At 40.2% G+C, this 71062-nt stretch overlaps 7 protein-coding genes across 7 annotated transcripts; 4 read left to right on the forward strand and 3 right to left on the reverse strand.

Annotated features, from left to right (window-relative positions):
* Positions 1–3144: 3144 nt before the first annotated feature.
* On the forward strand, positions 3145–6686 carry LOC137167980 (myosin light polypeptide 6-like). Its single transcript, XM_067570370.1, has 8 exons — positions 3145–3866; positions 4186–4213; positions 4339–4488; positions 5056–5129; positions 6092–6191; positions 6309–6386; positions 6476–6512; positions 6600–6686. The coding sequence occupies exons 1-7, from the start codon at positions 3603–3605 to the stop codon at positions 6502–6504; spliced, it is 723 nt and encodes a 240-aa protein (XP_067426471.1). The 5' UTR covers positions 3145–3602; the 3' UTR covers positions 6505–6512; positions 6600–6686.
* A 3346-nt stretch (positions 6687–10032) lies between these two features.
* LOC137168245 (interferon a3-like) lies at positions 10033–14781 on the forward strand. The gene is made up of 5 exons (XM_067570768.1): positions 10033–10149; positions 13244–13318; positions 13719–13874; positions 14022–14099; positions 14432–14781. Exons 1-5 carry the CDS (start codon positions 10033–10035, stop codon positions 14549–14551), a joined length of 546 nt encoding a protein of 181 aa, XP_067426869.1. The 3' UTR covers positions 14552–14781.
* A 1385-nt stretch (positions 14782–16166) lies between these two features.
* Positions 16167–19392, forward strand: LOC137168182 (DELTA-sagatoxin-Srs1a-like). The gene is made up of 4 exons (XM_067570689.1): positions 16167–16442; positions 17245–17299; positions 17789–17874; positions 18614–19392. The coding sequence occupies exons 3-4, from the start codon at positions 17801–17803 to the stop codon at positions 19029–19031; spliced, it is 492 nt and encodes a 163-aa protein (XP_067426790.1). The 5' UTR covers positions 16167–16442; positions 17245–17299; positions 17789–17800; the 3' UTR covers positions 19032–19392.
* An 11723-nt stretch (positions 19393–31115) lies between these two features.
* Positions 31116–35036, forward strand: LOC137168181 (DELTA-sagatoxin-Srs1a-like). The gene is made up of 3 exons (XM_067570688.1): positions 31116–31145; positions 31954–32039; positions 33456–35036. The coding sequence occupies exons 2-3, from the start codon at positions 31966–31968 to the stop codon at positions 33877–33879; spliced, it is 498 nt and encodes a 165-aa protein (XP_067426789.1). The 5' UTR covers positions 31116–31145; positions 31954–31965; the 3' UTR covers positions 33880–35036.
* Positions 35037–38426: 3390 nt separating this feature from the next.
* LOC137201260 (interferon a3-like) lies at positions 38427–44216 on the reverse strand. The gene is made up of 6 exons (XM_067616212.1): positions 43891–44216; positions 40144–40218; positions 39559–39714; positions 39334–39411; positions 39011–39088; positions 38427–38762 (listed from the first exon to the last, which is right to left on the reverse strand). Exons 1-6 carry the CDS (start codon positions 44005–44007, stop codon positions 38643–38645), a joined length of 624 nt encoding a protein of 207 aa, XP_067472313.1. The 5' UTR covers positions 44008–44216; the 3' UTR covers positions 38427–38642.
* Positions 44217–46655: 2439 nt separating this feature from the next.
* LOC137168295 (myosin light polypeptide 6-like) lies at positions 46656–49822 on the reverse strand. Its single transcript, XM_067570821.1, has 8 exons — positions 49431–49822; positions 49084–49111; positions 48809–48958; positions 48211–48284; positions 47151–47250; positions 46956–47033; positions 46830–46866; positions 46656–46742 (listed from the first exon to the last, which is right to left on the reverse strand). Exons 1-7 carry the CDS (start codon positions 49692–49694, stop codon positions 46838–46840), a joined length of 723 nt encoding a protein of 240 aa, XP_067426922.1. The 5' UTR covers positions 49695–49822; the 3' UTR covers positions 46656–46742; positions 46830–46837.
* Positions 49823–50981: 1159 nt separating this feature from the next.
* On the reverse strand, positions 50982–53830 carry LOC137201137 (DELTA-sagatoxin-Srs1a-like). Its single transcript, XM_067616038.1, has 2 exons — positions 53757–53830; positions 50982–52339 (listed from the first exon to the last, which is right to left on the reverse strand). The coding sequence occupies exons 1-2, from the start codon at positions 53822–53824 to the stop codon at positions 51922–51924; spliced, it is 486 nt and encodes a 161-aa protein (XP_067472139.1). The 5' UTR covers positions 53825–53830; the 3' UTR covers positions 50982–51921.
* Positions 53831–71062: the final 17232 nt, after the last annotated feature.

Raw genomic sequence — 71062 nt, forward strand, 5'->3', positions numbered from 1 at the left:
TGACGACACCAAGATTTCTGGCTTGATTTGTAGTTTTTATCATTATCAATCAATCAATCAATCAATCTTTATTTTATAGCGCCATATCACAACAGAATTCATCTCAAGGCACTTTTCACATAGAGCAGGTCAAGACCGTACTCTTTAATATACAGAGACCCAACAATTCCCCCATGAGCAGCAGCAGGAAAAACTCCCCTTTAACGGGTAGAAACCTCAAGCAGACCCCGACACTTGGTGGGCGGCCATCTGCTTTGACCGGTTGGGTTGAGAGAGAGAAAGAGAAAGAGAAAGGGGGAGGGGGGACAGAAGAAAAACAATCACAACAACAAACAACAACAAGCACAAGCAGCAACAGCCAGGGAAGGATGCCATCAGGACTGTGAAGGACCACGAAGGTTCGGCCCGGGAGTCAGGCTTTTCTGTGAGATGAGAAAGCACAAAAAACTCCGGGGAAGAAGCAAAGTTATTGACATGCATTGATGTTACATGAATGCATACAGATGGAGAGGAAGAGGAGGAGAGAGGAGCTCAGTGCATCATGGGAAGTCCCCCAGCAGTCTAGGCCTATAGCAGCATAACTAAGGGCTGATCCAAGGCGAGCCTGGTCGGCCCTAACTATAAGCTTTATCAAAAAGGAAAGTTTTAAGCCTACTCTTAAACATAGAGAGGGTGTCTGCACCCCGGACTGAATCTGGTAGATGGTGCCATAGAAGAGGAGCCTGATAGCTGAAGGCTCTGCCTCCCATTCTACTTTTAAAGACTGTAGGGACCACCAGTAAAAAGACAATTACATCTGATTGACAAGAGCCGTGACACTGTTTACATAAAAGTTGATAAACTCTTCAAGTAAAGGCGTGGACTGCCCGTCCACCTCAAGGTGTAATTATCGACTGAAGATGAGTGCTGACTTTTAATTGTTCTCCCTCGGCTCCAAAAACAATTACTTCAGTTTTATCTTTGTTTAATTGAAGTTACCTGTTCCTCCAACCTGTTACCTGTTTCTACCTGTCAGTTACCTGTTCCTCCAACCTGTTACCTGTTTCTACCTGTCAGTTACCTGTTCCTCCAACCTGTTACCTGTTCCTACAATCCATTACCTGTTTCTACCTGTCAGTTACCTGTTCCTACAACCTGTTACCTGTTTCTACCTGTCAGTTACCTGTTCCTCCAACCTGTTACCTGTTTCTACCTGTCAGTTACCTGTTCCTCCAACCTGTTACCTGTTCCTACAATCCATTACCTGTTTCTACCTGCCAGTTACCTGTTCCTACAACCTGTTACCTGTTTCTACCTGTCAGTTACCTGTTCCTACAACCTGTTACCTGTTTCTACCTGTCAGTTACCTGTTCCTACAACCTGTTACCTGTTTCTACCTGTCAGTTACCTGTTCCTACAACCTGTTACCTGTTTCTACCTGTCAGTTACCTGTTCCTCCAACCTGTTACCTGTTTCTACCTGTCAGTTACCTGTTCCTACAACCTGTTACCTGTTTGTACTTGTCAGTTACCTGTTCCTCCAACCTGTTACCTGTTTCTACCTGTCAGTTACCTGTTCCTCCAACCTGTTACCTGTTCCTACAATCCATTACCTGTTTCTACCTGCCAGTTACCTGTTCCTACAACCTGTTACCTGTTTCTACCTGTCAGTTACCTGTTCCTACAATCCATTACCTGTTTCTACCTGCCAGTTACCTGTTCCTACAACCTGTTACCTGTTTCTACCTGTCAGTTACCTGTTCCTACAATCCATTACCTGTTTCTACCTGCCAGTTACCTGTTCCTACAACCTGTTACCTGTTTCTACCTGTCAGTTACCTGTTCCTACAACCTGTTACCTGTTTCTACCTGTCAGTTACCTGTTCCTACAACCTGTTACCTGTTTCTACCTGTCAGTTACCTGTTCCTACAACCTGTTACCTGTTTCTACCTGTCAGTTACCTGTTCCTCCAACCTGTTACCTGTTTCTACCTGTCAGTTACCTGTTCCTACAACCTGTTACCTGTTTGTACTTGTCAGTTACCTGTTCCTCCAACCTGTTACCTGTTTCTACCTGTCAGTTACCTGTTCCTCCAACCTGTTACCTGTTCCTACAATCCATTACCTGTTTCTACCTGCCAGTTACCTGTTCCTACAACCTGTTACCTGTTTCTACCTGTCAGTTACCTGTTCCTACAATCCATTACCTGTTTCTACCTGCCAGTTACCTGTTCCTACAACCTGTTACCTGTTTCTACCTGCCAGTTACCTGTTCCTACAACCTGTTACCTGTTTCTACCTGTCAGTTACCTGTTCCTACAATCCATTACCTGTTTCTACCTGCCAGTTACCTGTTCCTACAACCTGTTACCTGTTTCTACCTGTCAGTTACCTGTTCCTCCAACCTGTTACCTGTTTCTACCTGTCAGTTACCTGTTCCTACAACCTGTTACCTGTTTCTACCTGTCAGTTACCTGTTCCTACAACCTGTTACCTGTTTCTACCTGTCAGTTACCTGTTCCTCCAACCTGTTACCTGTTTCTACCTGTCAGTTACCTGTTCCTACAACCTGTTACCTGTTTGTACTTGTCAGTTACCTGTTCCTACAACCTGTTACCTGTTTCTACCTGCCAGTTACCTGTTCCTACAATCCGTTACGTGTTTCTACCTGCCAGTTACCTGATCATCGAGAGTAATTTGGGGTTAATAGATGTGATAAATAGAGGACACTCTCTACCTGTCAGTTACCTGTTCTTACAACCTGTTAACTGTTTGTACTTGTCAGTTACCTGTTCCTACAACCTGTTACCTGTTTCTACCTGTCAGTTACCTGTTCCTACAACCTGTTACCTGTTTGTACTTGTCAGTTACCTGTTCCTACAACCTGTTACCTGTTTCTACCTGTCAGTTAGCTGTTCCTACAACCTGTTACCTGTTTCTACCTGTCAGTTACCTGTTCCTACAATCCGTTACGTGTTTCTACCTGTCAGTTACCTGTTCCTACAACCTGTTACCTGTTTCTACCTGTCAGTTACCTGTTCCTCCAACCTGTTACCTGTTTCTACCTGTCAGTTAGCTGTTCCTCCAACCTGTTACCTGTTTCTACCTGTCAGTTACCTGTTCCTACAATCCGTTACGTGTTTCTACCTGTCAGTTACCTGTTCCTACAACCTGTTACCTGTTTCTACCTGTCAGTTACCTGTTCCTACAACCTGTTACCTGTTTCTACCTGTCAGTTACCTGTTCCTACAATCCGTTACTTGTTTCTACCTGCCAGTTACCTGTTCCTACAACCCGTTACGTGTTTCTACCTGCCAGTTACCTGATCATCGAGAGTAATTTGGGGTTAATAGATGTGATAAATAGAGGACACTCTCTGAACCTGTATGCTGTATGTTGTCTTTTCATCCTAACTGACAGAGAACAGTAAACGTGTTTTGTTGAAGACAGCGACAGTAGAGAACAGTAAATGTGTTCTATTTAAGGTGGTCTCAGTAGATTTCTGTTCTGTGTGGGTTCAATAGAGGATTGTGGAATTTGTTCAGATCTATTTGAAGTTCGTCTCTCTGCAGCAGAGATCCTGAGAGGATTCATTCATGAGTTGGTTCAGCTGTCTGACCGTAAATGGACGGGATAGGGTCTTTGTGTGACGAGTATTTAAACCCTCACAGAGGAATCTGCTCTGCTATCTCTTCTCTTCTTCTCAGCATTCATCCATTCATCCTTTACTCTCTGATTATACTCTGTCTTTATTTTCTTTCTATCAGTTTTTGTGTCAATCTGTCCATCATGGCCCCGAAGAAACCAGAACAAAAGAAGGAAACAATGAAAGTTTCTCCAGAAGCAGAAGCTGCTAAAGAACCAGATTTTGACCCACACAGCATCAAGGTTTGTATGTCTGTCTGTCAGTTCTGCAATGCTAACCACATTAAATATTATTATGTAGTAAATGTAACCATCAGCTGACAGCTGTAAACTTATTTAGAAATGTGCAGTGCAGAGTAGAAAGGGATACATACATGTGTAAGTAAAAGTACCTTGAGGAAGTAAAGAACTGCGTATTCAAGTTCTAACAGAAATGTCAACTTGTGTTGGTACAAAGAAGGTTGAAAATGTTTCTTGAATGTATTTGATGTTACAGATTAATTATTAATGCATTTGAGGTTGTAAGGGGCAAATGATTCCAGTATTCTGTGTTATTTTTCAGATTGATTTTGGCCCTGATCAGATTGAGGGTAAAGCTGCACGCACACACACGTTTGTACTTCTATACTTGTGAGGATCATCACTGACATAATGAATCCCTGAGACAGACACAATGTGTACTGACCCCGATCGTAATGTTGTCATGTGTGTGTAGAGTTTAAAGAAGCATTCCAGCTGTTTGACAGGACGCCACAGAACCAGCTGAAGATCTCCTTCTCTCAGTGTGGAGATGTGATGAGAGCTCTGGGACAGAATCCAAGCAACGCTGAGGTCCTCCGAGTGCTGGGACGACCCAAACCTGAGGGTACACACACACACACACACACACACACACACATACTCACACTCACACACACACTCACACACACACACACTCACACACACACATACTCACACTCACACACTCTGTGTGTTATGGGTGTGTAAATAGGTAGAGGTCTGTCTGCAATGAGGTGATGAGTAAAGTTTTAGTTCAGTAGTCAGCGCAGTCGTCTCTGATCTGGGAGACTCCAGTTCCAGACCCGGTGTGGGGACCTCCTTCATAAGATAGTTTATTCATGAACACTTATTTCAACACTTTAATTTTCTAAAATTAAAAGCGTAATAACAACAAAAACAGAATTTTTACGCCTATTTCGACTTTTATTCGAATACAAATACAAATATAAATTTGTTCCTTTAACAAATATATACAAATACAAATACTGGGCTCTCTGCACATCCCTAGTATATATATACATATATGACAAGAAAAATGACAATAATACATATGTTGCTGTTAAAAGCTTATGAGTACACAAGATTACAATAAGTTGTATTTATATACATCCCAAAGAGTCCGTCTGCTGTGTCTTCTCATCTTCTTCCATAGACATGGACGGTAACCTGGTGGACTTTGAGACCTTCCTGCCCATGCTGCAACATGTGGCTCAGTCCAAAGACAAGGTAAGATAAAAGCTTTAACTTCACACGGCTCAGTGGTTAAGGGTCAAAGGTCACGGAGTAAATGTGTTGGTGGAAATATTCATTCCTCGAACATGTTTAGTCATGACTTATGTTTACTGTCCAGATGAAATTTTAAAGGTTCACTTTTAAAATATCGGAAGTTAGCTGGTAGCAGATTGTTGACACATTGTCATTTTCTACACAAACATGAATATATCTGTTGATCAATATTATCACAACAACAGTGTAAACCCTCTTGGTTTCGCCCATGCTGGCCCTCACTTCCCCAGGCCCCTTTCTACTGAACTTTCCAGTCTCTGCCCTTCTCCACCTGTCCACCAGATGTCCTCAGCCTCTCCCACTAGTCCCAGTTACCTGACTCCCACATACACCTGCTCACCTCTTCTTACTGCCAAGTCATGCTGACATATTTAGCTGCTCGGGTTCATTCACTCCTTGCTGTCTTTGTGTTCCTGTCACCTAAACCTGACATCTGCTGCCAGTTTATGACCTTCCTGCCTGCCTCAGCGCTCTGGATGTGTTAGTTAGTTAGGACTTCCTCCTGCTGCCTGACTGGAATCCAGTTTTACTGAATATTTATGGAGCAAAGTGTCTTTTTTATCAGTTCTGTCCTCTATGCTGTTACTCGCTAATATTTACTAATTGCAATACTTACAATATTATTGCAATGTAGAATTGATAAAAATGTATGTTGAAGCATCTGTAAGTAAAGATGATTGAAAGAACCAATTTCAGTTGAAAACCAGCGTTGTGATGACATGTCTGTGTTGTGAGGACATTTTGGCTGGTCCTCAAACTTCAAAGGCCTATTTGAGGGTTTAAAGTTAAGGTTAGAATTTGGTTCAGGCTCAGTTTAGGGTTAGGGGCTGGGAACGCATCATGTCAATGAGTGTCCTCACAAGGATATAAAGACAAACATGTGTGTGTGTGTGTGTGAACAGGGGACGTATGAGGACTTTGTGGAAGGTCTGCGGGTTTTTGATAAGGAAGGAAATGGGACGGTGATGGGAGCTGAGCTGAGACACGTACTGGTCACTTTGGGTACGATGACTTTTATTTGTGTTTATGTTTGAGAACCTTTTGAAGTTAAATTAGCTGAAAATATGTTTATGAAAGTTTATCCACAGTGAGCATGCTCAGAGGTTTTTCTGTTATCAGGGGAGAGGATGACGGAGGGAGAAGTGGACCAGCTGTTGGCAGGACAGGAAGATGCTAATGGATGTATAAACTATGAAGGTAACATCCATACTGAAACACACCGAAAGCAAAATAAAATAATATGAATGTAAAATAATACTGAATGAAGCTGTGCATTTGTTTTCCAGCTTTTGTGAAGCACATCATGGCTGGCTGAAACAACAGGTAAATGTGTTCATTAGTTTTTATATGAAAAACAGAATCAATAGAATCATGATACTGTCGTATGAACGCAGTCTGTCTGTCTTTCAGGTTGGGTCCTGTGTTCAGAGAGAAGTGCCTGCAGGTTTCTGCTCTGATGTTACAAATCCTCATGTTCAATAAAAATGTACAAATTCCTGCTGAACTTCCAGTGTTTCAACTGTCGCTGTAACGGTTCAGAGTAAGAGTTACTTGGTTCAGGGTTCAGGGTTCAGGTTCAGGTTCAGGGTTCAGGTCCAGGGTTCAGGTCAGGGTTCAGGTTCAGGGTTCAGGGTTCAGGTTCAGGGTTCAGGGTTCAGGGTTCAGGGTTCAGGTCCAGGGTTCAAGTCAGGGTTCAGGTCAGGGTTCAGGGTTCAGGGTTCAGGGTTCAGGTCCAGGGTTCAGGTTCAGGGTTCAGGGTTAGGGTTCAGGGTTCAAGGTTCAGGGTTCAGGTTCAGGTCCAGGGTTCAGGGTTCAGGGTTCAGGGTTCAGGTTCAGGGTTCAGGGTTCAGGTCCAGGGTTCAGGTTCAGGGTTCAGGGTTCAGGGTTCAGAGTTCAGGTTCAGGGTTTAGGTCAGGGTTCAGGTTCAGGGTTCAAGGTTCAGGGTTCAGGTTCAGGTCCAGGGTTCAGGGTTCAGTTTCAGGGTTCAGGGTTCAGGTTCAAGGTTCAGGGTTCAGGGTTCAGGTTCAGGGTTCAGGGTTCAGGTCCAGGGTTCAGGTTCAGGGTTCAGGGTTCAGGGTTCAGGGTTCAAGGTTCAGGGTTCAGGTTCAGGTCCAGGGTTCAGGGTTCAGGGTTCAGGTTCAGGGTTCAGGTTCAGGGTTCAGGGTTCAGGGTTAGGGTTCAGGGTTCAGGGTTCAGGGTTCAAGGTTCAGGGTTCAGGTTCAGGTCCAGGGTTCAGGGTTCAGGTTCAGGGTTCAGGGTTCAGGTTCAAGGTTCAGGGTTCAGGGTTCAGGTTCAGGGTTCAGGGTTCAGGTTCAAGGTTCAGGGTTCAGGGTTCAGGTTCAGGGTTCAGGGTTCAGGTCCAGGGTTCAGGTTCAGGGTTCAGGGTTCAGGGTTCAGAGTTCAGGTTCAGGGTTTAGGTCAGGGTTCAGGTTCAGGGTTCAGGGTTCAGGTTCAGGGTTCAGGGTTCAGGGTTCAGGTTCAGGGTTCAGGTCAGGGTTCAGGTTCAGGTTCAGGTTCAGGTTCAGGGTTCAGGGTTAGGGCATCAAATCCACTGCAAGGTTAATTATGGTTAATTAACTGTTTTGTGAAGGTCATGTAGACTTGGAACCTGGCTGGGGGGGGGGGGTACTTTAGACACTAGACACTAAGACACCTCCCAGACCACATGTGTCCAACTCAAGGCCCGCAGGCTGAATCTGGTCCAGGACCTCATGTTATGTGGCCCACGAGGAGCCACGTGTATGAACGTGTGGGATCAGCTGTGGATTAAAATGTGTGAGAACGTTTCTGTCAGACACACTTTACAGGTCTAACGGACGAATAACATTTTAAACCAGACCGGGAACCAAATCAAACACAACCTGACCAAGACCCGAGTGAGACACGTCACCGTGACGTCACCTCAGCCGCCATCATTCAGCCGCCACAGTTAGCAGGTTATGAGGAACGTCGCAGCTCCTGATAAAATAAAATGTGTTGATCAAAACTAGCAGATACAACAAAGAAAGACGAGGTTAACAGTGAAAAACACATTTAAGGATGACGGGACTGAGAAGGTCGTGTTCATGTTGCCTGCAGGAAGGATGAGACCATTGTGCTTAAACTGCAATCAATCAGTGACCATAACCACGACCACGATGCCAAACATGAACAAAAGTATCCCACAAACATGAAGAATACATACATTATATACGTACATATGTATCGGTTTGTCTGTTATTCTTCCTTTATCTCGAGTCTCAGTTTCAAACTATGTGTTGCTGTTTTTTACATGGTCACTTGATGGCACTGTTGCCTTGTTGGAGAATTACTCCTGAATTGTTCAATAAAGTTTGGAAGAAACATTTTGTTGAGATGACTGTGTATTACACCGTTAGATGCTGAAACAAATCTCAGATTTAACAAACTTCTCTTTTAATAATCCAGAATTTACAAAAGCCTCCAAAAGTCTCAGATAAAATGAACATCTGGTTGGTTTCACACATTTATTGCAGGTGAAACATTTAAACCAAACCCAGAGGAAGTCAAACCCCAAACAGGACTGAAAACTGCAGCCTGTCTTCTTTAGCGAACATACAGGCTGCTGCTGTTTAAGTGTTTGTTCCTTCATCGCCGCCAGCAGTTCAGCTGCTTCTGAAAAGTTTTATTTATATCATTTAAATATAACCACGTGCTCTTGAGCCTTCGTCACAATAAGTTGTTTGTCTTTACTTAATCTATATTTCTTGTTGCTGACTTGTTGCAGACTCACCTTCATCCTACACGACAAACTCCTGACCCCTGACCCCTAACCCCTGACCCCTAACCCCTGCCCACTAACCCCCCCCTCCTCGTGCCTAGACGTGACCAGGTGGGTGTGTGGTGCAGATACTGCACGCTCGCTGCAGCTGCATCGGACTCCAGAAAGTGAAACAGGAAACAGAAAATGAGACTGACGTCAACAGATTGAGCCTTCAGAATAAAAGTTGATGATTGTAACATGAGCTATTTTACACATTTAGACACACACACACACACACACACACACACACACACAAACACACAAACACACACACACACACACACACACACAAACACACAAACACACATTGATCTCTACGATTCTGTTGGCAAAGCGACACGATGCCAGCTTTTATTTTGTCGTCATTTTCTGTGGTGTTTGGAAAATGAAAGCGGAGGGACTTACACACACACACACACACACACACACACACACACACACACACTAGACACCAGTTTGATTAGTGATCAGATCTGTGACTGTGAACATTTACATATTTAATAAATACTGAATAAAATAATCAATAACAACAGCAGATAGAAACCAGAGCAGATATGAGTCTCATCTGTTGTTTGAATGGAAGAATGTGAACATAATGAATTATAGAGAAAGTGTTATTTAAACCTGCCTTCTATCTTTAAACTCATGTTGTTATTACAATCAGTCAAAGCTTAAATGTCAATTAGCTGCTTCTTGAAGAACGTCCTTCCTTTGTTTCACCAACATTTGTTGTATTTTATCCTGCTGTTGCTGTTGTCTTGGTTTTATTAAACTGTCGGTTCTGTTTGTGCTGCGTAACTAAACAAACAAATAAACAAATAAACATATAAATATATAAATATATAAAGAAAGAAAGAAAGAAAGAAGGAAAGAACTTTCTCTGCTGTGTGGAAAGTGAGAGTTGAAACATGGCGGGAATTTCTGTCTTTCTGTTTTCTGTTTCCTGTCTGCAATAAAAGTCGAGAGCTGCAGCATGTCGGACACACTGAGACGCATCCTACTCTTCTTCATCATCTTCAACAGACACTGAGATATACAGCTCTCCGCAGCATCATCTTCATCATGTTGTTCGTGTTCTTCGTCCTCTGCAGCGCCCTGACGCCGGCTCTCTGCTGTGATTGGCTCGATCAACAGTTTAGTCATTTGAACAACGAATGTCTGACTCACCTGAAGCTCATGGTGAGTACTGACACCAGGTCCTGGAGGAGTTTCAAGGGTCCTGGAGAAAGAGTTAGAGGTCCTGGAGGAAGTTTTAGAGGTCCTGGAGGAAGGGTTAGAGGTCCTGGAGGAGGTTTGAAAGGTCCTGGAGGAAGGGTTAGAGGTCCTGGAGGAAGGGTTAGAGGTCCTGAAGGAAGTTTTAAAGGTCCTGGAGGAAGGGTTAGAGGTCCTGGAGGAAGGGTTAGAGGTCCTGGAGGAAGGGTTAGAGGTCCTGGAGGAAGGGTTAGAGGTCCTGGAGGAAGATTTAAAGGTCCTGGAGGAAGAGTTAGAGGTCCTGGAGGAAGATTTAAAGGTCCTGGAGGAAGAGTTAGAGGTCCTGGTCTTGTTGTATGAGCTAACATTGGTTTTGTCTGTTTTGCTAAAGTCAGTCTTACTGTTTAGTTAGTTGTGTTGTTAGTGTGTTGTTAGTGTGTTGTTAGTGTGTTGTTAGTTGTGTTGTTAGTGTGTTGTTAGTGTGTTGTTAGTTGTGTTGTTAGTGTGTTGTTAGTGTGTTGTTAGTGTGTTGTTAGTTGTGTTGTTAGTGTGTTGTTAGTGTGTTGTTAGTTGTGTTGTTAGTGTGTTGTTAGTGTGTTGTTAGTGTGTTGTTAGTTGTGTTGTTAGTGTGTTGTTAGTTGTGTTGTTAGTTGTGTTGTTAGTTGTGTTGTTAGTGTGTTGTTAGTTGTGTTGTTAGTGTGTTGTTAGTGTGTTGTTAGTGTGTTGTTAGTTGCGTTGTTAGTGTGTTGTTAGTGTGTTGTTAGTGTGTTGTTAGTGTGTTGTTAGTTGTGTTGTTAGTGTGTTGTTAGTGTGTTGTTAGTTGTGTTGTTAGTGTGTTGTTAGTGTGTTGTTAGTGTGTTGTTAGTGTGTTGTTAGTGTGTTGTTAGTGTGTTGTTAGTTGTGTTGTTAGTGTGTTGTTAGTGTGTTGTTAGTTGTGTTGTTAGTTGTGTTGTTAGTTGTGTTGTTAGTGTGTTGTTAGTGTGTTGTTAGTTGTGTTGTTAGTGTGTTGTTAGTTGTGTTGTTAGTTGTGTTGTTAGTGTGTTGTTAGTTGTGTTGTTAGTTGTGTTGTTAGTGTGTTGTTAGTGTGTTGTTAGTTGTGTTGTTAGTTGTGTTGTTAGTGTGTTGTTAGTTGTGTTGTTAGTTGTGTTGTTAGTGTGTTGTTAGTTGTGTTGTTAGTTGTGTTGTTAGTGTGTTGTTAGTGGTGTTGTTAGTTGTGTTGTTAGTGTGTTGTTAGTTGTGTTGTTAGTGTGTTGTTAGTGTGTTGTTAGTTGTGTTGTTAGTTGTGTTGTTAGTGTGTTGTTAGTGTGTTGTTAGTTGTGTTGTTAGTGTGTTGTTAGTGTGTTGTTAGTTGTGTTGTTAGTTGTGTTGTTAGTTGTGTTGTTAGTGTGTTGTTAGTGTGTTGTTAGTTGTGTTGTTAGTGTGTTGTTAGTGTGTTGTTAGTGTGTTGTTAGTTGTGTTGTTAGTGTGTTGTTAGTGTGTTGTTAGTTGTGTTGTTAGTGTGTTGTTAGTGTGTTGTTAGTTGTGTTGTTAGTTGTGTTGTTAGTTGTGTTGTTAGTGTGTTGTTAGTGTGTTGTTAGTTGTGTTGTTAGTGTGTTGTTAGTGTGTTGTTAGTTGTGTTGTTAGTTGTGTTGTTAGTGTGTTGTTAGTTGTGTTGTTAGTTGTGTTGTTAGTGTGTTGTTAGTGTGTTGTTAGTTGTGTTGTTAGTGTGTTGTTAGTTGTGTTGTTAGTGTGTTGTTAGTGTGTTGTTAGTTGTGTTGTTAGTGTGTTGTTAGTGTGTTGTTAGTGTGTTGTTAGTGTGTTGTTAGTGTGTTGTTAGTTGTGTTGTTAGTGTGTTGTTAGTGTGTTGTTAGTTGTGTTGTTAGTTGTGTTGTTAGTGTGTTGTTAGTGTGTTGTTAGTGTGTTGTTAGTGTGTTGTTAGTTGTGTTGTTAGTTGTGTTGTTAGTGTGTTGTTAGTTGTGTTGTTAGTGTGTTGTTAGTTGTGTTGTTAGTGTGTTGTTAGTTGTGTTGTTAGTGTGTTGTTAGTGTGTTGTTAGTTGTGTTGTTAGTGTGTTGTTAGTGTGTTGTTAGTTGTGTTGTTAGTGTGTTGTTAGTGTGTTGTTAGTGTGTTGTTAGTGTGTAGTTAGTTGTGTTGTTAGTGTGTTGTTAGTGTGTTGTTAGTGTGTTGTTAGTGTGTAGTTAGTTGTGTTGTTAGTGCGTTGTTAGTGCGTTGTTAGTGTGTTGTTAGTTGTGTTGTTAGTGTGTTGTTAGTTGTGTTGTTAGTGTGTTGTTAGTTGTGTTGTTAGTTGTGTTGTTAGTGTGTTGTTAGTGTGTTGTTAGTTGTGTTGTTAGTTGTGTTGTTAGTGTGTTGTTAGTTGTGTTGTTAGTTGTGTTGTTAGTGTGTTGTTAGTTGTGTTGTTAGTGTGTTGTTAGTGTGTTGTCAGTGTGTTGTCAGTGTGTTGTCAGTGTGTTGTTAGTTGTGTTGTTAGTTGTGTTGTTAGTTGTGTTGTTAGTGTGTTGTTAGTGTGTTGTTAGTTGTGTTGTTAGTGTGTTGTCAGTGTGTTGTTAGTTGTGTTGTTAGTGTGTTGTCAGTGTGTTGTTAGTTGTGTTGTTAGTTGTGTTGTTAGTGTGTTGTTAGTTGTGTTGTTAGTTGTGTTGTTAGTGTGTTGTTAGTTGTGTTGTTAGTGTGTTGTTAGTGTGTTGTTAGTTGTGTTGTTAGTGTGTTGTCAGTGTGTTGTTAGTTGTGTTGTTAGTGTGTTGTTAGTTGTGTTGTTAGTTGTGTTGTTAGTTGCGTTGTTAGTGTGTTGTTTGTGTGTTGTTAGTGTGTTGTTAGTGTGTTGTTAGTTGTGTTGTTAGTTGTGTTGTTAGTATGTTGTTAGTGTGTTGTTAGTGTGTTGTTAGTTGTGTTGTTAGTTGTGTTGTTAGTGTGTTGTTAGTTGTGTTGTTAGTGTGTTGTTAGTTGTGTTGTTAGTTGTGTTTTCATCTTTAGTGCTAGGAAGCTTTTGTTTTAATTAAATCAGTAAAGATTCACTAACACATAAAATCGTTGTATATTTATTGGTGTTTGTGTTTAACACACAGCTGAGTCACTGTGCTGATGTTTCAGGGCGATCCGCTGACTGAGGAGGAGAGTCCAGTTCCCTTTCCATACGATCTCTACCAAAGCATGAGGAACACACAGGTACTGTCACACACACTGACTGCTTCACCTGTATGTTACTATTCACACATTAACATACAAACATCTAAACAATCACAAGTTCTTCTTCCACAACATAATATATAAAATATGAAAATATTCATCTCACAGTTTGATGATTAACCTCCGGTTGTTGCATAAATAGCACAAATACCAGAAACCTTTACATAATCCCTCGATGTCACAGTTATTAAACACCTGATCCACCAGAATAATGTGGTTTTGGAACCAAGATTCAAAAAAAGACGGACTTGTGTTCATAAATATGTCCTTATTGTTTCATGTGAAATTTGTAGTAAACAAACAAACTGTTACGCTGATGACACTCTGCTCTGTCAGCCAATCAGAGAGCCAGGATTCACAGCTGTCTGTCTCTGTCCAGGTGTTGGAGTCCCAGCTGTTGTTCATCAGAGACAGTCTGAAGCTTATTTCTGATCTCTATCACCACGGCAACCGCTCCTCCGCTGCCTGGAATACCAACGAGGAGACCAACTTCCTGATCACCATCGACAGACAGAACGAGGAGCTCAACAAATGCGTGAGTACTCAAATACTTACAAAAATACTTTAAACACTTTAACTCCTGTCAGCAGTTTGACTTCACCTGAAGCTTTAAGTGAGACTGTCAGAGTTTCAGCTTCAGGTTTTACTGCAGAATTAAACTCGGAACTGTTTTTGTTTTCAGGTTTCGATTGAAAAACCAGTTAAAGTCCTGCTGAGAAAATACTACAAGAGACTGGAAAAAAGCGCTCTGCACCATACGGTAAGTACAAGTCCTGATGTAGTACTGTGTGTACTGACTGTAGTACTGAGTGTACTGACTGTAGTACTGAGTGTACTGACTGTCGTACTGTGTGTACTGACTGTAGTACTGTGTGTACTGACTGTCGTACTGTGTGTACTGACTGTAGTACTGTGTGTACTAACTGTAGTATTGTGTGTACTGACTGTAGTACTGTGTGTACTAACTGTAGTATTGTGTGTACTGAGTGTACTAACTGTAGTATTGTGTGTACTGACTGTAGTACTGTGTGTACTAACTGTAGTATTGTGTGTACTGAGTGTACTAACTGTAGTACTGTGTACTGCATACAGGGGGGCGGTACTGCGTACTGGGAGCTGATCAGGATGGAAACTAAACGGCACCTGGACCAGTTGGAGATGCTGGTCTCCATCATCACCAGCAGGAGGCGCTCTGCAGCGTCTCCACACTAACTGTCTGTTTCATGTTCATCATGTTTCTCTGTGAGAACACTGATATTTTATTTATTTATTTGTTTATTTATTTACTTTATTTACTATTTATTTACTATTTATTGTCTTCTGACAGTTTTGTATTTAAAGACATTTTGTATGATTTTACTTGAAAACATAAAACTGGAAACATTTTACAAACTGACACAATAAAGACGTTTTTTGCAGCTCTGTTTAATATGTTTTTAATGTTTAGTGATCAAAGCACGTTGCAGCAGTCGGGTGATGCGTATTCATGTCTCAATACTACAGAGGACTCTTATGTTAACTTTAGTTCCTCTCAAACTGATAATCTTGTTGATAGTGCTGCAGGCTCATTATGAATAACACTAACAGATAATAAAACATAAGAGGTTAGCTCCATGGTATAACTCCCAAACCCGCAAATTAAAGCAAACATCATGAAAATTGGAAAGGATTTGGCGTTCCACCAAAGTAGAAGAATCTCGCTTAGTCTGGCAAGTTAGTCTTAAAACATATAGGAAGGCCCTCTGTAATGCCAGAGCCGCCTATTACTCAGCATTAATAGAAGAGAATAAAAACAGCCCTAGGTTCCTTTTCAGCACTTTGGCTGACAAAGAGTCATAACTCTACTGATCCATGTATTCCTATAGCTCTCAGTAGTAACGACTTTATGAGCTTCTTTAATGATAAAATTCTAACTATTAGAGACAAAATTAACCATCTCCTGCCCTCAACAGGCACCGTTCTCTCCCCAAACACAGGAACCTTGGTAACGGCTGTAAATCCTGACATATATTTGGACTGTTTTTCTCCAGTCGACTTGTCTGAACTAACTTCAATGATTTGTTCAGCTAAACCATCAACCTGTCTCTTAGATCCCATCCCAACTAGGCTGCTTAAGGAAGTCTTACCCTTAGTGAGCACTTCTTTACTAGATATAATCAATCTGTCTTTAGTAACAGGCTATGTACCACAGTCCTTTAAAGTAGCTGTAATTAAACCTCTTCTTAAGAAGCCTACTCTTGATTCAGGTGTTTTAGCCAATTATAGACCTATATCTAACCTTCCATTTCTCTCTAAGATCCTTGAGAAAGCAGTCTCTAATCAGTTATGTGACTTTCTACATAACAATAGTTTATTTGAGGATTTTCAGTCAGGATTTAGAGGCATCATAGCACAGAGACAGCACTGGTGAAAGTCACTAATGACCTCCTAACTGCATCAGACAAAGGATTTGTCTCTATACTTGTCCTGTTAGATCTTAGTGCTGCATTCGACACAATTGACCATCAAATCCTTTTGCAGAGACTGGAACATTTAATTGGCATTAAAGGAACTGCATTAAGCTGGTTTAAGTCACACACACACACCCCCCACACACACACACAGACACACACACACACACACACACACACACACAGACACACACACACCCCACACACTTACACACACAGACACACACACACAGACACACACACACACACCCCACCCCCTCCACCCCCCCCCCCCCCCCCACACACACACACACACACACACACACTTACACACACACACACTCACACACCCCACCCCCTCCACCCCCACACACACACACACACAGACACACACACACACACAGACACACACACACACAGACACACACACACACACACACACACACACACACACACACACACACACAGACACACACACACACACAGACACACACACACACACAGACACACACACAGACACACACACACACACACACACACACACACACACACAGACACACACACACAGACACACACACAGACACACACACACACACACACACACACACACACACACACACACACACACAGACACACACCCTCCTCCTCCTCAGTGGTGTTTTGTATTCCTGGTGGTGAGTTGTGTTGAGAAATCTTGACGCACTTTTTTTTATAGTTTTCTTTGTAAATTGAAGCGTTTCTGTTGTAACTTTTACTGAACATTATTTACTCTTAATACTGTGACGTTACTCAGCTGTTTTTAGTTGTTTTGACCGTTAATATAAGTTTTGTAGATGTTTTCATTTCACTTCTTCACTGAGTACCATTTGCAGTATGATAATTTAGGTTGAATGTTTTTCTCTGGACTAGTAATGTTTCCACTGAGCTGAGTACATACTGTAATGTCATATTAATGTATTTGTATGTATTTTAACAGAACATAATCTCCAGTGTGCTCTGCCCACATCCGTTACACGGAGAAACTCTCTGATTATACAAGCTCTAAGTGTTGATCGATGTTTAACCTGCTGCTGCACCCTGAATATGTGATCTGAGCAGCAGGAGATATGAAATACTTAAGGAGTGTTTATATTTGAGAAAACTTTGCTGTATGTTTTAGTAACAATAACCACTACACATCCGCCGCTATCGGATGATTGTTCAAAATCTAATGCTCATATTTGTTAATGTTAATGTTCAAAAATGTTATTTTCACAACATCTGTAAGCACATGTGTGGTTCATGTTAGAGAGATAAAAACGTTATGATGGGACTTGAAGTCTACAGTTTACAAATAATGAAAATGTGACATGATCATGATAGTTTATAAAAAACATTTATTATTATTATTATTATTATTTATAACAGTGATTTTATGTATTTATGTTTTGTTATTTTTCATATATTGAAATGTTTCACTCTCATTATCATAAACAGCTGTTTCTGAGTTTGGACTGTGAGACTCGTCGTCTGACTTCATCTCATCACTGCTGTGAGTCGACTTTCATCATGTTTTTAATTGATTTTGCTTTTTATATTTTTAATATAAATCCGGTTCAGATTACTGAATATTAAATAATATGTTAATGGCTGCAGAATAGTTGACAAACCCCCAAAAAGTCCTTGATTCAACTCTTCACAGAAAGGACGAGGAAGAAAAGGAGCATCCTGGCAGAGAGCTCCTGCTCAGACAGTTGGAGCCTTTGAGCTCTGGGAGGCGCTATAGAGCGACTCTGACAACTAAACGTGTTTAAGAAGTGCTTCATCCCAAAGACCTGCAGAGTGACTGATGAGCTTTAACTGTTATAATGTCTCTGTGTTTGTTACACTGACTGCTTCGCTGTTTCTCTGTCGTAAGAATCATGTGTAGAGCGTTTCACCCTGGTGGGAAATAAAGATATTTTCTATTGTATTCTATTCTATGATGAACAGGCCCATGGTGTCTGCTGATATGTGAATTTTGTTCTGTGTTGCTGTACAGGTTGAATCCATCATGCCACCAACACATCGCCAGTGCAGCATTGAGATTGAGAATAAGTGCTCTGGGTACACCCTGTGTAACCCACGGTGAGTCTGTCTTTTCTTATGTTATTTATTGGAAATAGATGAGAAGGAGACAGCTGTGATGTATTGACATAGACCCTCTCCTAATAATCCTGGGGATATCAGAATCAATATCAACATTGGATAAATCACACCTTCTTTCTTATTATTTAATTTTCTTTCTGTTGAACTGGAATGAAGAAGTTGTTCCCACATTTAACTCACCCTATAGTCCATAACTATTATGATTTAATCTGCCACCCGTCATCCTTAAGGCTGCGTCCAGCGATGCAGCAGCTTCCTGCAGGGTTGTGTGGAGGTGTGAGCCTGTTTATTTGTGCTTTAGAACGTAACCACTGTGAAACAATCAGAAAATAATGTTTATTTTTCTGATTCATGGCTTTGTTTTCCCTACCGCCACTCCCTCTCTTCATTCACTCTCTAGCTCGCTCGACCACCGATGCTCTCTGAGATGTTGTGTAATGTTTTGGGAAGGAGGCTGTGTGGAGCTAATTGCACCATGTTGGTGATTTTATGTTGACTTTATATTATATAAGAATTCTTGTAATAAAACATATTTGAGAGAAGGCAGCTTTGGGTCTGGTTAAAGGTTTATTTTTTCTCTTTTAATGGAGCTAAACTAGCAGTTTCCCTCCGCCTCTAGTTCCTCACACCCTGGACTGCTGTCTGTACGGGACACTCAAAAATGAATCTATCTGTTGTCTTTTAGTCACTAAGATGTTTCTCTTGTTTCTGTGACCAGTATGCACACCGTCAGTGGATTCTGTGAAACACCTTTGCCACCGACGCTTGGCCCCGCTGAATCTGGCAGCGCTCTGTTCATCAAGACTCCTCAGACAGCCTGTGGATCTGTTGGAGTCTTCACCTACGATCTCCTGAATGGATCCACAAAGCAACACGATGGAAAAATAGCTGTCATGTTCTCTAATCCTTATGATTTCAACCTGTACTCTAACTGGTATGCAGTGGGAGTCTTTGACATGGGCAAAACATGCGATCCTGATCTGTATAAGGAGATGTATAAGAATGCAGAGAAAGGGTTTGTCAGAGGTAAAGCTAAAGGTCCCAGTCTGACTCACACAAGTAATCGTGTTACCATCAGAGCCACCATGTCAGACAGTTACCAACCTGTCATCAAGGTGCAAGTTTGCAAAGTGTGAAGTGAGAAAACTGAAATTTTGAGCAACCAGGGTTGGAAATGAACGGGGGCTCGGGGTAAAACGCCCCTAAAAGAATGTAAAGTTGCCTTTGAATTGGGATAACGGGGCTTTTAAATGTAAAATAACCAGTTAAACAAAGACTTAATGTTTTAGAAAGTGTGTCCTGATTTAGTTCCAAAGCTGTCAGAGTGCACGTTATTTTAAACCACAGAGAACAGAACATGAAGACAATCAGCAACGTTGTTGAGATGATGAACTGTGACGTTACGTAATGTTTGTTTATTTTTTATACTTTTGATAAAATGTGCATTAAATGGGTATTTAAATGTTCTTACATTATAAATTTGGCTGCAACATAGAACTCAGGTGTTTCTCATCATTTGAAAACATTAACACACATATAATCTGTAACTGGGATTATAACTCACTGGAAATCATCCAAAATTCCCCCGAAACATTTCCTACCTGCTGCAAACCTGTCGGGCCTGATTCTTTCTGCTCTCAAGACTTATCTTCTAGTTTATTTTCACCTTTTTCTCCATGCACTCGATCAATCAATCAATCAGTCAATAAATCAATCAGTCAATAGGGTCAATCAGTCAATCCCAGTTGGCCCAGTAAAACAGAAAGTTTAGTTTAAGTTAAAGAGATGAATCTACTCAGATGTTGATCAAACACATTTTATTTTGTACTGAACTGATTTTTCATTTAAAAACTTAAAAACATGCTGCAGTGACTGGTTCAATACTGGTTAACTGACTGGTTCAATACTGGTTAACTGACTAGTTCAATACTGGTTAACTGACTGGTTAAATACTGGTTAACTGACTGGTTAACTGACTGGTTCAATACTGGTTAACTGACTAGTTCAATACTGGTTAACTGACTGGTTAACTGACTGGTTCAATACTGGTTAACTGACTAGTTCAATACTGGTTAACTGACTGGTTAACTGACTGGTTCAATACTGGTTAACTGACTGGTTAACTGACTGGTTCAATACTGGTTAACTGACTAGTTCAATACTGGTTAACTGACTGGTTAACTGACTAGTTCAATACTGGTTAACTGACTGGTTCAATACTGGTTAACTGACTGGTTCAATACTGGTTGACTGACTGGTTCAATACTGGTTAACTGACTGGTTCAATACTGGTTGACTGACTGGTTCAATACTGGTTAACTGACTGGTTCAATACTGGTTAACTGACTGGTTCAATACTGGTTGACTGACTGGTTGACTGACTGGTTCAATACTGGTTAACTGACTGGTTCAATACTGGTTAACTGACTGGTTCAATACTGGTTGACTGACTGGTTGACTGACTGGTTCAATACTGGTTAACTGACTGGTTCAATACTGGTTAACTGACTGGTTCAATACTGGTTGACTGACTGGTTGACTGACTGGTTAAATGTTTCTATCTATATATCTCTACATCTGTTCTCAGTCACTCAGGTCTATAAATAAAATCTGAACATTAATAAAATGGTCTGAAGTGTGTTTGTTAATTTGACAAAATGCAAAATTGAACATTAATGTCAAATGTTAAATTAAATTAAACTAATTTAACTACAGAACAAAACTATGAAAGTGCTCAATGTTAAATAAATAAAAGAAAACATGAAATATGAATAAAATGATTTAAATACATAAACGAACAAACTATTTAGTGAAATAATTGAATAAGATATTAAAACTCACCTCAATATTATGAAATGTTCCATCATTTATTTTCATATAGAACCTTTTCCATTATAGTTGAAATGATGCACAATTAATGCACTCCACTGTCTTCTTCTGACCACCAGTTTCACTAGAACTGGAACCCAGTTCCCTGCAGAGATCGCATTTATTGTGACCAAAAAACAAACAAACAAACAAACAGAGAGATTCTTATCTGCCATTCATCTTTGAATTTAGCAGCTTCTGGTAACTCAGTCAGTTCTCTGTGGGGACGTGTGGACCAAACAGTAAAATACTTTAAACTCAGTTACTGAAATGACTCCTGTGAGTCCTTTAAAACGAGTGTTTGAGGTTTATTGTATACAAGCTGTGTACAGTTAAATTTATTTATATTTCATGAGTCTGTATTAATCTGTCTTCAAGATACAGTCTTACAGTCTACGTTTCCTCCTGAAGTCCTTTATCTCCACCCAGTCCCCTGGTCTGAGGTCATGCAGGTTTCCTGGTCTCTCTACAGACCTGAACCACCTGTGTGAGGATTAAACTAAGAGCAACATTTCATCAGTTATTCGTCTGTTGCAGGGAGCTGTGATCACTGCTCTGCCAGAAGGACTGACATTATTTCTGGGTCTGATGTACTGTTGGGAGTCTTTGTCCGGCTCAACAGCTGGTCACTTTGTTTTTGAGAGTGCTGTTTTCTCTGCTGCCCTCCACTCTGTGGGAGGCAGAGTGTTGTTTTAGGTCAATTCTCAAACATTCAGATAGTAAAGTGTTTGCTTTGCTAACAACAGATGTGCTGTTATCACCACTGATTCTTCTTGGATTTCCAAATCTGGGAACTATTCTCTCATCAACACCTGCTGTTCTGCACAGATTACACACATTTCGTGTCCGTCAGCGTTCCCGTCCTTATCCCTTTCCCTTCCCAACATAGAAGGAAAGAGATAATTCAGATCTATCAAACACCGTCTTGGTTTTCTTCTGGTGTTGTTCTGCTCTGAAAACCTTTAATATCAGCTGTTGGTGTTCCAGGTGTAGTTGCGTCTGTGCTCAGCACCTGTAAACAGGAAGTGGTTATGCTGCACGCTTTGCGGCTTCATCTGCTCTCACATTTCCTGTTGAGACAGAGTTTTTGTTTTTTGTGTGCATCTTGCATTTGTATATTGCCAGCTGTTCAGGTAACAAATCTGCTACCAGTTTATGATGTTTGTCCACAATGTCCCAAAGTCCTGCAGCCCCACAAAGCAACCTGATATCTGTGTAAACAGCAGCTGTTTTTACCTTTGTTCATTTGTTTGTTTGTGTGAGTGTCTCATGTTGTGTTACTACAACATAACCTGCTGTTTTTACACCAGAGTTTGATCTGTGGATGCTGATCCGTCATCGAACAGCTCTGCATTAACCAGTCATGTGTCTCTGAGGCCCCCCCCCCCGTTGAAACTGGTGTTGTTCCCTCTGTAGTCTCTGGTCGCTATGGATATTGATCTTTACATGAGCTACAGTTTCACCTGGTTGCAGGTGTTTAATCAGACAGTTGTAGGATTATCTGTCAGCTCAGGGAATCAGCTGATAATTGAACCCTGGTTGTTGTGTTTCTGTCTTCTGGTTGTAAGTGTAAACCTCTTTTACCAACAGATATCATACTGCATGATGTTCTGTATGATTTCAATCTGCTGTTGTAATGAATTAAAGGCTTGTCTGTTCCTGACCAGAGTGCTGATTCAACACAGACCGAAGTCCTTCCGGTTTCTCATTGATCCTTTTACTAAAGAGACACGTGGAGCGTTTTGAACAAGTGATGTTTGAGGTCTTGTGGTTCTTCCAGTCCAGCACACGTCTTCTTTCCAGTACAACCAGCTCATACTCAGTGTGTCACTTTCTGCAGCTGTTTTAAACCATCTCTGTTGATATGAGCTGTGTGTGGTGCAGGTTAAATCCTCTTGCTTCATGTAGTGCACTTCCTGTTTCTGCGTGTGTGTTTATTCAGGCAGTTCTGAGGTTATCTGAAGGGACCCTGATGGTTGCAGGTCCTATCAGCACATGTGCAGTGGCGTGCCACACCCTAACTGCATAAGCCTGATACTCTGGTGGCTTTAACCCTTGTCTTTCCTCTATCTCCATCTCCTGTGATTATAGACAGCGGTGTTGTGCACGATTCCTTTACTGCGATGCTCGTTGTTCTCACAGTATGAATTTACCCAACACTCAGTTTTGGAGGATTTGTAAATTCAGCAGCTTTATAGCAGGAACAAAAGTCTCAAAGTCAACCACAAATGTAATACTGTACTTTATCTACTGCCTGTGTGTTTCTGTTTCATCTCACTGTTCCAGGATCATATTTCACAAGTTGTTTAACATGGTCTAAACCTGTCAGTTTGCTAACTGTCTCTCTCGTATCTGTGCACTATGACCAAACTACACACCATGTAGGTTTACTGGACAACACGAACACATCCTTGTCTGTACTGGTAAAGGACCAGTGAACCATTCTCTGACAGTATCACCACTAGCTCCCATTGTTACCAGTGTTCTCCTGCTCACTTTTTGGAGCTGGAGCCAAATCACATCTCTTACAATAATTATTCTTCTGTTGTTTCAGAGTTAACAAAAAGTCAACTTTCTGGGCTGAAGTCTGTAGTGTGAGTGTGCACAGCTTTGTGTCTTGGTTTGTCTGTGTTGTTGTTATCATCAGCTCCTCTTTTTTCTGTTTTAAAGGCTTCTTGACCTTATTGTGTTTGTGTGAGTGTCTGTGTTCTCACTATGTTTCTGGTTTTCTGGGTCCTGACCTTTCCCCGACCCCGCACACCGTCAGTCTCCACCTTTTTCTTCGGGTTTTGTCTGCTGGTCGATCCCTCTGCCACGGTCATGGATGTGACTGTGTGCTTGGTATATTGTCATCTCTCCTTGTGACTGACTTTGGAACATGGCCAGCTGGGCTGTCTGGAGCTTTGCTGCTGTGTTTTCTCTTTCCTTGATCTTTTTCTTTCCATTGTCTCTGAATCTTCTTACAGTGTGTACAGCATATCCCTCAACAGCTGCCAATATTCCAGTATCACAACCAATACAATATCCCTTTACTTCAGAATGTATCTCGTGAAGCAGTCCTTGGATGAAGAGAAGGTGGGGAGCAACGACATTGTGGAGAGTCTGTCTGAGAGCAGCAGCAGCAGAGGTAACACGCTGAGACTCTGTCATGCATAGATCCCAATAAATTTCAGAGAAAACCTTTCAGGCACCACTAGTGATTTTCACTATTCACACATGCAGCTACATTCAGGAACAATTCTGTCTTGCACCTTTTCACACATGTCATGGCAATGCTGGAATACATGAGGCAAGGGACAGTCCAGCAGATGGCGGTACTGCAACACTTATGGATGCCAACCACAGAAGAAGGGTGCCGAAGAAGAGGGTGAAACTCACAAAACTCAGATCAAACTTTCAAACTAGGCAGTTCCGATCAAATGTGGATCAAGATTCTGTTACTGCATCGCCTATTTCTCACCTCAAATGTTTTCAGAAACATATTTTAGTGAACTGCGGCCACCATGTTGAAAACAGACGAACCCGAACCAAGCACCGTCCAACTCGCAGTATGTCATCCGTGCATCAAGTCTTGTGATTTTCCCAGAAATGTTACTAGGTCTTGAGGTGGGAAATTGGCAGTGCAGATTTCCTGGAACATCCATCCCTGCTCCCATTCACACATGACCCCATGCAGGAAATATTCCTGAACACTTCAGGGATGGATGGCATGTCTGAAAGAGGCTCAAGACTACAAGTTACAGAAGTGACGTAATCAGACCTCTGTAGCCCCTGTCTCTGCTAGAGGCTAACAGCTCCAGTCTACATTAGCATTAAGAAAGTGATGTTAGCATTAAATAAGGTACGTTAGCCTTAAAAACAGTGATTTTAACATTGAAAAATATGTTAACATTAAAAGAAGTAAAGTTAAAAAAGTAGTGTTAGCATTTTCAAACCTAACAATAGCATTAAAAGAGTAACCCTAGCGTAATGATAGCATTAAAAAATAATGTTAGCGTTAACAAAGTGGAGCACATTCAGCAGGTTAACGTGCTTTGGTTTGTTTCCTTCAGGTCTGATGCAGTTAAAGGTCTTTTTTGGTTATTATTTGAACTGAAAACTAACTGTTACGATGTTACAATTTTTATTTAGCAGATGTTTTTATCCAACGCGACGTACATCTGACAACGCGAGTAAGTGCAATAAAGCTGAGGTCAGGTCTGATGGGACGAAGGTGCCAACAGGCGGTGAACAGAAGAAGAATTATTTTTTCTTTCTGCTTTTCAGTCCATCAGGTGAAAGATCTAAGTCTTTAGCTTTTTCATTTTTTATTTCGAACATGTTAAAAGAAAAAATAAAATAAATTATATAAGCAAGAAAACAAAACAAACAAAATCATCAGCAAACAATTCAAATAAAGCATTCCATGTTCAAAAAGGAGCAGAAACTGTTCTAGTCCTGCCCCCTTTTAACAATAAACTTTATGATTAATATGAAAACTCAATTATTTGACTCCAGTGCCCATGATACCCATCTCTATCAAATCAAACAAAAACAAAACAAGAACAAATCAGTCAGATTGGAAACAAACAAATACCTCACAAGTCTGTCCCATATCCATTCAATATATTATTTTTAAAGAGTCTTTTAAATGTGATTAGTGTTCCACATGTTTTCATTTCTTCACTGCAGTTGTTTCATACATGAACTCCTTTGATTGTGAAACAATGATATTTTGCGTTTGTCCTTACTAAATGCTTTCTGAACATACAACCTCGTCTCAGGTCATGTTTACTTTCTCTCATTTGAAACAACCCTTGATACTTTATGTGAATCAAACCAACTCTAACTTGTTCAGTTCCTTTTCCACTGTAGAGTTGTTATAAGTTGTCCCTACAACAAAGAAAACTTTTACCATCTACAAATAAAATAGTTTACAGTGTACACTTCTCATATATTATTTATGTACAAATAATAATTTATATACAAATTGTGTTCATCCAGTGTGTCAAATCCACTGATAAAGCTGCTCGACAACACAGGAAGGAACTTGGGGAAATACCACCAGCTCCCCCCACTGTTCTCCCAGTGAAGAAGAAGCTCCAGAGGATCAGAGTGAATCTGGACTGGAACGGAAGAAATCTGTCATTCTTTGATCCTGATACTAACACACATATACACACCTTCACACACACTTTCACTGACAGACTGCTTCCATGCATAAACAATGTGGATGTAATCCCACTGATGATTCTCCCACTGAAGGGGAAACAGAGCAGTTAGAGATGATGATGATGATGATGATGATGATGGTTCTTATAATTACTCTCATTTATTTCTTAAAGGCAAAAGTTGCAGAATTTAACCTCTGAAGCTTCTGTCCTGCTGCTGTTTCATTATTCCAAAACATGTTGCTTTAGTTGTTGTTTTTGTCAAATATAGAATGATTTGACTTTTGAAAACGCAACATCAGCTTCATACACTACTAACTAAATATATTCAGTTCAAGCACTGGCTTATCCATCTCTGTTCCAGGTCATAAATACAGCAGGTGTCACATCCTGCCTGGACTTTGTTCTTGTTCTCTTGGTTCTCTGTTTCCCTCGTGTGTTCCTCCTGTGTTTATGTGCTTCTCCTCTCACCTGCCCTGCTTCACCCTTGTTAGCCCAGTCCTGCTCCGAGTGTCTTCCCCAGTTCATCAGCTCCCAGTCTGCCCGTGTGTTGTGTCACCTGTTGTCTGATTATTTGAGTTCCTGTTTTATTTTGAAATGTTTTCTCCTTGTGTCTTTTACCTTTACTTCCTGTGTTTTCCCGCCTTTGTTGATTACCTCGTGTGTTTCACCTGTGTCTTGTTTTACTCACCTGTGTTCAGTTTTCAATCACACCCTGTGTATTTATAGTCCAGTTTTCACTTCAGTTCCTTGTTCCTTGTTCCTTGTTCCTTGTTCCTGTCTCCTGTCTCCTGTCTCCTGTCTCCTGTCTCCTGTCTCCAAGTATCTTCAGTGTTCCTGCGTTTATGGTCTTTGTTCCTGGTTCCTGTTCCCAGTGTCTCCAGTGACTTTATATTGTTCAATAAATATTCTGCATCGTATCCTGCCTGCCGTCTCTTGCATTTGGGTCCAGCTGCTCCACCCACCACCCTGACAGCAGGTCTCATCTTTACAGAGTAAATGCAAAAGAACTTCACTAATATTGTAGCTGTTTATATGCACAGGAAGCTTTTCAAAAGCAGTTGATCAGATCTGTGAACTTGAAGTTATTCAACTTTGTTATATACAGACGGGTGACAAATTAAAGGAAAACCTGGTCCAGGTCTGAATGCTGGACCCCTGCAGTGAGGGGGTCTGGTCCAGGTCTGGATGCTGGACCCCTACAGTGAGGGGTCTGGGGGCTCTGTTATGCTGGCAGGGTTTGGGGAAGGGTCACTGCTAATCAATACAAAGTAGTTGTGAGTGATCAGCTTTATCCTGATGGGAGTGGTCTCTTCCAGGATGGATCACATGTTACGACCTTCACAGTCACCTGATCTCAACCCAGCTGACGTGTTAGACAGCGCTCTTCATCATCATCATCACAACATCACATGAGGAAGATCTTTATGAACAATGATGAAGAGTTCAGAGACTGTAGGATCAATAACAAGGAGCTCTGAAGCTGTTCTGCTGGTCCATCACCTTACTAACACACTTTATGTTGGTTTTTCCTTTCATTTGTCAGCCGTCTGTATGCTGTATATGTAAAACACTGATTTTAAGTCAAGTTGCAATGTATTTCCTTGTAATTGTTTGACATTTGAAGGGGGGTGGAGCCACCGTGGTAGTGTCCCTGACAGTGAAGCGTAGTGTACTGTACCCACAACCCCAGTATGCACTAACGCTTACTACCACTCCATCCATTGCCATGGTCACTGTCAGTTTGCAGTTTGTTTTCTCCATGATCTTTGTATGCCTTAGATTATATCAGGTTTGAAGTCAGGTGTAACATAGGTGTGTAGGTAAGTCTTTAGATCTGCTTCTACTGCTGCTATGCAACCTTCACAGACACATCTGACATATAGTCTTGGCATTTCACTTCAACTCCAGGTACGACTAGGATTCACACATCTCTTACAGGTACATTCAACACACACAGGCCAGACTGGACTCCCTCCTTCCCGTTCAGCACACCAGTCTGCACCATTCCACTGGCAGACTCCAACCTCTTTCATTAGTGAGCTTATTAACCGAACCACCTTGTTGTGTTGTTGGTGATAACCAAAGAGCAGAAAAAGGATTGTGTTGGTTAATACTGAATGTACATAGGTTTGTTAGAACACTGCCCAGACTCTGCCTCTGTCACTAGCCAGACTTTACCTCAGACCTTTCCTCAGTAGCTGCCCAGACAACCCCTATGAACTCTCAACTCTGTGAATAGTATGGACTGTTTCAACCCTGTCTTGTTCTCAGGAATATTCGTTCCAGCCTCTCATCTGTCTCTGGAGCACATGGACTGTGTGACCACCATGTCACTTCCAACCCACAGGGACTTTTTGCCGAAGATTGTGGCCAGCACCCCACTCTTCAGACCAAAGGGGGGATGTTGGGCTTCATGCCATGAGGTCACACAAAGAAAGGCCTGCATGCAAGTCACAAAGCCTGATAAGAGATTGTAGGTAGAAAGCCCTGTTAAGAAGGACTTGTGATGTAATGATTTCCTCTCTATGTTTAATGATGAGAAATAATAATAATGAGAATTATGAGAAACGTCCTCCCCTCTTCCTGGTAATGTTTTGTCCTCCCTCAAACTGCCAAAACCGAACCGATGAAATGCAGCGAAACAACAGTTTAAACAGCTGTTCTGTATTTAAACAGTCAATAGAATTCAGTATTACTTTATATTCATGTAATAAATATACAAATGTCAATTAGATGGTAATCTGCATGAGAAATAAAGAAAAAGAAACACATTTGGTTATAATAATCATCTGCTTATAGTGATCAATTTGACCCTGACAGACGTGATCAATATAAAGAGTTTCCACTGTACAACGTATATTTTTGTGTTAGAGTCGCCAGTATGTCATCAGCGCAACATTCTTATAAAACATAACCCAGTGGGATCTCATCTAAGTGTTGTTTGTCAATCAAAGCATAGTTTGTGCTTTTGCTCGTACACACAAAACCAGTGAACTAAATTAATTTTGAGGTTTTAATTATTGAAGCAAAGAGTTCAGAGCAGAGAACAAACAGGCCACTAAAGCTCACATGTGTTTACAGTAACGGAGCCAAACTCATATCACAGCAGACCAATCAGTTAACCTTGAACATTACCAAACAAAACCAAAAGCATTTAGTCTTGTGCCAAAACACTCGATACGATTCAACAATAATATCTGACTCACTTCCTTCATCACTTTCTATATGACTGTGCAGCTGGATGTGTTCACTCTGTTCATCCAGTTAAACCAGGTCTGAACATCCATGTAAAGCACTGCTGCACAGTGAACAGCTGCAACACAACACGTGTCTCCTGCTTCCTCCTGACAGCAGCTGTTTCTGAGGCCGACTGCAGCGTCACATCATCCCCTCAAAGGAGACAAACACGTTTGACGAGACTCAGAGAAGAGTTTCTCCCGTCTGTAACACTGCTACTGACATGCAGGAAGTTAACAGTTGTAAAATAAAGAGTTCAGTTCTGCTCAGATCTGGGTCCTGATGGTTTCCAGCTCTTCTGCAGCTGCATCCCAAAAAAACACAAACACAGAAGTATTAACTCACAGGAAGAAACTGCAAAAGAATGAAGAACACGTTCATCTGTACTGGACTGATGAAGTTATCAGTTGTGTTCTATTAGAAAAAACACTAAAAGATAAATACGGCATTATTCTATATGTGGTGAATCAGGGTTAATAATATAATAACAGTTTGACAGTTTGAGTGTTACTCAGATTAGACGCTGCAGACGCTGTTGAAAATCAGATATTGATCATTACTCTTCCTTCCTAACATCACTACTGCATACAGAAAAGAAAACCGATTAAAGAATGCATAGTGAATCATATATGCAGCCTGGAACAGGTGAACATCAGCAGATAGTCTGAGATGCTTCCTGCTGACACCGTCTGGTCCTGATGTCACACTCAGAGAGGCTGAGGACTGATGGGGGCTTGTAATCTGTCCTGGTTCTTAGACTTTGCCTCATGCTGGTGGGGTTTCCCTCCTGGAACTGCAGGTCTTGTAGTTCCTTATCGCCTCCTCTGCTGCTCTCCTGTAGTCTGCTGCTTTATAACTGTGAATGTTTCCAGGCTGCAGCTGTGAGTTGCTGCTGTGTGTGTTTATGGCATCGGATGGTTCTCGTTGGTCCTGTTTTTTTACAAAGTAAATCCATCACAGACTCAGTGAATCCGTTGATGTCATTAGTCTAAATAAGATGACAAATTTCAGCCTGCTCGCCAGAATAAAACGTTGGCATTGTACGTTTCTGCAAACCACAGATACGTTGAATATGCACATTTCAACACCTGTAATACGTACATTATTAACACTTCCACAGTACGTATCATATCAATATGTCTGAAGTGACGTATTTCACATGACATCTATATAAGCTGACTTACTCATTAGGAGCTGGATGGTTTGCACGGTTCGAGACCACCTTGCTGTTTTTGTTTTATTTCGTATTTGAACCCAAACCATGATTTTTCCCCAACCAAGTGGTTTTTGTGAGTAAACCTAACCAGACCTTAACCACCGCTTTGTCACATCATAAAATATAATTATTTTTTTAACAGTGACTACTGTGATACTGCGTGTTGAAAAGTGACGGCGCGGGGTCCTGACCAAGCTTCAGTATGTGAGGAGTTGGGAGTGAGTACAGGCTGTGTTTATCACATGTCGACAAAACACCATGTAAGTCGGATGATGTTTGTCCCATAAGGCTGACTTCCTGTTGTCAGTAGGTGGCGCTATGACTACGACTCAGTATTGACATGTAGATGTGTTCAGGCCTGGACTTTTATCAAACATGAGTAATTTGGGGCAGACTGGACGATGTAAAGTGGAGTTACAACAACTTCCTGTTTCATGGTGAAACACACATATTGGGGCGTTCCATGAAAACTCAAAAGCTTCACAATTTAGCATCACAAAGGTGTTTAGATACCAAATTTGATGTTGCTGATTTGACTGAGAGACACCTGTGTTCCTGCGACCTTCAGCTGAGTTAAATACACAACAAGAATCAGAGATAATAACCAGCTCTAATCTGAGTCGCTGCACAGATGAGACACAGGTGAGGTCTGGTCATGTGACTTCAGGTATTTCCAGTGAAAACAGAGGGGGAGGAGCCTGGAGCTGATCCAGGTACATGAATATAAATTAAAGGTGATTCTGCAGCTCAGGTGCAGATTGAGAGACGACGGCTCGGTGAGTTCTGAACACTTTTCTCTACTTTGATATCGGAAATAAACAGAAACATGTTAGTCTGAGCAGCAGAGAGGATTCACTTCAGTTTATCAGTTTCTGCAGGTTTGAACAGTTTAACAAAGGTTGATTTTAAGGACAGGTTGGTTTTTTTTAACACAATCCTGACGTGCTCATACGTGCTGTAGTCGCTGTAACAAAACTCTCCATACTGACCCTGAACACAACTACGCTGCAAGAAATGAGGGACAAAATCCAAAGTTTCAGCCGTGGTGTTTGATGTTTTCCAGCTTTTACTACTCGAGATGCTCAGAGGAAACACTGAAGTGACGTTTTTCTTTGCAGATTTGATAGCTGGAGTATTTTTGCAGTTTGTCTTTTTAGACACTAATATTTTGATAGTTTTGGTGTTTGTGTGACGTCTCGGAGTCGACCTCCAGCTGTTGCTGCTGCCTCTGCACATCATGAGACATGAACATGGTTCAGTTCAGGGTTTATCTGCTGTGAAGGACACAAGTGATTGGAAAATGTGTTCCAGAGATTTCCTTTGAGAGATGCTGAAAGAAGGCAGTTGTGGTTAATAACAATAAATGTTTGCATCTCAGTGGAAGAGAAAATGTCCGAAAATCAGGTGACGTCACCAGCTGACAACAGCTTTGCTAGTTAAATAACTTAAACATATTGAATTCTATTCTATTCTGTTCTGTTCTATTCTATGATGCACAGGCACAAAAGTAGGCCCATGGTGTCTGCTGATATGTGAATTTTTAATCAATACCAAATCTGTCTCATGTTCTGTGTTGCTGTACAGGTTGAAGACATCATGGGAAACACTCATCGCCAGTGCAGCATTGAGGTTGAGAATAAGACCTCCAAGTACACCCTGTGTAACCCACTGTGAGTACATAGTTCAGGTTCTCCCAGTCTGTCTTTTCTTACATTATTTGACCCCATAGACCCTCTCCTAATAATCCTGGGGATATCAGAATCAATATCAACATTGAGTAAATCACAACAACAATTTCTTTCTTATTGTTTCGTTTTCTTTCTTTTGAACTGGAATAAAGAATTTGTTCCCACAGTTAATTGAACTGAAATAGTGTCCGATGTGCTGTACATGTGTATATAATCAAAAATAATGTCCAACACCAGTCCCTTGATGGGCATTGACGGGTCAAGTAATCATTAAAATGAGATGTTACAGTTTAAAATCAGTGCATATATTAATAAAGCAAGAGCAGCAACCATCAATGACAACAGACAAAACATATCACAAAACATTTTAGCATGAACAAATAATGACTAGTTGGTGTCATGATAACTGGACTTGACTGTTGTAGGAAACATTTTAAAATCCAGAACCTGCTTTGAACTGGCAGGTCGGGAATTTCAGAGGGTTGTGCCTTTAATGGAGAACGCAGTTGATCAAAGGAAGTCTGACAGTGTCTAATTCTAGTTTCCTTCTGGTGTATTTCGGGTGTTAGTGGCAGTATAGTGACGTCTAGTCATGAAAGTGTTGAGGATGGGTGGAGCTAGATGGTGGAGACATTTAAATGTAAGTGTGAGGTTGGAGTAATTAATAAAATGATCAAAACTGAGAAAATTATACTTTTTAGAATATTGTAATGATGAAATCTCAGGTATTTCTTGAACTTTGATAGCTTGGTTAGAAAGGTTTGTTAGTGGTTTAATGCCTGAGACCAAGAGGTTATGCAGTATGAGAGATGTGAAAATATCATTTCATGTATAGATAATAGAGTTGTATGAAATGGTAATCAGTGTCTGATTTGCCTAAAGGTTTGAAGATTCTACCTAACTTTATTATGTTTGTCAAATCTTAGCTGAGGGTCCAAAACAATTCCAAGATACTTAAACTCCTGAACTGTCTCTCGTTCACTGTGTTTTATCCTCACTTGTAAAGTGTTTGTGATTGTGATTTTTCTGGCTGAGAAGCACATAGAGACAGTTTTTCAAACATTCAGTGTTTGGCAGGAAGTGTCAGTGTGCCACCTTACCCGAGCAGTCTGTTAGTTTGGCTGCAGCTACAGTAGGTGTTTTTGCTGCCACAAATAAAACTGTATCATCACCATACATTTGTAGCCCAATTCAGAGATGTCATTGACTTTATATTGTGTTAAAAAATTGTTTTGCTTTGGGTCTGGTTAAAGGTTTATTTTTTCTTTTTTAATGGAGCTAAACTAGCAGTTTCCCTCCGCCTCCAGTTCCACACATTATGTCTGTATTGAACACTCAAAAATGAATCTATCTGTTGTCTTTTAGTCACTAAAATGTTTCTCTTGTTTCTGTGACCAGTTGGTACACTCACAGTGGATCCTGTGAAACACCTTTTCCACTGACGCTTGGCCCCTCTGAATCTGGCAGCGCTCTGTTCATCAAGACTCATGACACAGCCCGTGGATCTGTTGGAGTCTTCACCTACGATCTCCTGAATGGATGCACAAAGCAACTCGATGGAAAAATAGCTGTTATGTTTGATAATCCTTATGATTTCAGCCTGTACTATAACTCGTGTGCAGTGGGAGTCTTTGACATGGCCAAAAAATGTGATCGTGATCTTCATCATCAGATGGCTAAAGAAACAGAGGAAGGGTTTGTCAGACGTAAAGCTGCAGACGGCACTCTGACTTACAGTAAACTTGTTACCATCAGAGCCTCCATGTCAGACACTTGCCAACCTGACATCAAGGTGCAAGTTTGCAATGTGTGGGAAAAGTGAGTGAGAAAGTTGACATATTAAGCAACCAGGGTTGGAAATGAACGGGGGCTCGGGGTAAAACGCCCCTAAAAGAATGTAAAGTTGCCTTTGAATTGGGATAACGGGGCTTTTAAATGTAAAATAACCAGTTAAACAAAGACTTAATATGTTTTAGAAAGTGTGTCCTGATTTAGTTCCAAAGCTGTCAGAGTGCACGTTATTTTAAACCACAGAGAACAGAACATGAAGACAATCAGCAACGTTGTTGAGATGATGAACTGTGACGTTACGTAATGTTTGTTTATTCTTTATACTTTTGATGAAATGTGCATTAAATGGTTAAAAATACTCCCAGTTATAATCTGTAACTGGGATTATAACTCACTGAGTATTTTTTACCCATTAAATGTTCTTACATTATAAATTAGGCTGCTCTCATCACTTTTTTTAATAGGAGTCACTGAATATTGATCAGTCATGCAACATAGAAATGCCCTCAAAAATTTCCTACCTGCTGCAAACCTGTCAGACCTGATTCTTTCTGCTCTCAACATTTATTTTCTAGTTTATTCTCAGCTTTTTCCTCCATGCATTCAATCAACTATCAACTAATCGATCAATCAATCAATCAATCAATCAGTCAATCCCAGTTGGCCCAGTAAGACAGAAAGTGTAGTTTAAGTTAAAGAGATGAATCTACTCAGATGTTGATCAAACACATTTTATTTTGTGCTGAACTGATTTTTTATTTAAAAACTTAAAAACATGCTGCAGTGACTGGTTCAAAACTGGTTAACTGACTGGTTCAATACTGGTTAACTGACTGGTTCAATACTGGTTAACTGGCTGTTTAAACACTGGTTGACTGACTGGTTAACTGACTGGTTAACTGACTGGTTGACTGACTGGTTAACTGACTGGTTAACTGACTGGTTAAACACTGGTTAACTGACTGGTTCAATACTGGTTAACTGGCTGGTTAAACACTGGTTGACTGACTGGTTGACTGACTGGTTAACTGACTGGTTGACTGACTGGTTAACTGACTGGTTAATTGACTGGTTGACTGACTGGTTAACTGACTGGTTGACTGACTGGTTAACTGACTGGTTGACTGACTGGTTAAATGTTTCTATCTATATATCTCTACATCTGCTCTCAGTCACTCAGGTCTATAAGACAAATAAACTCTGAACATTAATAAAATGGTCTGAAGTGTGTTTGTTAATTTGACAAAATGCAAAATTCAATATTAGTCTCAAATGTTAAGTGTACAAACTAATTTAACTACGGAACAAAACTATGAAAGTGCTCAATGTTAAAAAAGGGAAAACATGAAATAAACAGTCACATGAATAAAATGTCTAAATATATAAATGAACAAACAATTTGGTGAAATAATTGAAGAAAATATTAAAACTCATTCTAATGAAATATTTCATCATTTATATTCATATAACAGTTTTATTTAATTATAGACATTTTTATTTCAAAAGCCAGTTTTTATGTCATAATTTCATTTCCTCAGTGATGTTTATATTTCATATCAGATTTTAGTTTATAATGTCACTTTTCATTTTCTTTTTTTTTCTTTCTTTTTTGGTACAATCCTCAAATGAAAAATTATGATTCTCCAAACTGTGTGAAATTCTTAAATGCAGTTTATCTCTCTAAATAAATCAAGGAATCTATGTGTGGATGTATGTATGGATGTGTGTTTGTCCTTCGTGTATCTGGAGAACTGTTCATCCGATCTACTTCATACCTGGCAGGTGGATCGCTGGGGAAACAAGGAAATGTCGTGTGTGAAGTTGTTTGGATGAGCAGTTCTCAAGAAACATATAAAAATACCTCATAAATTACGTTGATAACGTTGATTTGCCTCTTCTTCTGCATGTGAATTCAATGAGCAGAAATATAGACAGCGCCACTCTGCCATTGCAACCCGCTTTGTGGTCAGAGGTGGGATTACATCCATAGTGATAAGAACTACCATAGAGAATGAATTGAACAAGTTTGGAGAGTTAAACTCTATTCACGTTCCTCACACGTGGGAATTTTGTATGTATGTTCAAGACATAGTTCAGGATGTCTCAGGCACGTTTTGAACATGCACTGCCGGAAGTCTACTGATGCCTTCATGTGAGGTGTTTAGGGAACATGGGTAAATTGCAGCATCTACCGATAGTCTGCATGAGAGGCGTTTAGAGTAAGGGCACAACTCTCTCTTATGTATTGAGAAATTGGCCTGTTTCAGCACATTTTGTTGTTTTTATTGTTTTTACTCTCTGTTTGCTTTTGCTTGTTTGCTTTTATTGTCTTTATAATTTGTTTTTTGTGCTTTTGCCTGTGCACTTGGTAAACCACTTTGTGCTGCCTCTGGGTATAAATGTGCTATATAAATAAATTTACCTTACAGCATTACAGATAATAACATATATGATAAATATATGCAGAAAATGCTCTTTTAAAATTTGTTAATGACATTAGGATCAACAGTAAAAATTTAAAAAAAACTTCGGTCGTAATACTCCTCGACCTAAACTCTGCATTTAACACAGTGGATCATGGGATCCTGCTGGATAGACTGAGAGACTGGGTGGGTCTGACACAGTTCTCCAGTTGGAGACTTCCATTCCAACAAATACAACTAAGTGTGTGGGGTCCCTCAGGGCTCCATCCTGGGTCCTCTTCTTTTCCACAGTCCATTCTTTTGCACCATCTAGACACCTGGCTTGGTTTCAAGGGAACTTCTCCACATCTACTACGTTCTTACCTCTCCAATAGAACCTTCTCTGTTATAGCAAATTCCTGTGCCACTGTTGCCCATTTTAATTGTGGTGTTCCTCAAGGCTCTATCCTTTCCTTCAGTGTACATGCTTCTTCTCAGCCACATTATTCAGAACCATAGTATCTCCTACCACTGTTACATGGATGACACACAGTTATATATCCCTCTTAAATCCAACAACCCCAGCAGTCTTGATAATCTGTTTGCCTGCCTCAGTGATATTAAATGTTTGCGGTCCCAAAACTTTTTAAAGTTTAATGACAATAAGTCTGAGGTCATAGTCGTTGGTCCTTCAAATTCTACCAGCCTGCTTCAAAGTAAGCTTGGTTCCCTGACCAAAAATATTAAGCAGGCTGCTAGAAATCTTGGAGTTATTTCTATTCAGCAGCTCTCTGTTTTGATGCTCAAGTGAAAAATGTTGTCCAGTCATGCATTTTTCAACTCAAAAAAATCTCCAAAATCAGATTATTATTAGAAATGAGAAATTATTGTTTCTAGGAAGAAAATAAAACACGTCAGATACCAGCGTGCAGGTCGGTTACATCACTATCTCAGTGTCTCTCCTCTGCTCCGCTGTGACGTCTATCAGCAGGTCTCAGTGAGGGGAGTCACATCCACCTGCTGCATGACGCACATTTCCTAATTTGGACATCAGTCCTGGAGTTGGGGGTGTTCCCCAGAGATAAAGCTGAACTACTGACACATGCAAACTGCTCCCAAGAGACTCTCCATAACTTGTTCTTCCCCTTCTTCTTTCCACAAAGTTAGGTTGTAAAAAATAGACAATAAATTAAAAGTGCAAAGCAAAAATCACCTTTGAAGTTCTTCTACATGTTACAGGCTGTGCTGTCTGTGTGTTATGGGTGTGTAAACAGGTAGAGGTCTGTCTGCAATGAGGTGATGAGTAAAGTTTTAGCTCAGTAGTCAGCGCAGTCGTCTCTGATCTGGGAGACTCCAGTTCCAGACCCGGTGTGGGGACGTCGTCCTTCATAAGATAGTTTATTCATGAACACTTATTTCAACACTTTAATTTTCTAAAATTAAAAGCGTAATAAAATAAAACCTGAATTTTTACTATTTCCACTTTTATTCAAATACAAATATATATTTGCTGCCTCAACAAATACAAATACTAGGCTCTCTGCACATCACTAATATGTATGTATGTTTGTGTATATATATGCACATTTTTTGTATTATTTTATTGTCACATAAAGCCCTTTGAACTGCCTTATATGAGATAATTATATACAAGTAAAATTTGAATGGAATCAAACCTGCTTTAATATAAGACAGCTGACGATCCAGTCTGCTTTAGTTTGTTTGGATGTTTTGTTGCCAGACGCCGAGCCTGAGAACGCTGATGTTTAAATGTGTCATCAGTAAGCGTCCTGCTCTCCCCCCAGATGTTCATGACTCCACCATCTTTCCTCCAGCGCCACCCTCAGGACACACTTTATATGAGCAGCTCCACTATTGGTCAGACTCTAAGAACAGATAAATCCTCAGGATGCTGTTTTTTCTGTCCAACACATGTTGTTTGTACCATCAGCATCATGGAACCTGATAAACAGTGATGATGTTGGAGCTGCAGAGTATCTGCTGTCTGATTGGCTGAGACTGGCAGTTTGAAGGTACATCAGGTCAGAGTTAGAGAATGATGTCACCTGTCAGAGAGCTCACTGCAGTGTGATGATCACTCCAGACATCATCTAACATGAATACGCATCACCCGACTGCTGCAACGTGCTTTGATCACTAAACATTAAAAACATATTAAACAGAGCTGCAAAAAACGTCTTTATTGTGTCAGTTTGTAAAATGTTTCCAGTTTTATGTTTTCAAGTAAAATCATACAAAATGTCTTTAAATACAAAACTGTCAGAAGACAATAAATAGTAAATAAATAGTAAATAAAGTAAATAAATAAACAAATAAATAAATAAAATATCAGTGTTCTCACAGAGAAACATGATGAACATGAAACAGACAGTTAGTGTGGAGACGCTGCAGAGCGCCTCCTGCTGGTGATGATGGAGACCAGCATCTCCAACTGGTCCAGGTGCCGTTTAGTTTCCATCCTGATCAGCTCCCAGTACGCAGCACTGCCCCCCTGTATGCAGTACACAGTACTACAGTTAGTACACTCAGTACACACAATACTACAGTTAGTACACACAGTACTACAGTCAGTACACACAGTACTACAGTTAGTGCACACAGTATTACAGTTAGTACACTCAGTACACACAATACTACAGTTAGTACACACAGTACTACAGTCAGTACACACAGTACTACAGTCAGTACACTCAGTACTACAGTCAGTACACACAGTACTACATCAGGACTTGTATTTACCGTACGGTCCAGAGCGCTTTTTTCCAGTGACTTGTAGTATTCGCTCAGCGTGACGTTGACTGGTTTTTCAACCGGAAGCTGAAAACAAAAACAGTTCCGAGTTTAATTCTGCAGTAAAACCTGAAGCTGAAACTCCCAGGACGAAGTACTGTCCCCCTGTATGCAGTACACAGTACTACAGTCAGTACACACAGTACGACAGTCAGTACACACAGTACTACAGTCAGTACACACAGTACGACAGTCAGTACACTCAGTACTACAGTCAGTACACTCAGTACTACAGTCAGTACACACAGTACTACATCAGGACTTGTACTTACCGTACGGTGCAGAGCGCTTTTTTCCAGTCTCTTGTAGTATTTTCTCAGCAGGACTTTAACTGGTTTTTCAATCGAAACCTGAAAACAAAAACAGTTCCGAGTTTAATTCTGCAGTAAAACCTGAAGCTGAAACTCTGACAGTCTCACTTAAAGCTTCAGGTGAAGTCAAACTGCTGACAGGAGTTAAAGTGTTTAAAGTATTTTTGTAAGTATTTGAGTACTCACGCATTTGTTGAGCTCCTCGTTCTGTCTGTCGATGGTGATCAGGAAGTTGGTCTCCTCGTTGGTGTTCCAGGCAGCGGAGGAGCGGTTGCCGTGGTGATAGAGATCAGAAATAAGCTTCAGACTGTCTCTGATGAACAACAGCTGGGACTCCAACACCTGGACAGAGACAGACAGCTGTGAATCCTGGCTCTCTGATTGGCTGACAGAGCAGAGTGTCATCAGCGTAACAGTTTGTTTGTTTACTACAAATTTCACATGAAACAATAAGGACATATTTATGAACACAAGTCCGTCTTTTTTTGAATCTTGGTTCCAAAACCACATTATTCTGGTGGATCAGGTGTTTAATAACTGTGACATCGAGGGATTATGTAAAGGTTTCTGGTATTTGTGCTATTTATGCAACAACTGGAGGTTAATCATCAAACTGTGAGATGAATATTTTCATATTTTATATATTATGTTGTGGAAGAAGAACTTGTGATTGTTTTATGTCAATGAAGAAAAAAAGTTGTGTTTAGATGTTTGTATGTTAATGTGTGAATAGTAACATACAGGTGAAGCAGTCAGTGTGTGTGACAGTACCTGTGTGTTCCTCATGCTTTGGTAGAGATCGTATGGAAAGGGAACTGGACTCTCCTCCTCAGTCAGCGGATCGCCCTGAAACATCAGCACAGTGACTCAGCTGTGTGTTAAACACAAACACCAATAAATATACAACGATTTTATGTGTTAGTGAATCTTTACTGATTTAATTAAAACAAAAGCTTCCTAGCACTAAAGATGAAAACACACTAACAACACAACAAACAACACACTAACAACACAACTAACAACACACTAACAACACAACTAACAACACAACTAACAACACACTAACAACACAACTAACAACACACTAACAACACAACTAACAACACACTAACAACACAACTAACAACACAACTAACCACACACTAACAACACAACTAACAACACAACTAACCACACACTAACAACACAACTAACAACACACTAACAACACAACTAACAACACAACTAACAACACAACTAACAACACACTAACAACACACTAACCACACACTAACAACACAACTAACAACACACTAACAACACACTAACCACACACTAACTACACACTAACAACACAACTAACAACACACTAACAACACAACTAACAACACAGCTAACCACACACTAACAACACACTAACAACACACTAACAACACACTAACAACACACCTAACAACACAACTAACAACACAACTAACAACACACTAACAACACACTAACAACACAACTAACAACACACTAACTACACAACTAACAACACAACTAACAACACACTAACAACACACTAACAACACACTAACAACACACTAACAACACAACTAACAACACAACTAACAACACACTAACTACACAACTAACAACACAACTAACAACACAACTAACAACACACTAACAACACACTAACAACGCACTAACAACACAACTAACAACACACTAACAACGCACTAACAACACACTAACAACACACTAACAACGCACTAACAACACAACTAACAACACAACTAACTACACACTAACAACACACTAACAACACAACTAACAACACAACTAACTACACAACTAACAACACACTAACAACACAACTAACAACACACTAACAACACACTAACAACACACTAACAACACACTAACAACACAACTAACAACGCACTAACAACACAACTAACAACACACTAACAACACAACTAACAACACACTAACTACACAACTAACAACACACTAACAACGCACTAACAACGCACTAACAACGCACTAACAACACACTAACAACACACTAACAACACAACTAACAACGCACTAACAACACAACTAACAACACACTAACAACACAACTAACAACACACTAACAACACACTAACAACACACTAACAACACAACTAACAACACACTAACTACACAACTAACAACACACTAACAACACACTAACAACACACTAACAACACACTAACAACACACTAACAACACAACTAACAACACACTAACAACACACTAACAACACACTAACAACGCAACTAACAACGCACTAACAACACAACTAACAACACAACTAACTACACACTAACAACACACTAACAACACAACTAACAACACACTAACAACACACTAACAACACAACTAACAACACACTAACAACACAACTAACAACACAACTAACTACACACTAACAACACAACTAACAACACACTAACAACGCACTAACAACGCACTAACAACACAACTAACAACACACTAACAACACACTAACAACACACTAACAACACACTAACAACGCAACTAACAACGCAACTAACAACACACTAACAACGCAACTAACAACGCAACTAACAACACAACTAACAACACACTAACAACACACTAACAACACACTAACAACACACTAACAACGCAACTAACAACACAACTAACAACACAACTAACAACACACTAACAACACACTAACAACACAACTAACAACACACTAACAACACAACTAACAACACACTAACAACACACTAACAACACAACTAACAACACACTAACAACACACTAACAACACAACTAACAACACACTAACAACACACTAACAACACACTAACAACACAACTAACAACACACTAACAACACAACTAACAACACACTAACAACACACTAACAACACAACTAACAACACACTAACAACACAACTAACAACACACTAACAACACACTAACAACACAACTAACAACACACTAACAACACAACTAACAACACACTAACAACGCAACTAACAACGCAACTAACAACGCAACTAACAACACACTAACAACACACTAACAACACAACTAACAACACACTAACAACACACTAACAACACAACTAACAACACACTAACAACACACTAACAACACAACTAACAACACACTAACAACACAACTAACAACACACTAACAACACACTAACAACACACTAACAACACAACTAACAACACACTAACAACACAACTAACAACACACTAACAACACACTAACAACACAACTAACAACACACTAACAACACACTAACAACACAACTAACAACACACTAACAACACAACTAACAACACACTAACAACGCAACTAACAACGCAACTAACAACGCAACTAACAACACACTAACAACACACTAACAACACAACTAACAACACACTAACAACACAACTAACAACACACTAACAACACAACTAACAACACAACTAACAACACAGTAACAACACACTAACAACACACTAACAACACACTAACAACACAACTAACAACACACTAACAACACACTAACAACACAACTAACAACACAACTAACAACACAACTAACAACACACTAACAACACACTAACAACACACTAACAACACACTAACAACGCAACTAACAACGCAACTAACAACGCAACTAACAACACACTAACAACACACTAACAACACACTAACAACACAACTAACAACACAACTAACAACACACTAACAACACAACTAACAACACACTAACAACACACTAACAACACACTAACAACACAACTAACAACACACTAACAACACACTAACAACACACTAACAACACAACTAACAACACACTAACAACACACTAACAACACACTAACAACACAACTAACAACACACTAACAACACACTAACAACACACTAACAACACAACTAACAACACACTAACAACACACTAACAACACACTAACAACACAACTAACTAAACAGTAAGACTGACTTTAGCAAAACAGATAAAACCAATGTTAGCTCATACAACAAGACCAGGACCTCTAACCCTTCCTCCAGGACCTCTAACCCTTCCTCCAGGACCTCTAACCCTTCCTCCAGGACCTTTCAAACCTCCTCCAGGACCTCTAACCCTTCCTCCAGGACCTTTAAATCTTCCTCCAGGACCTCTAACTCTTTCTCCAGGACCTCTAACCCTTCCTCCAGGACCTTTAAATCTTCCTCCAGGACCTCTAACCCTTCCTCCAGGACCTTTCAAACCTCCTCCAGGACCTCTAACCCTTCCTCCAGGACCTTTAAATCTTCCTCCAGGACCTCTAACTCTTTCTCCAGGACCTCTAACCCTTCCTCCAGGACCTTTAAAACTTCCTCCAGGACCTCTAACCCTTCCTCCAGGACCTTTAAAACTTCCTCCAGGACCTCTAACCCTTCCTCCAGGACCTCTAACCCTTCCTCCAGGACCTTTAAATCTTTCTCCAGGACCTCTAACTCTTTCTCCAGGACCCTTGAAACTCCTCCAGGACCTGGTGTCAGTACTCACCATGAGCTTCAGGTGAGTCAGACATTTGTTGTTCACGTGACTAAACCGTTGATCGAGCCAATCACAGCAGAGAGCCGGCGTCAGGGCGCTGCAGAGGACGAAGAACACGAACAACATGATGAAGATGATGCTGCGGAGAGCTGTATGTCTCAGTGTCTGATGAAGATGATGAAGAAGAGTAGGATGCGTCTCAGTGTGTCCGACATGCTGCAGCTCTCGACTTTTATTGCAGACAGGAAACAGAAAACAGAAAGACAGAAATTCCCGCCATGTTTCAACTCTCACTTTCCACACAGCAGAGAAAGTTCTTTCCTTCTTTCTTTCTTTCTTTCTTTCTTTCTTTATATATTTATATATTTATATGTTTATTTGTTTGTTTATGTGTCTTTAGACCTTGATCACATGTTACGCAGCACAAACAGAACCGACAGTTTAATAAAACCAAGACAACAGCAACAGCAGGATAAAATACAACAAATGTTGGTGAAACAAAGGAAGGACGTTCTTCAAGAAGCAGCTAATTGACATTTAAGCTTTGACTGATTGTAATAACAACATGAGTTTAAAGATAGAAGGCAGGTTTAAATAACACTTTCTCTATAATTCATTATGTTCACATTCTTCCATTCAAACAACAGATGAGACTCATATCTGCTCTGGTTTCTATCTGCTGTTGTTATTGATTATTTTATTCAGTATTTATTAAATATGTAAATGTTCACAGTCACAGATCTGATCACTAATCAAACTGGTGTCGTGTGTGTGTGTGTGTGTGTGTGTGTGTGTGTGTGTGTGTGTGTGTGTGTGTGTGTGTGTGTGTGTAAGTCCCTCCGCTTTCATTTTCCAAACACCACAGAAAGTGACGACAAAATAAAAGCTGGCATCGTGTCGCTTTGCCAACAGAATCGTAGAGATCAATGTGTGTTTGTGTGTTTGTGTGTGTGTGTGTGTGTGTGTGTGTTTGTGTGTTTGTGTGTGTGTGTGTGTGTGTGTGTGTGTGTGTGTGTCTAAATGTGTAAAATAGCTCATGTTACAATCATCAACTTTTATTCTGAAGGCTCAATCTGTTGACGTCAGTCTCATTTTCTGTTTCCTGTTTCACTTTCTGGAGTCCGATGCAGCTGCAGCGAGCGTGCAGTATCTGCACCACACACCCACCTGGTCACGTCTAGGCACGAGGAGGGGGGGGTTAGTGGGCAGGGGTTAGGGGTCAGGGGTTAGGGGTCAGGGGTCAGGAGTTTGTCGTGTAGGATGAAGGTGAGTCTGCAACAAGTCAGCAACAAGAAATATAGATTAAGTAAAGACAAACAACTTATTGTGACGAAGGCTCAAGAGCACGTGGTTATATTTAAATGATATAAATAAAACTTTTCAGAAGCAGCTGAACTGCTGGCGGCGATGAAGGAACAAACACTTAAACAGCAGCAGCCTGTATGTTCGCTAAAGAAGACAGGCTGCAGTTTTCAGTCCTGTTTGGGGTTTGACTTCCTCTGGGTTTGGTTTAAATGTTTCACCTGCAATAAATGTGTGAAACCAACCAGATGTTCATTTTATCTGAGACTTTTGGAGGCTTTTGTAAATTCTGGATTATTAAAAGAGAAGTTTGTTAAATCTGAGATTTGTTTCAGCATCTAACGGTGTAATACACAGTCATCTCAACAAAATGTTTCTTCCAAACTTTATTGAACAATTCAGGAGTAATTCTCCAACAAGGCAACAGCGCCATCAAGTGACCATGTAAAAAACAGCAACACATAGTTTGAAACTGAGACTCGAGATAAAGGAAGAATAACAGACAAACCGATACATATGTACGTATATAATGTATGTATTCTTCATGTTTGTGGGATACTTTTGTTCATGTTTGGCATCGTGGTCGTGGTTATGGTCACTGATTGATTGCAGTTTAAGCACAATGGTCTCATCCTTCCTGCAGGCAACATGAACACGACCTTCTCAGTCCCGTCATCCTTAAATGTGTTTTTCACTGTTAACCTCGTCTTTCTTTGTTGTATCTGCTAGTTTTGATCAACACATTTTATTTTATCAGGAGCTGCGACGTTCCTCATAACCTGCTAACTGTGGCGGCTGAATGATGGCGGCTGAGGTGACGTCACGGTGACGTGTCTCACTCGGGTCTCGGTCAGGTTGTGTTTGATTTGGTTCCCGGTCTGGTTTAAAATGTTATTCGTCCGTTAGACCTGTAAAGTGTGTCTGACAGAAACGTTCTCACACATTTTAATCCACAGCTGATCCCACACGTTCATACACGTGGCTCCTCGTGGGCCACATAACATGAGGTCCTGGACCAGATTCAGCCTGCGGGCCTTGAGTTGGACACATGTGGTCTGGGAGGTGTCTAAGTGTCTAGTGTCTAAAGTACCCCCCCCCCCCCCCCAGCCAGGTTCCAAGTCTACATGACCTTCACAAAACAGTTATTCAACCATAATTAACCTTGCAGTGGATTTGATGCCCTAACCCTGAACCCTGAACCCTGAACCTGAACCCTGAACCCTGAACCTGAACCTGAACCCTGAACCCTGAACCTGAACCTGAACCCTGAACCCTGAACCCTGAACCTGATCCCTGAACCTGAACCCTGAACCCTGAACCCTGAACCCTGAACCTGAACCTGAACCTGAACCTGAACTTGAACCCTGACCTGAACCCTGAACCTGAACCCTGAACCTGAACCCTGAACCCTGAACCAAGTAACTCTTACTCTGAACCGTTACAGCGACAGTTGAAACACTGGAAGTTCAGCAGGAATTTGTACATTTTTATTGAACATGAGGATTTGTAACATCAGAGCAGAAACCTGCAGGCACTTCTCTCTGAACACAGGACCCAACCTGAAAGACAGACAGACTGCGTTCATACGACAGTATCATGATTCTATTGATTCTGTTTTTCATATAAAAACTAATGAACACATTTACCTGTTGTTTCAGCCAGCCATGATGTGCTTCACAAAAGCTGGAAAACAAATGCACAGCTTCATTCAGTATTATTTTACATTCATATTATTTTATTTTGCTTTCGGTGTGTTTCAGTATGGATGTTACCTTCATAGTTTATACATCCATTAGCATCTTCCTGTCCTGCCAACAGCTGGTCCACTTCTCCCTCCGTCATCCTCTCCCCTGATAACAGAAAAACCTCTGAGCATGCTCACTGTGGATAAACTTTCATAAACATATTTTCAGCTAATTTAACTTCAAAAGGTTCTCAAACATGAACACAAATAAAAGTCATCGTACCCAAAGTGACCAGTACGTGTCTCAGCTCAGCTCCCATCACCGTCCCATTTCCTTCCTTATCAAAAACCCGCAGACCTTCCACAAAGTCCTCATACGTCCCCTGTTCACACACACACACACATGTTTGTCTTTATATCCTTGTGAGGACACTCATTGACATGATGCGTTCCCAGCCCCTAACCCTAAACTGAGCCTGAACCAAATTCTAACCTTAACTTTAAACCCTCAAATACGCCTTTGAAGTTTGAGGACCAGCCAAAATGTCCTCACAGCACAGAAATGTCATCACAACGCTGGTTTTCAACTGAAATTGGTTCTTTCAATCATCTTTACTTACAGATGCTTCAACATACATTTTTATCAATTCTACATTGCAATAATATTGTAAGTATTGCAATTAGTAAATATTAGCGAGTAACAGCATAGAGGACAGAACTGATAAAAAAGACACTTTGCTCCATAAATATTCAGTAAAACTGGATTCCAGTCAGGCAGCAGGAGGAAGTCCTAACTAACTAACACATCCAGAGCGCTGAGGCAGGCAGGAAGGTCATAAACTGGCAGCAGATGTCAGGTTTAGGTGACAGGAACACAAAGACAGCAAGGAGTGAATGAATCCGAGCAGCTAAATATGTCAGCATGACTTGGCAGTAAGAAGAGGTGAGCAGGTGTATGTGGGAGTCAGGTAACTGGGACTAGTGGGAGAGGCTGAGGACATCTGGTGGACAGGTGGAGAAGGGCAGAGACTGGAAAGTTCAGTAGAAAGGGGCCTGGGGAAGTGAGGGCCAGCATGGGCGAAACCAAGAGGGTTTACACTGTTGTTGTGATAATATTGATCAACAGATATATTCATGTTTGTGTAGAAAATGACAATGTGTCAACAATCTGCTACCAGCTAACTTCCGATATTTTAAAAGTGAACCTTTAAAATTTCATCTGGACAGTAAACATAAGTCATGACTAAACATGTTCGAGGAATGAATATTTCCACCAACACATTTACTCCGTGACCTTTGACCCTTAACCACTGAGCCGTGTGAAGTTAAAGCTTTTATCTTACCTTGTCTTTGGACTGAGCCACATGTTGCAGCATGGGCAGGAAGGTCTCAAAGTCCACCAGGTTACCGTCCATGTCTATGGAAGAAGATGAGAAGACACGGCAGACGGACTCTTTGGGATGTATATAAATACAACTTATTGTAATCTTGTGTACTCATAAGCTTTTAACAGCAACATATGTATTATTGTCATTTTTCTTGTCATATATGTATATATATACTAGGGATGTGCAGAGAGCCCAGTATTTGTATTTGTATATATTTGTGAAAGGAACAAATTTATATTTGTATTTGTATTCGAATAAAAGTCGAAATAGGCGTAAAAATTCTGTTTATGTTGTTATTACGCTTTCAGTTTTAGAAAATTAAAGTGTTGAAATAAGTGTTCATGAATAAACTATCTTATGAAGGACGACGTCCCCACACCGGGTCTGGAACTGGAGTCTCCCAGATCAGAGACAACTGCGCTGACTACTGAACTAAAACTTTACTCATCACCTCATTGCAGACAGACCTCTACCTATTTACACACCCATAACACACAGAGTGTGTGAGTGTGAGTATGTGTGTGTGTGTGTGTGTGTGTGTGTGTGTGTGTACCCTCAGGTTTGGGTCGTCCCAGCACTCGGAGGACCTCAGCGTTGCTTGGATTCTGTCCCAGAGCTCTCATCACGTCTCCACACTGAGAGAAGGAGATCTTCAGATGGTTCTGTGGCGTCCTGTCAAACAGCTGGAATGCTTCTTTAAACTCTACACACACATGACAACGTTACGATCGGGGTCAGTACACATCGTGTCTGTCTCAGGGATTCATTATGTCAGTGATGATCCTCACAAGTATAGAAGTACAAACGTGTGTGTGCGTGCAGCTTTACCCTCAATCTGATCAGGGCCAAAATCAATCTGAAAAATAAAACAGAATACTGGAATCATTTGCCCCTTACAACCTCAAATGCATTAATAATTAATCTGTAACATCAAATACATTCAAGAAACATTTTCAACCTTCTTTGTACCAACACAAGTTGACATTTCTGTTAGAACTTGAATACGCAGTTCTTTACTTACTCAAGGTACTTTTACTTACACATGTATGTATCCCTTTCTACTCTGCACTGCACATTTCTAAATAAGTTTACAGCTGTCAGCTGATGGTTACATTTACTACATAATAATATTTAATGTGGTTAGCATTGCAGAACTGACAGACAGACATACAAACCTTGATGTTGTGTGGGTCAAAATCTGGTTCTTTAGCAGCTTCTGCTTCTGGAGAAACTTTCATTGTTTCCTTCTTTTGTTCTGGTTTCTTTGGGGCCATGATGGACAGATTGACACAAAAACTGATAGAAAGAAAATAAAGACAGAGTATAATCAGAGAGTAAAGGATGAATGGATGAATGCTGAGAAGAAGAGAAGAGATAGCAGAGCAGATTCCTCTGTGAGGGTTTAAATACTCGTCACACAAAGACCCTATCCCGTCCATTTACGGTCAGACAGCTGAACCAACTCATGAATGAATCCTCTCAGGATCTCTGCTGCAGAGAGACGAACTTCAAATAGATCTGAACAAATTCCACAATCCTCTATTGAACCCACACAGAACAGAAATCTACTGAGACCACCTTAAATAGAAAACATTTACTGTTCTCTACTGTCGCTGTCTTCAACAAAACACGTTTACTGTTCTCTGTCAGTTAGGATGAAAAGACAACATACAGCATACAGGTTCAGAGAGTGTCCTCTATTTATCACATCTATTAACCCCAAATTACTCTTGATGATCAGGTAACTGACAGGTAGAAACACGTAACGGGTTGTAGGAACAGGTAACTGGCAGGTAGAAACACGTAACGGGTTGTAGGAACAGGTAACTGGTTGTAGGAACAGGTAACTGACAGGTAGAAACAGGTAACAGGTTGTAGGAACAGGTAACTGACAGGTAGAAACACGTAACGGGTTGTAGGAACAGGTAACTGACAGGTAGAAACAGGTAACAGGTTGTAGGAACAGGTAACTGACAGGTAGAAACAGGTAACAGGTTGTAGGAACAGGTAACTGACAGGTAGAAACAGGTAACAGGTTGTAGGAACAGGTAACTGACAGGTAGAAACAGGTAACAGGTTGGAGGAACAGCTAACTTCAATTAAACAAAGACAAAACTGAAGTAATTGTTTTTGGAGCCGAGGAAGAACAATTAAAAGTCAGCACTCATCTTCAGTCGATAATGATAAAAACTACAAATCAAGCCAGAAATCTTGGTGTCGTCATGGACTCAGACCTGAACTTCAACAGCCACATTAAGACAATTTCAAAGTCAGCCTACTATCACCTGAAGAATATATCAAGAATTAAAGGACTTGTGTCTCAGCAGGATTTGGAAAAACTGGTCCTGCATTTATCTTCAGTAGACTCGACTACTGTAACGCTGTCTTCACAGGTCTCCCTAAACAATCCATCAGACAGCTGCAGCTGATCCAGACGCTGCTGCTCGAGTCCTCACTAAGACCAAGAAAGTGGATCATATCAGTCCAGTTCTCAGATCTTTACACTGACTTCCTGTCTGTCAAACAACTGATTTTAAAGCACTGAATGGTTTAGGGCCAAAATACATCTCTGATCTGCTGCTACGTTATGAACCATCCAGACCTCTCAGGTGGTCTGGATCAGGTCAGTCATATATTTTACTAATTTTATTCATGCGACTGTCTATTTCATGTTTTTTCTTTTTAATTTAACACTGACCACTATCATATGTTTGTTCCATTGTTAGCTTAGTTTGTACATTTGGCATTGATGTTGAATTTGCATTTTGTCAATTTAACAAACACACTTCAGACCATGTCGTTCATGTTCAGATTTTATTTGTCTTACAGACTGAGTGACTGAGAACAGGCACATTGTACATGTAGAGAAAATCACAGACACAGAAGGACCTGAACCATTTGGAAAGAGTGGGAATGGTGACAGTCAGTTAACCAGTATTGAACCAGTCACTGCAGCATGTTTTTTAGTTTTTAGATTTAAAAAATCAGTTCAGTAAAAAATAAAATGTGTTTGATGATATCAACATTTGAGTAGATTCATTTATTTGATTTAAACTACACTTTCTGTCGTACTGGGCCAACTGGGATTGATTGATTGATTGATAGATAGATTGATTGAGTGCATGGAGAAAAAGCTGAGAATAAACTAGAAGATAAGTCTTGAGAGCAGAAAGAATCAGGCCCGACAGGTTTGCAGCAGGTAGGAAATGTTTCGGGGGAATTTTGGATGATTTCCAGTGAGTTATAATCCCAGTTACAGATTATATGTGTGTTAATGTTTTCAAATGATGAGAAACACCTGAGTTCTATGTTGCAGCCAAATTTATAATGTAAGAACATTTAAATACCCATTTAATGCACATTTTATCAAAAGTATAAAGAATAAACAAACATTACGTAACGTCACAGTTCATCATCTCAACAACGTTGCTGATTGTCTTCATGTTCTGTTCTCTGTGGTTTAAAATAACGTGCACTCTGACAGCTTTGGAACTAAATCAGGACACACTTTCTAAAACATATTAAGTCTTTGTTTAACTGGTTATTTTACATTTAAAAGCCCCGTTATCCCAATTCAAAGGCAACTTTACATTCTTTTAGGGGCATTTTACCCCGAGCCCCCGTTCATTTCCAACCCTGGTTGCTTAAAATTTCAACTTTCTAACTTCACACTTCCCAAACTTGCACCTTGATGACAGGTTGGTAACTGTCTGACATGGTGGCTCTGATGGTAACAAGTTTACTTTCGTAAATCAGACTGCCGTCTGCAGCTCTACCTCTGACAAACCCTTTCTCTGCATCGTAATACATCTTATAATAAAGATCATAATCACATGTTGTGGCCATGTCAAAGTCTCCCACTGCATACCAGTTAGAGTACAGGTTGAAATCAAAAGGATTAGAGAACATGACAGCTATTTTTCCATCGTGTTGCTTTGTGGATCCATTCAGGAGATTGTAGGTGAAGACTCCAACAGATCCAGAGGCTGTCTGAGGAGTGCTGATGAACAGAGCGCTGCCAGATTCAGCGGGGCCAAGCGTCGGTGGCAAAGGTGTTTCACAGGATCCACTGTGAGTGTACCAACTGGTCACAGAAAGAAGAGAAACATTTCAGTGACTAAAAGACAACAGATAGATTCATTTTTGAGTGTTCAATACAGACATAATGTGTGGAGCTGGAGGCGGAGGGAAACTGCTAGTTTAGCTCCATTAAAAGAGAAAAAATAAACCTTTAACCAGACCCAAAGCAAAACAATTTTTTTAACACAATATAAAGTCAATGACATCTCTGAATTGGGCTACAAGTATATGCTGATGATACAGTTTTATTTGTGACAGCAAAAACACCTACTGTTGCTGCAGCCAAACTAACAGACTGCTCGGGTAAGGTGGCACACTGACACTTCCTGCCAAACACTGAATGTTTGAAAAACTGTCTCTATGTGCTTCTCAGCCAGAAAAATCACAATCACAAACACTATACAAGTGAGGATAAAACACAGTGAACAAGAGACAGTTCAGGAGTTTAAGTATCTTGGAATTGTTTTGGACCCTCAGCTAAGATTTGACAAACATAATAAAGTTAGGTAGAATCTTCAAACCTTTAGGCAGATCAGACACTGATTACCATTTCATACAACTCTATTATCTATTCATGAAATGATATTTTCACATCTCTCATACTGCATAACCTCTTGGTCTCAGGCATTAAACCACTAACAAACCTTTCTAACCAAGCTATCAAAGTTCAAGAAATACCTGAGATTTCATCATTACAATATTCTAAAAAGTATAATTTTCTCAGTTTTGATCATTTTATTAATTACTCCAACCTCACACTTACATTTAAATGTCTCCACCATCTAGCTCCACCCATCCTCAACACTTTCATGACTAGACGTCACTATACTGCCACTAACACCCGAAATACACCAGAAGGAAACTAGAATTAGACACTGTCAGACTTCCTTTGATCAACTGCGTTCTCCATTAAAGGCACAACCCTCTGAAATTCCCGACCTGCCAGTTCAAAGCAGGTTCTGGATTTTAAAATGTTTCCTACAACAGTCAAGTCCAGTTATCATGACACCAACTAGTCATTATTTGTTCATGCTAAAATGTTTTGTGATATGTTTTGTCTGTTGTCATTGATGGTTGCTGCTCTTGCTTTATTAATATATGCACTGATTTTAAACTGTAACATCTCATTTTAATGATTACTTGACCCGTCAATGCCCATCAAGGGACTGGTGTTGGACATTATTTTTGGTTATATACACATGTACAGCACATCGTACACTATTTCAGTTCAATTAACTGTGGGAACAAATTCTTTATTCCAGTTCAAAAGAAAGAAAACGAAACAATAAGAAAGAAATTGTTGTTGTGATTTACTCAATGTTGATATTGATTCTGATATCCCCAGGATTATTAGGAGAGGGTCTATGGGGTCAAATAATGTAAGAAAAGACAGACTGGGAGAACCTGAACTATGTACTCACCATAGGTTACACAGGGTGTACTTGGAGGTCTTATTCTCAACCTCAATGCTGCACTGGCGGTTTCCCATGATGTCTTCAACCTGTACAGCAACACAGAACATGAGACAGATTTGGTATTGATTAAAAATTCACATAAAAAAAACAACCTGTCCTTAAAATCAACCTTTGTTAAACTGTTCAAACCTGCAGAAACTGATAAACTGAAGTGAATCCTCTCTGCTGCTCAGACTAACATGTTTCTGTTTATTTCCGATATCAAAGTAGAGAAAAGTGTTCAGAACTCACCGAGCCGTCGTCTCTCAATCTGCACCTGAGCTGCAGAATCACCTTTAATTTATATTCATGTACCTGGATCAGCTCCAGGCTCCTCCCCCTCTGTTTATTTCACTGGAAATACCTGAAGTCACATGACCAGACCTCACCTGTGTTTTATCTGTGCAGCGACTCAGATTAGAGCTGGTTATAATCTCTGATTCTTGTTGTGTATTTAACTCAGCTGAAGGTCGCAGGAACACAGGTGTCTCTCAGTCAAATCAGCAACATCAAATTTGGTATCTAAACACCTTTGTGATGCTAAATTGTGAAGCTTTTGAGTTTTCATGGAACGCCCCAATATGTGTGTTTCGCCATGAAACAGGAAGTTGTTGTAACTCCACTTTACATTGTCCAGTCTGCCCCAAATTACTCATGTTTGATAAAAGTCCAGGCCTGAACACATCTACATGTCAATACTGAGTCGTAGTCATAGCGCCACCTACTGACAACAGGAAGTCAGCCTTATGGGACAAACATCATCCGACTTACATGGTGTTTTGTCGACATGTGATAAACACAGCTGTCAGAGTTTCAGCTTCAGGTTTTACTGCAGAATTAAACTCAGAACTGTTTTTGTTTTCAGGTTTCGATTGAAAAACCAGTTAAAGTCCTGCTGAGAAAATACTACAAGAGACTGGAAAAAAGCGCTCTGCACCGTACGGTAAGTACAAGTCCTGATGTAGTACTGTGTGTACTGACTGTAGTATTGTGTGTACTGACTGTAGTACTGAGTGTACTGACTGTCGCACTGAGTGTACTGACTGTAGTACTGTGTGTACTAACTGTAGTACTGAGTGTACTGACTGTAGTACTGTGTGTACTGACTGTAGTACTGTGTGTACTAACTGTAGTACTGAGTGTACTGACTGTAGTACTGTGTGTACTGACTGTAGTACTGAGTGTACTGACTGTAGTATTGTGTGTACTGAGTGTACTAACTGTAGTACTGTGTACTGCATACAGGGGGGCAGTGCTGCGTACTGGGAGCTGATCAGGATGGAAACTAAACGGCACCTGGACCAGTTGGAGATGCTGGTCTCCATCATCACCAGCAGGAGGCGCTCTGCAGCGTCTCCACACTAACTGTCTGTTTCATGTTCATCATGTTTCTCTGTGAGAACACTGATATTTTATTTATTTATTTGTTTATTTATTTACTTTATTTACTATTTATTTACTATTTATTGTCTTCTGACAGTTTTGTATTTAAAGACATTTTGTATGATTTTACTTGAAAACATAAAACTGGAAACATTTTACAAACTGACACAATAAAGACGTTTTTTGCAGCTCTGTTTAATATGTTTTTAATGTTTAGTGATCAAAGCACGTTGCAGCAGTCGGGTGATGCGTATTCATGTTAGATGATGTCTGGAGTGATCATCACACTGCAGTGAGCTCTCTGACAGGTGACATCATTCTCTAACTAGCCAGTCTCAGCCAATCAGACAGCAGATACTCTGCAGCTCCAACATCATCACTGTTTATCAGGTTCCATGATGCTGATGGTACAAACAACATGTGTTGGACAGAAAAAACAGCATCCTGAGGATTTATCTGTTCTTAGAGTCTGACCAATAGTGGAGCTGCTCATATAAAGTGTGTCCTGAGGGTGGCGCTGGAGGAAAGATGGTGGAGTCATGAACATCTGGGGGGAGAGCAGGACGCTTACTGATGACACATTTAAACATCAGCGTTCTCAGGCTCGGCGTCTGGCAACAAAACATCCAAACAAACTAAAGCAGACTGGATCGTCAGCTGTCTTATATTAAAGCAGGTTTGATTCCATTCAAATTTTACTTGTATATAATTATCTCATATAAGGCAGTTCAAAGGGCTTTATGTGACAATACAATAATACAAAAAATGTGCATATATATATACACAAACATACATACATATTAGTGATGTGCAGAGAGCCTAGTATTTGTATTTGTTGAGGCAGCAAATATATATTTGTATTTGAATAAAAGTGGAAATAGTAAAAATTCAGGTTTTATTTTATTACGCACACACACAGTCTTACACACAGACAGCACAGCCTGTAACATGTAGAAGAACTTCAAAGGTGATTCTTGCTTTGCACTTTTAATTTATTGTCTATTTTTTACAACCTAACTTTGTGGAAAGGAGAAGAGGAACAACAGGTTATGGAGAGTCTCTTGGGAGCAGTTTGCATGTGTCAGTAGTTCAGCTTTATCTCTGGGGAACACCCCCAACTCCAGGACTGATGTCCAAATTAGGAAATGTGTGTCATGCAGCAGGTGGATGTGACTCCCCTCGTTGAGACCTGCTGTCACGTCACAGCGGAGCAGAGGAGAGACACTGAGATAGTGATGTAACCGACCTGCACGCTGGTATCTGACGTGTTTTATTTTCTTCCTAGAAACAATAATTTCTCATTTCTAATAATAATCTGATTTTGGAGATTTTTTTGAGTTGAAAAATGCATGACTGGACAACATTTTTCACTTGAGCATCAAAACAGAGAGCTGCTGAATAGAAATAACTCCAAGATTTCTAGCAGCCTGCTTAATATTTTTGGTCAGGGAACCAAGCTTACTTTGAAGCAGGCTGGTAGAATTTGAAGGACCAACGACTATGACCTCAGACTTATTGTCATTAAACTTTAAAAAGTTTTGGGACCGCAGACATTTAATATCACTGAGGCAGGCAAACAGATTATCAAGACTGCTGGGGTTGTTGGATTTAAGAGGGATATATAACTGTGTGTCATCCATGTAACAGTGGTAGGAGATACTATGGTTCTGAATAATGTGGCTGAGAAGAAGCATGTACACTGAAGGAAAGGATAGAGCCTTGAGGAACACCACAATTAAAATGGGCAACAGTGGCACAGGAATTTGCTATAACAGAGAAGGTTCTATTGGAGAGGTAAGAACGTAGTAGATGTGGAGAAGTTCCCTTGAAACCAAGCCAGGTGTCTCGATGGTGCAAAAGAATGGACTGTGGAAAAGAAGAGGACCCAGGATGGAGCCCTGAGGGACCCCACACACTTAGTTGTATTTGTTGGGATGGAAGTCTCCAACTGGAGAACTGTGTCAGACCCACCCAGTCTCTCAGTCTATCCAGCAGGATCCCATGATCCACTGTGTTAAATGCAGAGTTTAGGTCGAGGAGTATTACGACCAAAGTTTTTTTTTAATTTTTACTGTTGATCCTAATGTCATTAACAAATTTTAAAAGAGCATTTTCTGTGCTATGAGATGTGCAGAAGCCAGACTGGAATTTATCATATATGTTATTATCTGTAACGCTGTAAGGTAAATTTATTTATATAGCACATTTATACCCAGAGGCAGCACAAAGTGGTTTACCAAGTGCACAGGCAAAAGCACAAAAAACAAATTATAAAGACAATAAAAGCAAACAAGCAAAAGCAAACAGAGAGTAAAAACAATAAAAACAACAAAATGTGCTGAAACAGGCCAATTTCTCAATACATAAGAGAGAGTTGTGCCCTTACTCTAAACGCCTCTCATGCAGACTATCGGTAGATGCTGCAATTTACCCATGTTCCCTAAACACCTCACATGAAGGCATCAGTAGACTTCCGGCAGTGCATGTTCAAAACGTGCCTGAGACATCCTGAACTATGTCTTGAACATACATACAAAATTCCCACGTGTGAGGAACGTGAATAGAGCTTAACTCTCCAAACTTGTTCAATTCATTCTCTATGGTAGTTCTTATCACTATGGATGTAATCCCACCTCTGACCACAAAGCGGGTTGCAATGGCAGAGTGGCGCTGTCTATATTTCTGCTCATTGAATTCACATGCAGAAGAAGAGGCAAATCAACGTTATCAATGTAATTTATGAGGTATTTTTATATGTTTCTCGAGAACCGCTCATCCAAACAACTTCACACACGGCATTTCCCTTCCTTGTTTCCCCAGCGATCCACCTGCCAGGTATGAAGTAGATCGGATGAACAGTTCTCGAGATACACGAAGGACAAACACACATCCATACATACATCCACACATAGATTCCTTGATTTATTTAGAGAGATAAACTGCATTTAAGAATTTCACACAGTTTGGAGAATCATAATTTTTCATTTGAGGATTGTACCAAAAAAGAAAGAAAAAAAAGAAAATGAAAAGTGACATTATAAACTAAAATCTGATATGAAATATAAACATCACTGAGGAAATGAAATTATGACATAAAAACTGGCTTTTGAAATAAAAATGTCTATAATTAAATAAAACTGTTATATGAATATAAATGATGAAATATTTCATTAGAATGAGTTTTAATATTTTCTTCAATTATTTCACCAAATTGTTTGTTCATTTATATATTTAGACATTTTATTCATGTGACTGTTTATTTCATGTTTTCCCTTTTTTAACATTGAGCACTTTCATAGTTTTGTTCCGTAGTTAAATTAGTTTGTACACTTAACATTTGAGACTAATATTGAATTTTGCATTTTGTCAAATTAACAAACACACTTCAGACCATTTTATTAATGTTCAGAGTTTATTTGTCTTATAGACCTGAGTGACTGAGAGCAGATGTAGAGATATATAGATAGAAACATTTAACCAGTCAGTCAACCAGTCAGTCAACCAGTCAGTTAACCAGTCAGTTAACCAGTCAGTCAACCAGTGTTTAACCAGTCAGTCAACCAGTGTTTAACCAGTCAGTTAACCAGTCAGTTAACCAGTCAGTCAACCAGTCAGTTAACCAGTCAGTCAACCAGTGTTTAACCAGTCAGTTAACCAGTCAGTTAACCAGTCAGTCAACCAGTCAGTCAACCAGTCAGTTAACCAGTCAGTTAACCAGTCGGTCAACCAGTCAGTTAACCAGTGTTTAACCAGTCAGTTAACCAGTCAGTCAACCAGTGTTTAACCAGCCAGTTAACCAGTATTGAACCAGTCAGTTAACCAGTATTGAACCAGTCAGCCAACCAGTGTTTAACCAGTCAGTTAACCAGTCAGTCAACCAGTCAGTTAACCAGTCAGTCAACCAGTGTTTAACCAGTCAGTCAACCAGTCAGTCAACCAGTCAGTCAACCAGTCAGTTAACCAGTCAGTCAACCAGTCAGTTAACCAGTGTTTAACCAGTCAGTTAACCAGTCAGTCAACCAGTATTGAACCAGTCAGTTAACCAGTATTGAACCAGTCAGCCAACCAGTGTTTAACCAGTCAGTTAACCAGTCAGTCAACCAGTCAACCAGTCAGTTAACCAGTATTGAACCAGTCACTGCAGCATGTTTTTAAGTTTTTAAATAAAAAATCAGTTCAGCGCAAAAAAAAAACGTGTTTGATCAACATCTGAGTAGATTCATCTCTTTGACTTAAACTACACTTTCTGTATTACTGGGCCAACTGGGATTGATTGATTGATTGATTGATTGATTGATTGATTGATTGATCGATTAGTTGATAGTTGATTGAATGCATGGAGGAAAAAGCTGAGAATAAACTAGAAAATAAATGTTGAGAGCAGAAAGAATCAGGTCTGACAGGTTTGCAGCAGGTAGGAAATTTTTGAGGGCATTTCTATGTTGCATGACTGATCAATATTCAGTGACTCTTATTAAAAAAAGTGATGAGAGCAGCCTAATTTATAATGTAAGAACATTTAATGGGTAAAAATACTCAGTGAGTTATACTCCCAGTTACAGATTATAACTGGGAGTATTTTTAATCATTTAATGCACATTTCATCAAAAGTATAAAGAATAAACAAACATTACGTAACGTCACAGTTCATCATCTCAACAACGTTGCTGATTGTCTTCATGTTCTGTTCTCTGTGGTTTAAAATAACGTGCACTCTGACAGCTTTGGAACTAAATCAGGACACACTTTCTAAAACATATTAAGTCTTTGTTTAACTGGTTATTTTACATTTAAAAGCCCCGTTATCCCAATTCAAAGGCAACTTTACATTCTTTTAGGGGCGTTTTACCCCGAGCCCCCGTTCATTTCCAACCCTGGTTGCTTAATATGTCAACTTTCTCACTCACTTTTCCCACACATTTAAAACTTGCACCTTGATGTCAGGTTGGCAAGTGTCTGACATGGTGGCTTTGATGGTAACAATTTTACTGTAAGTCAGAGTGCCTTCTGCAGGTTTACCTCTGACAAACCCTTCCTCTTTTTCTCTAGCCATCTGATGATGAAGATCACGATCACATTTTTTGGCCTTGTCAAAGACTCCCACTGCACACGAGTTATAGTACAGTCTGAAATCATAAGGATTATCAAACATAACAGCTATTTTTCCATCGAGTTGATTTGTGCATCCATTCAGGAGATCGTAGGTGAAGACTCCAACAGATCCACGGGCTGTATGAGGAGTCTTGATGAACAGAGCGCTGCCAGATTCAGAGGGGCCAATCTTCAGTGGAAAAGGTATTTTACAGGATCCACTGTGAGTGTACCAACTGGTCACAGAAACAAGAGAAACAGTTTAGTGACTAAAAGACAACAGATAGATTCATCTTTGAGTGTTCAATACAGACATCAGTCCAGGATGTGAGGAACTGGAGGTGGAGGGAAACTGCTAGTTTAGCTCCATTAAAAAAGAAAAAATAAACCTTTTATCAGATCCAAAGCTGCCTTCTTTCAAATATGTTTGCTGATGATACAGTTTTATTTGTGGCAGCAAAAACACCAACTATTGTTGCAGCCAAACTAACAGACTGCTTGGGTAAGGAGGCACACTGACTTGACACTTCCTGGATGGTTGCTGCTCTTGCTTAATGTTGCCTGTCATGTTGTCTGCATATGTTTAGTGATGCAGTGTTTGGATAATATTCTAGTGTCAGCCACTTGGCGGCGCTGTTCAGATAGCGGATGGTTTTTGAGGAGTTGAGAATTGGTAGAGAAAGAAGGGAAACAGAGAGGAGAGTTGATGATGAAAAAGAACAGAAATGTGGTGACATGACTGAGCTGTACTCGAACCTAACTGAGGTTATGAGGAAAACCCAGAACGTACTGGACTGATTTATTTCCTCACACACACCCACGTCGCTTACACTATCAATGCCCATCAAGGGACTGGTGTTGGAAATTAGTTTTGGCTATATGCATGTGTACAGTACATCAGACACTGCTTCTGCAACTGTCTGTGTTTCTCTGTACTTGTTCCTTACAAATAAACTAATAATAACAATAATATAAAATCACCAACATGGTGCAATTAGCTCCACACATCCTCCTTCCCAAAACAAAACAGAATAGGTGAGATCCATCTCTTGCTATTACACAGTTCAGAGGTTATGCTGGACATCTGTTTGGCCGCATTCACACCATATCCGGCAATGCTGGAAAAACAGCAGTCCTCCCATTCATTTGAATGGGGGTATTGCATTTAGGCTGCGGGAGGGGGGACTACATGGGGTTCAGCAAAAAACCTCAGCAGCCGCCCAGCAAGAGATTGAACCACAATCAACTTTTTCCGAAACACAACGCAACATCCAATGTTGTAGTACTCGGGTCCAGGACTCGGACTTGAGTCCGACTCGAGTCCTGATTTTCAGGAGTCATGACTCGACTTGGACTCGAGCATTGACACGGAAGTTGAAGACGAGGACTGAAACTTGTTAATTGATAAAGAAGTAATATATGTCTGATTTTCTGCCGGTCACGCACACAGCAGCAGCTGCGGCACAGACATCGTTGGTATGGAAGTTCTTTAGCGTGAGTGAAGAAGACACAAAGCTTGCAATTTGTAATAGGCGGTAGGGAAAACAAAGCTGTGAATCAGCGTCGCTGGATTTGGTATGAATGCAGCCTTAAGGATGACGAGTAGCAGATAACGAAAATCCTTTACATAATTAAATAATAAATGGTTATGGACTATAGAGTGAGAGTAAAACTACTGCAGATATACATACACACTTACAAGCCCTGTATATATACACACATGCAATAAACAAAGTCAATAAATATAAGATTAAATAAATAAATACATTTTTATCAGTTTATCTTTTACAACATTCCTTATTCTTTCAGTGTGTAGCATGTCAGTAAGTTAATTCATCCAATTAACAACTGTGGGAACAACTTCTTTATTCCAGTTCAAAAGGAAGAAAATTAAACATTAAGAAAGAAGTTGGTTTGATTTTTTCAATGTCGATATTGATTCTGATATCCTCAAGATTATTAGGAAAGGGTCTACGTCAATACATCATAGATGTCTACTTCTCATCTCCAATAAATAACATAAAAAAAGACAAACTGGGAGAAACTGAAGTATGTACTCACCTTGGGTCACGCAGCGTGTACCCAGAGGTCTTATTCTCAACCTCAATGCTGCACTGGCGATGGGTGTTTCCCATGATGTCTTCAACCTGTACAGCAACACAGGAGACACTTTTGGTATTGTATTAATCACATGAAAAAACGCCCAGTGTGTAAAGGCCTTACACCTCCTATTTTGTGTTGATTTGATGATGATTGTTTATTGACAGCACTTCTGTCAATTCAGATTTCACTTCAGATTTCTGTCTAGGGATATCTATTGATTTTATCATGTTAATGATGTATTTTGGCAACAACATTATATCTATTAAACCACAGGGACATATTAACACCTTAAATAGATAAAAAGGAACTTTACTGTAAATCCTTACCATATCTTTTTGTTGTGGAGGACCCTCTTCCTCCCCCATGTTATTCCTATGTGTGGTGTTCCTTATTTATAGAATTTATTATATTGGTTACATTTCACAGTGCAGTGTCTTTAGCTTTTTGTGTAAATATTATCTACATTGATTATGTCTCCTGTGATTTGACCATGTTCTCTCTAAGAAGGATGAATTGGCTCTCAACAGTATCCTAACCATAACCATTAAGAGGTATAACTAAACCTAATATTGATATAAAGCATATGTCTTAGAGATTAAGTCTAAGAGATGATCTTCCTCAATGGTCTATCTCCAACTCTAACCTTAATCATTCGAAGGTATGCCCAGTATGCTTAAACATAATTTTGGTGGAAGACATGGATCTTGGAGATTAAGTCTAATGGATAATCTTGTCCAATGGTTTATCTCTAACACTAACCTCTCATCTTATATTCCTAAATGTTAACCATAGCCAGAACAGATTTTATCCTATATTCGAAATTATGCTCTAACCTTAATCAAGGAATGTTTTTTTGGTATTTTATTTTGACTGCATAATGAATTTGTTGAATTAAAACCTAAATCTAGTTGGTTTAGATGACCCCACTAACAATTTCTACAATTTTATTAACATATCAATTACCTGTTCCATCGGTTTCTTCTTACCTGTATTTTAATTAATAATTTATTTACCTGTTCTGAGGGTCTCCTCTGCTTGTTGTCTCATGTGGGATGTGGATCCTACTGTTGCCTCTTTGACTTCCCTCTGTGGTGACTTCTTGACCTGTAAGATAAAAAAATAACTAGATTTATCCACTGCTGGATGGACCTCGATGTTGAACGGGTGTCTGTGGGATCTGCAGACCAACACTGGTCCCACTCAACTACTGAGGGACTCTTCATGGACCACCCCTGAATGATAACTTGTTACATGTCGCTTATAAGTTAAGAACCGAAATTTAAATTTTTACTTCACCAGTTATTTCATCCGTTTCTAACTGATTTTAACTTGTTGCAAAACTGAGAGGGGTCCTTCCTGATCTGGCTTCCTGGGCAGTCGGACCAGGGTCCTCCTACCCTAAGCTCTTTAAAAAAACTATTGTTCAATTTGACTTAAGTTCATTTCCTAATTGATTTTTCCTCCGTTTTAGTTTGTACACTTCACCTGAGATCATCTCTATATGGAAGTGTGCTGACACTGAGCCAGAGCCCTTCAGGTGCCTCTTGGTATTTGTAGTCCCCTAACTGCTGGGGGACTTCCCATGATGCACTGAGCTCCTCTCTCCTCCTCTCCATCTGTACGCATTCATGTCGTATTAATGCATGTTACTAACTCAGCATCTTCTCTCTCCTGTAGTTTTGTGCTTTCTTGTCTCACAGGTGTTTCTGCCTCCTCAGCTGTAGAATCTGGATCTGTGATCGTAGACCTCCTGCTGTCCCTGTGATCCTGTTCGACACCCACTGCTACTACTATTATTATTATTAGGGCCCGAGCACCTAGCGGTTCACTCACACTCTCCATTCAAATATATGAGTATCAGTTACTTATTGTCTCTACACACCTGACAGTACACATGTCAATCACACTTTGACCAGGTCATGTGGGTTAAAAGTCTTTACTTTTCTAAAAATAGACTTGATGAAAATTAGGAAATTAATTTGTTTTACACACAAACTCATCAAGAGTTTTCAATTTACTAATTGAAATTCAAGTGAATGGGCCCAAAACTTGCATAATTTTGATGCCACAGGTGTGAGCGAGACAGACATGTCTCACCCTGCAGAAAATTCTCATCCTCACACCGATGAGATTTGATGTTTCACCATGACAGAGGAAGTTGCTATAACTTTATTGTAAATGCTCCAGTCTGCACCAAACTTTACATGTTTGATAAGAGTCCCGGCCTGAACACGTCTACATGACAATATTCCATCAGTGATGCAAACTGGATGAATAGCGCCCCCTACGAAATTCCAGCAAAGCAGCCCCAGCAGCAGGCAAAATAGTGGACAAAGGAAGTGATGTTTATCTCCTTCTGGCACTGAAAACAGCCGGGTCTGAAAACATCTACATGCCCGTCACAGAGGCCCTTTGATTGCGCCGCTGTTCAACGTGCGCTTGCAGCTTTAATTATTATTCTTCTTTTTATTATTATTCTTGTTATTATAGCTGTTACTGTGGATCTCTCTCTCAAGATGTCATAACAAAAACATCTCAAATAATGTCAACTTTGCATTAAAAATGACATAATTGACCAAGTGGATTTTGATACTTTTCTTAAAGGAATTTAAAACTTTTATTTTTTTTAAAAGGTTTCATTTTACAAAACTATTACTGAATTTAACCAAATTCATTGAAATCCTTCTGATAATCTCACCAAGAGATTCATGTTAGTTTGGAACGACATATAAAACAGATTTTTCTATTATTTTATAAAAATGTGAAATATCACATTTGGGGACAGAACAGCAGCAGGATGATCTTATTTGTACTTCAGATCAATAAAACAATAAAATATGTGTCTTGTTTCTGACTCATACAGCAGTTATCTGTTGTGTTTATGAAACTTCAAGGTACTTTTTTTTTGTAGGTCATGTTTGTCTTTGCAGTTATTTTTGATATTTTGCCTTCTTTTAATATGTTTAAGTTATTTAACTAGCAAAGCTGTTGTCAGCTGGTGATGTCACCTGATTTTCGGACATTTTCTCTTCCACTGAGATGCAAACATTTATTGTTATTAACCACAACTGCCTTCTTTCAGCATCTCTCAAAGGAAATCTCTGGAACACATTTTCCAATCACTTGTGTCCTTCACAGCAGATAAACCCTGAACTGAACCATGTTCATGTCTCATGATGTGCAGAGGCAGCAGCAACAGCTGGAGGTCGACTCCGAGACGTCACACAAACACCAAAACTATCAAAATATTAGTGTCTAAAAAGACAAACTGCAAAAATACTCCAGCTATCAAATCTGCAAAGAAAAACGTCACTTCAGTGTTTCCTCTGAGCGTCTCGAGTAGTAAAAGCTGGAAAACATCAAACACCACGGCTGAAACTTTGGATTTTGTGCCTCATTTCTTGCAGCGTAGTTGTGTTCAGGGTCAGTATGGAGAGTTTTGTTACAGCGACTACAGCACGTATGAGCACGTCAGGATTGTGTTAAAAAAAACCAACCTGTCCTTAAAATCAACCTTTGTTAAACTGTTCAAACCTGCAGAAACTGATAAAGTGAAGTGAATCCTCTCTGCTGCTCAGACTAACATGTTTCTGTTTATTTCCGATATCAAAGTAGAGAAAAGTGTTCAGAACTCACCGAGCCGTCGTCTCTCAATCTGCACCTGAGCTGCAGAATCACCTTTAATTTATATTCATGTACCTGGATCAGCTCCAGGCTCCTCCCCCTCTGTTTTCACTGGAAATACCTGAAGTCACATGACCAGACCTCACCTGTGTCTTATCTGTGCAGCGACTCAGATTAGAGCTGGTTATTATCTCTGATTCTTGTTGTGTATTTAACTCAGCTGAAGGTCGCAGGAACACAGGTGTCTCTCAGTCAAATCAGCAACATTAAATTTGGTATCTAAACACCTTTGTGATGCTAAATTGTGAAGCTTTTGAGTTTTCATGGAACGCCCCAATATGTGTGTTTCGCCATGAAACAGGAAGTTGTTGTAACTCCACTTTACATCGTCCAGTCTGCCCCAAATTACTCATGTTTGATAAAAGTCCAGGCCTGAACACATCTACATGTCAATACTGAGTCGTAGTCATAGCGCCACCTACTGACAACAGGAAGTCAGCCTTATGGGACAAACATCATCCGACTTACATGGTGTTTTGTCGACATGTGATAAACAGCCTGTACTCACTCCCAACTCCTCACATACTGAAGCTTGGTCAGGACCCCGCGCCGTCACTTTTCAACACGCAGTATCACAGTAGTCACTGTTAAAAAAATAATTATATTTTATGATGTGACAACGCGGTGGTTAAGGTCTGGTTAGGTTTACTCACAAAAACCACTTGGTTGGGGAAAAATCATGGTTTGGGTTCAAATACGAAATAAAACAAAAACAGCAAGGTGGTCTCGAACCGTGCAAACCATCCAGCTCCTAATGAGTAAGTCAGCTTATATAGATGTCATGTGAAATACGTCACTTCAGACATATTGATATGATACGTACTGTGGAAGTGTTAATAATGTATGTATTACAGGTGTTGAAATGTGCATATTCAACGTATCTGTGGTTTGCAGAAACGTACAATGCCAACGTTTTATTCTGGCGAGCAGGCTGAAATTTGTCATCTTATTTAGACTAATGACATCAACGGATTCACTGAGTCTGTGATGGATTTACTTTGTAAAAAAACAGGAGCAACGAGAACCATCCGATGCCATAAACACACACAGCAGCAACTCACAGCTGCAGCCTGGAAACATTCACAGTTATAAAGCAGCAGACTACAGGAGAGCAGCAGAGGAGGCGATAAGGAACTACAAGACCTACAGTTCCAGGAGGGAAACCCCACCAGCATGAGGCAAAGTCTAAGAACCAGGACAGATTACAAGCCCCCATCAGTCCTCAGCCTCTCTGAGTGTGACATCAGGACCAGACGGTGTCAGCAGGAAGCATCTCAGACTATCTGCTGATGTTCAACCTGTTCCAGGCTGCATATATGATTCACTATGCATTCTTTAATCGGTTTTCTTTTCTGTATGCAGTAGTGATGTTAGGAAGGAAGAGTAATGATCAATATCTGATTTTCAACAGCGTCTGCAGCGTCTAATCTGAGTAACACTCAAACTGTCAAACTGTTATTATATTATTAACCCTGATTCACCACATATAGAATAATGCCGTATTTATCTTTTAGTGTTTTTTCTAATAGAACACAACTGATAACTTCATCAGTCCAGTACAGATGAACGTGTTCTTCATTCTTTTGCAGTTTCTTCCTGTGAGTTAATACTTGTGTGTTTGTGTTTTTTTGGGATGCAGCTGCAGAAGAGCTGGAAACCATCAGGACCCAGATCTGAGCAGAACTGAACTCTTTATTTTACAACTGTTAACTTCCTGCATGTCAGTAGCAGTGTTACAGACGGGAGAAACTCTTCTCTGAGTCTCGTCATACGTGTTCGTCTCCTTCGAGGGGATGATGTGACGCTGCAGTCGGCCTCAGAAACAGCTGCTGTCAGGAGGAAGCAGGAGACACGTGTTGTGTTGCAGCTGTTCACTGTGCAGCAGTGCTTTACATGGATGTTCAGACCTGGTTTAACTGGATGAACAGAGTGAACACATCCAGCTGCACAGTCATATAGAAAGTGATGAAGGAAGTGAGTCAGATATTATTGTTGAATCGTATCGAGTGTTTTGGCACAAGACTAAATGCTTTTGGTTTTGTTTGGTAATGTTCAAGGTTAACTGATTGGTCTGCTGTGATATGAGTTTGGCTCCGTTACTGTAAACACATGTGAGCTTTAGTGGCCTGTTTGTTCTCTGCTCTGAACTCTTTGCTTCAATAATTAAAACCTCAAAATTAATTTAGTTCACTGGTTTTATGTGTACGAGCAAAAGCACAAACTATGCTTTGATTGACAAACAACACTTAGATGAGATCCCACTGGGTTATGTTTTATAAGAATGTTGGGCTGATGACATAATGGCGACTCTAACACAAAAATATACGTTGTACAGTGGAAACTCTTTATATTGATCACGTCTGTCAGGGTCAAATTGATCACTATAAGCAGATGATTATTATAACCAAATGTGTTTCTTTTTCTTTATTTCTCATGCAGATTACCATCTAATTGACATTTGTATATTTATTACATGAATATAAAGTAATACTGAATTCTATTGACTGTTTAAATACAGAACAGCTGTTTAAACTGTTGTTTCGCTGCATTTCATCGGTTCGGTTTTGGCAGTTTGAGGGAGGACAAAACATTACCAGGAAGAGGGGAGGACGTTTCTCATAATTCTCATTATTATTATTTCTCATCATTAAACATAGAGAGGAAATCATTACATCACAAGTCCTTCTTAACAGGGCTTTCTACCTACAATCTCTTATCAGGCTTTGTGACTTGCATGCAGGCCTTTCTTTGTGTGACCTCATGGCATGAAGCCCAACATCCCCCCTTTGGTCTGAAGAGTGGGGTGCTGGCCACAATCTTCGGCAAAAAGTCCCTGTGGGTTGGAAGTGACATGGTGGTCACACAGTCCATGTGCTCCAGAGACAGATGAGAGGCTGGAACAGTCTGTATATTCCTGAGAACAAGACAGGGTTGAAACAGTCCATACTATTCACAGAGTTGAGAGTTCATAGGGGTTGTCTGGGCAGCTACTGAGGAAAGGTCTGAGGTAAAGTCTGGCTAGTGACAGAGGCAGAGTCTGGGCAGTGTTCTAACAAACCTATGTACATTCAGTATTAACCAACACAATCCTTTTTCTGCTCTTTGGTTATCACCAACAACACAACACAAAGGTCATGAAATAAATAAAAGGAAAAAGTAAAGGTGGTTCGGTTAATAAGCTCACTAATGAAAGAGGTTGGAGTCCGCCAGTGGAATGGTGCAGACTGGTGTGCTGAACGGGAAGGAGGGAGTCCAGTCTGATCTGTGTGTGTTGAATGTACCTGTAAGAGATGTGTGAATCCTAGTCGTACCTGGAGTTGAAGTGAAATGCCAAGACTATATGTCAGATGTGTCTGTGAAGGTTGCATAGCAGCAGTAGAAGCAGATCTAAAGACTTACCTACACACCTATGTTACACCTGACTTCAAACCTGATATAATCTAAGGCATACAAAGATCATGGAGAATCATAAAAACATATCTGTATCATATCAACAGAGATGGTTAATAACAGATAACAGAATCATATCAACAGAGATGGTTTAAAACAGCTGCAGAAAGTGACAGACTGAGTATGAGCTGGTTGTACTGGAAAGAAGACGTGTGCTGGACTGGAAGAACCACAAGACCTCAAGCATCACTTGCTCCACGTGTCTCTTTAGCAAAAGGATCAATGAGAAACCGGAAGGACTTCGGTCTGTGTTGAATCAGCACTCTGGTCAGGAACAGACGAGCCTTTAATTCATTACAACAGCAGATTGAAATCATACAGAACATCATGCAGTATGATATCTGTTGGTAAAAGAGGTTTACACTTACAACCAGAAGACAGAAACACAACAACCAGGGTTCAATTATCAGCTGATTCCCTGAGCTGACAGATAATCCTACAACTGTCTGATTAAACACCTGCAACCAGGTGAAACTGTAGCTCATGTAAAGATCAATATCCATAGAAACCAGAGACTACAGCGGGAACAACACCAGTTTCAACGGGGGGGGGGCCTCAGAGACACATGACTGGTTAATGCAGAGCTGTTCGATGACGGATCAGCATCCACAGATCAAACTCTGGTGTAAAAACAGCAGGTTATGTTGTAGTAACACAACATGAGACACTCACACAAACAAACAAATGAACAAAGGTAAAAACAGCTGCTGTTTACACAGATATCAGGTTGCTTTGTGGGGCTGCAGGACTTTGGGACATTGTGGACAAACATCATAAACTGGTAGCAGATTTGTTACCTGAACAGCTGGCAATATACAAATGCAAGATGCACACAAAAAACAAAAACTCTGTCTCAACAGGAAATGTGAGAGCAGATGAAGCCGCAAAGCGTGCAGCATAACCACTTCCTGTTTACAGGTGCTGAGCACAGACGCAACTACACCTGGAACACCAACAGCTGATATTAAAGGTTTTCAGAGCAGAACAACACCAGAAGAAAACCAAGACGGTGTTTGATAGGTCTGAATTATCTCTTTCCTTCTATGTTGGGAAGGGAAAGGGATAAGGACGGGAACGCTGACGGACACGAAATGTGTGTAATCTGTGCAGAACAGCAGGTGTTGATGAGAGAATAGTTCCCAGATTTGGAAATCCAAGAAGAATCAGTAGTGATAACAGCACATCTGTTGTTAGCAAAGCAAACACTTTACTATCTGAATGTTTGAGAATTGACCTAAAACAACACTCTGCCTCCCACAGAGTGGAGGGCAGCAGAGAAAACAGCACTCTCAAAAACAAAGTGACCAGCTGTTGAGCCGGACAAAGACTCCCAACAGTACATCAGACCCAGAAATAATGTCAGTCCTTCTGGCAGAGCAGTGATCACAGCTCCCTGCAACAGACGAATAACTGATGAAATGTTGCTCTTAGTTTAATCCTCACACAGGTGGTTCAGGTCTGTAGAGAGACCTCAGACCAGGGGACTGGGTGGAGATAAAGGACTTCAGGAGGAAACGTAGACTGTAAGACTGTATCTTGAAGACAGATTAATACAGACTCAT

This window comes from Thunnus thynnus, chromosome 17 (genome assembly GCF_963924715.1).
Source record: "Thunnus thynnus chromosome 17, fThuThy2.1, whole genome shotgun sequence".
NCBI lineage: Eukaryota > Metazoa > Chordata > Actinopteri > Scombriformes > Scombridae > Thunnus > Thunnus thynnus.

Bases quoted from the DNA above. Each gene is read 5' to 3' on its own strand.
- LOC137167980 (XM_067570370.1), top strand. From the start codon at position 3,603: ATGGACGGGATAGGGTCTTTGTGTGACGAGTATTTAAACCCTCACAGA. The intron at 3,867-4,185 runs GTTTGTATGTCT...GTTATTTTTCAG, and splicing joins TTGACCCACACAGCATCAAG to ATTGATTTTGGCCCTGATCA. The intron at 4,489-5,055 runs GTACACACACAC...CTTCTTCCATAG, and splicing joins GGGACGACCCAAACCTGAGG to ACATGGACGGTAACCTGGTG.
- LOC137168245 (XM_067570768.1), top strand. From the start codon at position 10,033: ATGTTGTTCGTGTTCTTCGTCCTCTGCAGCGCCCTGACGCCGGCTCTC. The intron at 13,319-13,718 runs GTACTGTCACAC...GTCTCTGTCCAG, and splicing joins AAAGCATGAGGAACACACAG to GTGTTGGAGTCCCAGCTGTT. The intron at 14,100-14,431 runs GTAAGTACAAGT...TACTGCATACAG, and splicing joins AAAGCGCTCTGCACCATACG to GGGGGCGGTACTGCGTACTG.
- LOC137168182 (XM_067570689.1), top strand. From the start codon at position 17,801: ATGCCACCAACACATCGCCAGTGCAGCATTGAGATTGAGAATAAGTGC. The intron at 17,875-18,613 runs GTGAGTCTGTCT...TTCTGTGACCAG, and splicing joins TACACCCTGTGTAACCCACG to TATGCACACCGTCAGTGGAT.
- LOC137168181 (XM_067570688.1), top strand. From the start codon at position 31,966: ATGGGAAACACTCATCGCCAGTGCAGCATTGAGGTTGAGAATAAGACC. The intron at 32,040-33,455 runs GTGAGTACATAG...TTCTGTGACCAG, and splicing joins TACACCCTGTGTAACCCACT to TTGGTACACTCACAGTGGAT.
- LOC137201260 (XM_067616212.1), bottom strand. From the start codon at position 44,007: ATGTTGTTCGTGTTCTTCGTCCTCTGCAGCGCCCTGACGCCGGCTCTC. The intron at 39,715-40,143 runs GTACTGTCACAC...GTCTCTGTCCAG, and splicing joins AAAGCATGAGGAACACACAG to GTGTTGGAGTCCCAGCTGTT. The intron at 39,412-39,558 runs GTGAGTACTCAA...TTTTGTTTTCAG, and splicing joins ACGAGGAGCTCAACAAATGC to GTTTCGATTGAAAAACCAGT.
- LOC137168295 (XM_067570821.1), bottom strand. From the start codon at position 49,694: ATGGACGGGATAGGGTCTTTGTGTGACGAGTATTTAAACCCTCACAGA. The intron at 49,112-49,430 runs GTTTGTATGTCT...TTTATTTTTCAG, and splicing joins TTGACCCACACAACATCAAG to ATTGATTTTGGCCCTGATCA. The intron at 48,959-49,083 runs GTAAAGCTGCAC...ATGTGTGTGTAG, and splicing joins TGGCCCTGATCAGATTGAGG to AGTTTAAAGAAGCATTCCAG.
- LOC137201137 (XM_067616038.1), bottom strand. From the start codon at position 53,824: ATGGGAAACCGCCAGTGCAGCATTGAGGTTGAGAATAAGACCTCCAAG. The intron at 52,340-53,756 runs GTGAGTACATAG...TTCTGTGACCAG, and splicing joins TACACCCTGTGTAACCTATG to TTGGTACACTCACAGTGGAT.